This window comes from Chrysemys picta, chromosome 6 (genome assembly GCF_011386835.1).
Source record: "Chrysemys picta bellii isolate R12L10 chromosome 6, ASM1138683v2, whole genome shotgun sequence".
In the NCBI taxonomy this organism is placed as follows: Eukaryota; Metazoa; Chordata; order Testudines; family Emydidae; genus Chrysemys; species Chrysemys picta.
Genome location: NC_088796.1, coordinates 4,447,830 through 4,519,240, shown reverse-complemented (window position 1 = coordinate 4,519,240; position 71,411 = coordinate 4,447,830). Strand labels below are relative to the sequence as shown.

At 50.7% G+C, this 71,411-nt stretch overlaps 1 protein-coding gene and 1 long non-coding RNA gene across 2 annotated transcripts; one reads left to right on the top strand and one right to left on the bottom strand.

The window, feature by feature from the left end:
• Nucleotides 1-28,884: 28,884 nt before the first annotated feature.
• Nucleotides 28,885-34,082, bottom strand: RPP25L (ribonuclease P/MRP subunit p25 like). Its single transcript, XM_005311833.4, has 2 exons — nucleotides 33,925-34,082; nucleotides 28,885-30,523 (listed from the first exon to the last, which is right to left on the bottom strand). The coding sequence occupies exon 2, from the start codon at nucleotides 30,512-30,514 to the stop codon at nucleotides 29,975-29,977; it is 540 nt and encodes a 179-aa protein (XP_005311890.2). The 5' UTR covers nucleotides 30,515-30,523; nucleotides 33,925-34,082; the 3' UTR covers nucleotides 28,885-29,974.
• A 34-nt stretch (nucleotides 34,083-34,116) lies between these two features.
• LOC135984185 (uncharacterized) lies at nucleotides 34,117-47,558 on the top strand. The gene is made up of 2 exons (XR_010602078.1): nucleotides 34,117-38,679; nucleotides 44,351-47,558. It is a non-coding gene; the product is annotated as an uncharacterized LOC135984185 (long non-coding RNA).
• Nucleotides 47,559-71,411: the final 23,853 nt, after the last annotated feature.

The following is a 71,411-nucleotide window of genomic DNA, read 5'->3' as shown; positions in this document are numbered from 1 at the left end:
GTTTGCATCACCCTGCCCTTTGCCTGACTGCCCCTGGGGGGGCCACGCTGGGACCGGCAAGGTAACATACGAGAGCAAAGGTTAGAGAAGTGCGAAATCAAATGAAGTCCTGATGGTTTGATTCGTGGTGCGGCCGAGTCAAATATACACAAAAAAAAGGTGCTGAGGACCCAGCGATGGAGAGGACCCATTCGATCGGCCACTCCAGATGGCGGTCAGCACAGGGTCAGGACCCACAATCTCCTCCTCGGGCTTTTGCCCAGTACAGTCCCAAGCTATGACGTTTACACCACTTCTCTTGGAAGGCTTTTCTACAACCTAATTATTTGCATTGCAGTAGCACTGGCTGAAACCTGGGTCCCAGTTTGCTAGGCTGTGTACGTACACACACACACACACACACGCAAACACACACACACATACAGCAAGAGACAGTATACAACCTAATAGGTCAGGACAGACAAAGGAAAAGTGATTATCCCCATTGTACAGGTGGGGAAAACTGAGGCCCGGGGCGATGACGTGACTAGCCCAAGGAGCCAGTGGGAGCTGAGTTCAGATCTCCTGTGTTCCAGTCCAGAGCTTTCCCCATCCTCCCCACTCAGACACATTTAATCAACCTCTCACCTTTCGGATACTTTCCCTGGGACTCGCCTGCCACTTCATTTCACCCCATTACTCCCAGTCTCCCCGCCCCTGGAGCTGCCCAGAAGCTCCCCTCCCCTCCTAGATCTTTCCGTGCCTTCCTGTTCTTAGCACCGCTCGCTCCACAGTCCTCGGGGAACAATTGCCCCCAATTTTCTAACGAGAGGAGCTATTTTTATCTCAATCTGTCTGCCATTCCCGTGTCATTGATTGGGGCGGGCTGCTGAGGCTGTCAGGCTGCAGCAATAGGCACTGGCGCGTGTGCTAACCAGACAAGAGGAAGGAACGTCACCTGTCATAGCTTAGGCAGCACACAGACCCCAGCTGTCAGGAGTTTGGGCTTTTTTTAGACCCTGCTGCACAGAGACTGCAAGGGGATCTCCCTCGTCTTCACCTCGCTTTCCCCTCCCATGGCACTCCTTTTCTGGACAGCCAAGATTTTCAGCACAGCCGCCTGCAGCCTGAACGTAGAGATGGCCATTTGTGCTAGGTGGTTTTTAAGACGCACCCTGATGGTCAGGTTTTTGCACAGAGAGTATTAAATCAATCCCCTTGAAATCCTTGGGGCTACTGCCTGGATCCAGCACACCCTTCTCAGTAACAGCCACACAGATTCAAGGGCTGGAAGGATGGAGTTATTAAGGAGGGATTAAAAGGGCTAAGTATGCGTAGTTTGGTTGGGAGACAAATAAAGGACCAGTTACATGTGTCTGAAGGAGATGAACACCATGGGAAGGAAGGGAGACTTGTCTAGGGTGATAGAAGTGAGGGCACCTGGGTACACCTGGATTTAGGACAATTTAGCCTGAATATCAAGAAATATTTCTGACAGTGAAAATGTTCTGAGCTCCAGAGAGGGGAGGTGGGAAGCGCATAGCTTGGGACATTTCCCTGCTGTAGCCTCTCCAGTTTTAAAAACAATGAGGAGTCCAGTGGCATCTTTTTTGTGTGGATACAGACTAATGCGGCTACCCCGATACTTGTCTCCAGTTCTAACAATCCATTTTTACATATTAGGCAAACAAAGGTATTACACTAACTTGTGGGGGGGGGGGGGGAGAGAGAAAGAGCATGGAGCTTTCTTCCTCACCAAACTCCACCCTGCTTTCCTCACAGCTTGAATAAACTTTTCTGTGAGGGGGCGACCCTCAGAAGAATCCATTTCAGATGGTCACTGCTCTAGAAAGACAGGGGGCTGAACCTCAGGTCATAAACAATCAAATCAATGGATTGAATAGACTATTTGTGTATCAGGTTAGGTCTTTTATGAATGCCTGTAACACTCTAGAAGTGACAACCAGAACGTATGTCTAGCCTCACCTCCCCAAGAAGACGTGGTGTCTGTCCATGCCCTATGAAGGTTAAAATCTTGGCCTGCCCCACGTTCTTGCTGTTGAGATGAGTTCCTGTCTGCATCCTGTAAAACTTGCCCATACCGGTGTTGCCCTGGCCTCTTCTTTTGTCATTCAGTGTTGCACGCATTCTAAAACAATATGCATTTCCTCACCTTTTGGGGGCGAAGCCAGACTTTGAGGCACCTGCTCCTCCACTTGGTGTAAACTTTGCTTGTGCCAATCAGAAACGAACACAAACAGCTTTTGGGCCCCGTCCCCTATGACACTTCTATAATGTCATAGTTGGTACTTTATGGGCCTGCCTGCCATGTGCAGGCAGGGAGAGGAGAAAGAAAAACGAATCCTGTGTACCCTGTGTACACCCGTAACCGAGCCTGATCACCTCAAAGCCTCTCTCTCAGCTCACGTGTTTCAAACAGAGTGTCTACGTTTGCCGGTCGTTATGCATTGGTTTGTATTTGTAAGTATCAGTTATTACTAAATGCTGCATCTTTGTTTATAAATATTGTTAGTAGATATTTTAGTCATTGTGTGTTTTAAGTTTCATTAACTCTATTAGCTAATCAAACGCTGCTCCCTTACCCCTTGTAATTATCCCCAATAAAACTTTAAATTGATTCATTTGTGGGTGTGGGTGTGTCTGCAGTTTGCATCGTGACCCATACTCTCCTTGCATCCCTTACCAATATAGTCTATTGCCACGTGCAGCCTGGTAAATAACAGGCCTGCATTTTCTTTCACCCCTGTGTGCCCGTGGCAATCCACACATGCCAGTGCACACACATTCTGCAACTGCATTTGCAGTAAAGAGTATATTCCTATCAAATTAATGTCACTAAAACAGAGACCCAGCCAGCACACACACACTGTTGCATTAATGCAGAGGGGCAAGAGTTCCTTATTTGGCAGGGAGGAGATGCGGTGTTGGAGTCTGATGCGATCCATCAGTCACACGCACACTGAGGGTCACCATGGGTTCAAAGGGTTTCTTAGATAACTGCGGTTTAGCTGGACGGTCGCACTCAAATCTGTTTTCTTGACTCCCTGCAGCCTCCATGAGTTTCCTGGTCTAACATCCACCCAGAGAGAAGGGGTATTCTGGCCTCCCCAACTAACTTTAGCCAGGTCACTGGATAGGTGTCTACCTTTGTCTGGATGGACCTGATCCTCCAAGTCATTCACTGCCTTCTGGGAGATGAGGTCTCTCCACACGTCACAGATCAGGGCACTAGTGAGTTTCCAGGTTCCATCTGGTCAGTGTTTCCCGTTCCTAACGCTATAGCTGTGTTTAAGATATCGTGTACCTTGCCACACGCAGACCAATTAATCTTCCTTCACCATTGAGGATGGAAGACGTAGAGTTTCCTCAGGCAGAGCTGTATTAATCTCTGTCCAGGGAAGGGTCACGTTGCTATTCTTCAGCTACAGAGCAAGATTTAAGCACTTATTGCAATAAATCAAAGCTGTAAACTCCTATACGATACAGGGAAAAGACAGCACATGGCAGTGGAGCCAAACTCATTTTGGGGAGGGCGAGTTACTAGGATCTGTGGAGAAGGCTGTGAAGTAGGATGATATAATCCCCTCAGTCTGCAGCCGAGCTCCCACTGGCATCAAGGGATGGTTTAAACCAAGGCTTGAAATGACTAATTGCTCAGCAAGAAATTCTGTTCCTCTTTCGGACCATTGCTATCCCTGCCCTTTGCTTCTCTAATTCATCCCTATTTGTATGTCTCTTCTCTATGCAGCACCTTCCCTGAAGCAGCCACCCCCATGCCATCCTGGGAGTGTCACTCCTAAAGTAATCAGCAGTGAAATAGTTAATGCTGCTGTGTGATGGGACATCGTTGGGCTTCAGAGTTAACATCTAATGGTGTGTGTGCTAAATAAAGCGGGGGGCGGGAGCTCCCTTTTATGGACACCCAGCCAGTAGATATAAAATCCCTCTTAGTAGCTGTTCCCTAATTGCTGTACCTGTAAAGGGTTAAAAAGTCTCACTGCTATGCACAGGTTAAAGGAAGTGAGTGGGCACCTGGCCAAAAGAGCCAATGGGAAGGCTAGAACTTTTTAAAATTGAGAAAAGACTGTCTGTTGATCTCCCGGGAAGAGGCAGACAGGGCAACAGCAATGCTGTAAGAAGCTTGAGCCAGGTATGAAAAAATCATCAGGAGCATACCTAGAAACTACTCATTTAAAACCCCAGATATGTAAGTAGATCAGGGAATGTCTAGGAAGACGCGATTAGGTTTATCCCTTTTATTTCTTAATGGCTTGTGGATCCCTCTGTGCTAATCCCAGGTCCTTTTGTTTTGCTGTAACCTTTAAGCTGGACCTCAAGAAAGTTATTCTTGGTGCTTAATCCTTGTAGTTGCTCTTTTAAAATCTAGCAGTAGCCAGAGTTCCCAGATGTAGTTTCTTTCTTTCTTTCTCTTTTTTTTTTAAATAAAATTTACCTTTTTTTAAGAACAGGATTGGATTTTTGTGTCCCTAAGAGGTTTGTGCAAATGTTGTTTAATTAGCTGGTGGGAACAGCTGAGTTCCTTGTTTTTCTCTGTCTCAGCTCTTCCCTGGAGGGTGTGTGTGTGAAAGGGCTTGAAGGTACCCCACAGAGAGGAATTCCCAAGTGCGCCTTCCTGGGCTCTCAAAGGGGTTTTTTGCACTTGGGTGGTGGCAGCATCTACCCATCCAAGGTCAGAGAGAAGCTGTAACCTTGGGAGTTTAATAGCAGCCTGGAGTGGCCAGTGTTCATTTTTAGCGTCCTTGTGGGCCCCCACCTTCTGCACTCGAAGCGCCAGAGTGGGGAATCAGCCTGGACAGGGTTAATGGGTGCATGGGAGCTAGCACCTCTTGGAGTGACTGCAGACTCAGGAAGCCAACACTGTCTCAGTTTGCACTTGGTGCACATTTGGAAGGGCTTCTGTGCAGCCATAAAAAGTGGTGGGATTTTTGTTTTAAGGAAAGCTTGAATTGCATAGAATCTGAATATGTTGCACAAGGAATATTAACTCCTCAGGCAGGCTAGATCTGGGTGTACCCCCTGTGTATACAACCCATATAGTAATCAGCCCCTCTGTCGAGTCCCTATAGTACATAACCACTTCCTTGTTCTCTTTCTATGTCCCAGCCGCTGCCAGAGAGATGAGTTACTTCAGGTGCCTCTAGCTACATATATAACAAGTTTAGGGAAGGCAATAGGCTCATGTCAGGTACAGTATTTCTTTCCCCTTCTTCTACCTCAGCTTACGTGTCTGCTGTGTGACAGATCAGAGGTTAGTCTTTTCAGGATACATTATTCTACAGCGTGAGATCTCTGATAGAAGGAGAGTGACATTACACCTCTAAAGGCAAATGTTCTCACACACACACACACACACACACACACACACACACACACACACACACACACACACACACACACACACACACACACACACACACACACACACACACACCCTTATAACTCTGGAAACTATTGAGACTTATTGTCAATCACTTTTTTAAAGAAAGACATCTGAGGGGTGGGGGTCCCCAAGTTTTAGTGCTTGTTACTATCACAAGTTCAATTGCAAAATATAATTCTGTGCCTACCGGCACACACATCTTCACGCCTACGGCTCGTCTCTGGGAAGACTTACCATGCTCAGTATCTGTGGAATGGCGTCCAAGCCCCCTCGTCGGGCATGCCGATGCTTACAGTTGGGGTTATCCCTTGTTCCCCAGCATCCCTTTCCAACTCCCCTTGCGTCTCTGGAATGACAGTCTGCAATTTGCACAGCCCGCAGCAGTTCTAGTCCTCTCCTTCTCTGGCGAGGTGCGCGAGGCTGCAGCCTGAATCCAACAAACTGGCCAAATCCTTGCAATGCAATCTTCACAGCAGAACCTGCCACCTCTCTGGCCACTGCCCGGCAGAGTCCTCCACCTGGCTCTCACTCCTCCTATTTATAAACTCCTCCCCATCCCCTTGCGTTCCCATTGGTCCACTCTCGGAGTGCCTCTGGGTGTGTCCTGCCAGGCTGTTTGCCCACAATGGAAATCACCTAGGTAGCTTCAAGCAGCGAATGAGCACACCCAGTGCCTGCCACACCCAATTTCTGGATGATTCTGGCCCACCCAGCAGTCACCCTGCCCCGGGTGCTGCAAGAGCACCACACCTTGACAGTGGCTGGATCCTGGGCTGGGGCACAAGGCTGGGAGGAGGGGTGTGTGTCCTTCTTGTTAGTCTGCTCAGGGCCAGCCCAGAATGGGACCCTAGATTATTAGAATTGCGCTTGTTCAGAGACACAGGGGCACGTTTTGCATAAGTAACAGGTTCTGCTCTGCGCTGACACACAGATAATAGGAGCCGCTCTAGCTACAGGCACCCGGCTCGTCGGCTCTAGTGCTCACACATGTCGCTCTGGAGGTCCCCGGTTCAGTCCCTGCTGCGTTGCCCAAGAGAGCGCTTTGCTGCACAGGGGCAGTGACTGTGCATTCACTCCCCAGTGCACACGGAAGTGGCCAGCTCGCCGTCACTAGAGTGTGCAGCTGTGGGCACAATTCCACGTGCCTCAGCGCAGGCCTGGACGGTCAATGCTAATTTTCTCCCTCCCTAGATGCCCTGCAAATTTCCCATTGCAACGAAACGGCTGTAATCCTGCACCGAGGCGCCTTTTGGACTCTGGATAGGGAACGCGGCGGCAGTCACCGTGTGTCGCTCTTAGCCCTGCCTCGTGCAGAGACGGCGGTGCCCTGAGCCGCTCCTTGATCGGAGGCGACGGCACAGCTTTCACACGCAGCAGGCGGGCACGGTGGAGCAGCGGGTGTTTGCTTTTGACTAGCTTGCTCCTAGCTGCAAGCCGCCTTCCGAGGCCCCTTCTCCTCCCTGGAAACCTCCAGGCCTGGCCTGCCCTGGCTGCAGCACTCTGGAGCTGCTGGCAGAGAGACGGCTCTCTCTCTCTCCCACTCCCTATGGCCGCTCCCATTTCCCTCCCCGGCCAGCCCAAGAGCTTCCACTGAACTCCATGGCAAAGCTCCCCTTCGCCCTCCCTGAGAGGAGGAGCAGGCTGCCAGGCCCGGGTAGGTACATTGGCAGCTCCCCGGGGGCAGGGCAGGAGACCGGCAGCCCCCAGCTGCTCTCAGGCACCAGTGTTACTGCACATACAACGCTAGGCCGAGCCAGGAGCCTTCCCCACACCTGGGGGCTGAGCCCTGCACCCCCTCCTGCACCCAAACTCCCTCCTGGAAACTGCACCCCACACCCCCTCCCACACCCCAACCCCCTGGCCCAGCCCTGAGCCCCCTCACACACCCAAACTCCCTTCCAGAGCCTGCCCCCACCCCCCTTCTGCACCCCAACCCCCTGCCCCAGCCCAGTGAATGTGAGTGATGGTGGGGGAGAGCGAGCAACGCAGGGAGGATGGATGGAGTGAGCGGGGGAGGCGGGGCCTCGGAGGAGGGGCGGTGTGGGGGCGGGGCCAGGGTGCTTGAGTTTGTGAGATTAGACATTGGCAACCCGAATCGGATACGAACTCTACCCTTCCACCAGCGTGGTTTGGTGCTGGGAGCAGCTGGCTTTGTAGGCGTGGGTGAACATTGTCACTCCCTAGTGAGTGGGCGGCCATGGAGGATAAGGGTCACCCTGTGAGGAGCTCCCCTTTGCTCACATGGCAGGGCCATGTGCATTTAGCGATGCTCACTGCCTGTTGAGGCCCATATGGTCACACTGTGACAGACGCACATAATTAACCCAGTCTCCTTCCGGGCCTCTGGAATGGCAGGATGCACGTCTCGTCTATAGGGTGTCCTCATACCACCCTCTGACTGCAGTCTGTGTCACCTGTTTGTTCTCAGCATCAAGCCCTAACCCCGCCCCCCTCTCCGGCCACACCCACGTTCTCTTTCATACGCCATGTGGGTCCCTCTTACCTCGCCCCTTCCTTGCTGGACGCAGGATTCCACGTGGACGTGTGTCTGGATTGTTATCTTGGTCATCACCAGGGATTGGACCCCGGCCCTCTAGAGCTACAGGCGAAAGCTAAAGCACTTCCTCTCACCCCCTCCCCTGCCCCGAGTGTAGCAGACTCCTTTTTTGTGTGGCTCAGACATATGTCTCACACACACACACAGAACAGTGAGTTACACATACCTCTACCCACAATGGCCTTTAATGAACCTAGTCCTGGGAGCGGCTGAAGAACCCCCTCAGCGCCCATTGACTTCAGAATTAAAGGAGACCAGCCCCCCTGCACGGATGAGAGCAAACCCACTGTGGCGTGACCCAGCTTCCCCGTAAAACACACACCGAATCCCGGCGAAAGAATCCAACGAAGGCGAGCGAGGACAACACCCCTGACTTGAAAGACTGCTGCACGTTTGGGACACTGTCTGGTACGAAGCAACGGTGAGCAAATAAACAACCAACCCTGAGAATCTCTTGTCATCAAAGGGATGCTTGGGATATCTTCAATCGCCAGCTGGTTTCTCCTTCCCCGGAGATCTTGACCTTCTGCCAAAAGACTTGGCAGTGACCTAGGAAAAAAGCTCTTTATCTTGGACTTAACAACAACAACAAGGGACACCTGGTGGAGATCAGCAAGGCATTGCATTTCATTACTCTGGATAGCTTGGCCGGAGCAGCAGACATCAATGCTGGAAATCACCCGGGCTGTCCTTACTGTCCTGCGGACAGGCCAAAGATCTTATTCTTTGAACAGCTGTCACTGCTGTAACACCGGGCAGAAAAACAACTCCTGGAACAACGCTGAGTTCCTCTGGCAGGCGAGCAGCAAACCCAGCGTTCCGCAGAAACAAAACAGCCCATGTCTAGGTAGTTATCTGGCCCTTGTCACCAGGGTATCTGTGCACCTCACTCTCACCAACGGAGGTGACCCTCGCGGTGCTGCTGAGAGGAGGAAGTGTTAGCCCCAGATTGCACAGGGTGTCCGGAATGAGGACTTGCACAAGCCGTCAATGGCACACAAGGGTCGATGGCAGAGTTGGGAATTGAAGCGGAATCCCAGCCCCTGCCTGAGCCACTAGCCCATCCTTCCCACGGCATGCCGAAAGGGTGGCCACAAGGTAACTGGATCTGGAGTCCTTCTTCTAGTGTTTTCAATACACAGGTTCCAGGCGTCTTTAAAATATAAGGATTGTGTCAACGTCAACAAATGTTTAGAGGAGGAAGTGTGGAAATTTCTACACTTTCTAATTTGGTTTCATTTCGTTTTGACATATTCATGTTACTAGTATATAGTTGTCTACGTTATATTTAACATTTTATCTGTTATTGTGCTGACACTACACAAAACGAAATGACTGGACACTGAAGTGAAATATTTCAATGTCTCCAAACTGAATTTTTTCAGAATTTTCCTTCCGCAAGAAATTTCGACTGTTTGTTCCAATTCAGAACTAAAACAAATTGTGAAACGTTGGCATTTCCCACAGAAGGGAAATTCTATTTTCCAGCCAGCAGCTAAGGTGACCAGGGCCGGCTTTAGCAGGTGCGGGGCCCCACGCCGGGACGCGAATTGTCTCGTGCCCCGCCCCAACTTCGCCCCCTCCCTGGCCCATTGGATCCCTCGCCAAATCCCGGCCCTGGCCCTGGCCCTGGCCCTGGCCCTGCCCCAGCCCCGCCCCCTCCCTGGCCCATTGGATCCCTCCCCAAATCCCAGCCCTGGCCCCGCCCCCTCAATGCCTCATTGGATCCCTCCCCAAATCCCCGCCCTGGCCCCGCGTCTTCCCCAAGCATGCTGCATTCCTCCTCCTCACCCCTCCCTCCCAGGCTTGCGCTGATCATCTCTATGGTGGCGCAAGCGCTGGAGGGAGGGGGGAGAAGCAGGACGCGGCTTTTTTTTTTTTTTCCGCTCCGCCGGCAGCCCCGGACATTGCAGGGCCCTCTTAGGTGTGGGGCCCCATTCCGGGGAATCGGCTTAAAGCCGGCCCTGAAGGTGACCTTCAGTTTTCCACCCCAGCCTGGAAGGGGCCCAGAATTGAGACAGATCTCAGCCCCTGTCTTTTCTCACTGCGTTACAGAGTTGCCTGTGGGTGGGAAACGTCTCCCTCGGGTGAGGTTTTGCTGCTCATGGACGATATTTTGCTCTCCACTCTCAAACTGTGGCCTCGGCACATCTGGCCAGCTAGCAGGGGACAGGGTTATGCCCCTAGCCAGTCAGCTGTAGTTCCGTGTCCTGCCACATATCCGCTGCTGTGTTTGATTAGCGCCTGTGCGGTACTGGGAACAGGCCCCAGCCCAGGAGACAGGCGGTCAGAGCGCAGACAGTCTTAGCTGTCTTGAGGAACGCTCCATAGCAGCGAGTGTCTTCCTGGGGAACGAGGAGGGCTCCATCTTGAAACAGCTTGGAAAAGACTGGGGCATTATCCAGCCACAGAGAGTGGAAAGGAAGCGGGGTAGGAATCTACCGAGGGAGGAGAGAAAGGCTCTCCATGCAGTGCCCAGAGCACCATTTTCAGGCAGCTGCAACCAAACCATTCTGTAACCCAGTCTGTGGTTTACAAGATGGAAAGACGAGAGGGATCCGAGTGAGGAAGCAGGTGGGGACGTGCAGAAAGGAAGATGGGAGAAAGGAGAACAGCAAAGCAGATGAAGAGAAGAGAGGATGATCCTTGGGCTCCTGGAGCAGACACTCGGGATGGGTCAGGAAGGAATCCATGCTACTGAGCCGAGTGGTGCACGCAATGCCGCAGCCGCACCAGCCACTTACTGGAGAAGATGCTATCGCCTCTCAGTCAGTTCTAGCCCCAGCCAGCAGCTCTGAGGGTTTATTTTTAGCCAGAGGCAGGGAACGTTCTTGCCTTTAATGGAAATTGATCTGTGCTTCATGGCTTTGATGGGTGAGCGTCCGCCCATCGCTCAGACCTGGCCTCACCTTTGCCCAATTATGTGGCTGCATTAGAACCGTACAGCTCGCCATGTTCCAGTGCCGCGGGGACCTGCGCCGCTCGATGCTCACAGAGAGGGGGCAGCTCTGTGGCTGCCAGACAAACCCTCCACAGGAGCTCCGGCTGCGCGGGCCAGGGACTGCATCTGGAGTATCAGGGAGGTGGGTCAAATGGGAATCTCACCGGTGGTTATCCTCCTATATCCCTTCGATCTCTGCTGCTGTGGCTCCCGATTGCAATGAGACTGCTCCTTATGCCAGGGGTGGGGCACCAATGACTCTCCATCTCCCTCCCGAGCTTCATATCCACCCCGGCAGTCATCCAGTCCATGCTTGGTTCCTTTGGACTGGGGGCCTTGGATTGAGCTGGTAAATGTCAGTACACCAGACTGACACCTCTGTCGAGCTGCTAACTTGTTCCCCAGAATCTCAGCTGTCATTTAAAAAACTAAGATGGTCTCCACTAGGTTTGCAAAAAAACCCTCCGCAATGCGACCCGAGTGCAACCGACGCAGCAGAGACAAGTCTGCGGAGAGCCTGGAGCGATCGCTCGCAGAGGTGTGAACTGCCCCACTTGTCTCAGAGAGGGGGTAACTCAGCCGTCCAGTGAGGCTAATCTAAATGCGAGCAGTGTTGCCTCTTTCATTGCTTGCTGCTGTCAGAAAAGGGAGGGAGGGTCACACATCTGCAGGATCCACTGGGAGCGACGACTCATGCTGGTGCCACACGTGGGTGCTATGTAGGAGGTGCCACCACTTGTCCCCTTGTGCTCCCCAGACCATGCCCAGGAGCCCAGCAGCACAGGGAAGGGGAGTTCAAGGAGCCCAGAGACCTGCACAATAGGAATCCTCCAGCTCCCTTGTTCCTTCCACTGCCCTGGCTCTTGCTGGAGATTCCCTTCCTTCACTGATGCCTTCGGAGAAGAGTCAGGACCATCTCCAGATGGCCAGAGTCCTGTAGCTTGATGGAGGGTAGCTGGGGGCTAAGCCTGCCGGTGGCTCCCCAACACACACGCAGCAGCCTGTTGCTGTCATTCCAGCCCGCAGAGGTCTTCCTCCACTCTTGCGCTGTGCTCACGGGCTGCAGGCGGAGGAGAGCGGCTCCTGACAAAGGGCTGCCTGGCTACATCATGCCACCAGCCCAGCAGAGCCATCCCCAAGCAGAGGTGGAAAGAGGCGGCCAGGGGTGGGTAATGCTGACATTACAGGCACCAGGAGGGCCATGGTCTCCTTGAACCACTGGAGCCTGGAGTTGCTCTGTGACCTTGCGTGCCCAATCTGTTTCAAGCACTCAGCTTGTGTTTTATAGCAGGTTAAGAAACAGAGCAGACCTTTGCTTTCTCAGGAAAATTAATTGCTGGAAAAACCCATGACCCCTGGAGCTCCATTTCCCCCCATCTCTCTCCTTAACCGGGGCCAGGAGGGCATGGTCTGCTGCCGGAGGGAGATTGCTTTATTAAGCCAATAAGTCAGCAATGGCTCTTTGCAGGGCACCAGGGCAGAGACAAATCAAGCTTGCGTTCTGGCCCCTGGAGAGGCTGCAATGCCTCCGAGTGGAACAGTGTGGCAGCGTGAGGAGTGGTAGGCACTGCTGGCTGCGTGGCTGAGGGGAGAAGGGGCACTAACTAGGAAAGATTTTTCTTTGAAGGCGGCCTTGAACCACAGCCTGAGACCATTCTTCCAATAAGCAGGAGCTTCCAAAATCTGGTTTTCAATTTGGGTATCAATTCTGCCACTCACTTTCTTTCGGGCATGGTAGCTGCTAACGGACAATGTATGCCGCTCACTCCTTGCATGATTGGTAATGTATGCAGTATTCTTCCCATCACTGAAGCCTTTGCAGAGCATTCCCCACTTTTTGGTATCAGAAAACAGGCGGCAATAAAACCAGATCACGTTTTTCGTAGGAGGCGAATAGATGAGCCATTCTCCCTTGCCAATCCGTTCGTTATATTCAAACATTGGTTTGGTCAGGTAACGCTTCGGATTGGTGTACTCCCCCATTGTCAATGAAAAATCAGCATCTAGATTCTGGCATTTCTGTGGGCCCTTCTCAGTCCAATATGCAACGAGATCTTGAGAAGTCACGTCCCACTCGCCTGGATCGCGGGAGAAGGATATGTTTGTATTACTATCACCGGGAAAGGGTTAGGGAAGCCACAGGAGGCTGCTCCTTTTCATCAGGTGCGGGTGCAGCAGGTTCATTGGGCTGGTAGTCGCCTGGACTTCCTCACCACCCAGGGCCGGCTCCAGGCACCAGCCCACCAAGCTTGTGCTTGGCGCGGCACCTGGAGGGGGGCGGCGCGGCGCTCTGGCCCCCGGGTAGAGCGGGGCCACGGCCGGGCTCGCTGCCCTCTCCCCGGCACTCTGGCCGCCCTCCCCCCAGCCGCCGGGGGGAGAGCGGCGAGCTCTGGCTGGGGCTCGCCGCCCTCTCGCCGCCCTGTCCCCTGCACTGTGGCCGCTGGCGGGAGAGTGGAGCCCCGGCCGGGGCTCGCCGCCCTGCCCGCTGCGCTCTGGCCGCCGGGGGGAGAGCGGAGCCCCGGCCGGGGATCGCCGCTCTCCCCCCAGCGCTCTGGCCGCCCTCCCCCCCGCCGGCGCCCTCCCCCCGGCCGCCGGGGGGAGAGCGGCGAGCCCTGCCTGGGGCTCGCCGCCCTCTCGCCGCCCTGCCCCCTGCGCTCTGGCCGCCGGGGGGGAGAGCCGAGCCCCGGCCGGGGAGAGCCGCCCTCCTCCCAGGGCTCCGGCCGCCCTCCCCCCCGGTGCTCTCCTCCTGGCCGCTGGGGGGAGAGCAGAGCCCCCGCCAGGGCTCACCGCCCTCCTCCCAGGGCTCCGGCTGCCCTCCCCCCGGCCGCCGGGGGGAGAGCGGAGCCCCCGCCGGGGCTCGCCGCCCTCCCCGCGGAGCTCCGGCCGCCCTCCCCCCCCACAGGGGGGGTGGCGGCCGGCGGCTTTTTTGCCTGGGGCGGCTAAAAAGCCAGAGCCGGCCCTGTCACCACCAGTCTTGGTAGGAGGAAAAAACGTTAGGAGAGGAGTAGCTTGCAGCACTGCATCCTGTCTTTGTGTCTTTCTTTGGCCTCCTTCAATTTCTGCCATCCTCCTTTCTTCGACATGGTTTCTATTGTCCAGCGTAGGCCTACTGTGTGCAACGTTCAGTAAGTTCAACTTATTATCTAGTCTAGAATGTGTGATCAGCTGCTCTGACATGGGGGCTTTTAAGCATGAGTTCTGTGTGCACCAGCCCCTTACGGTTTGGATTTGTTTGTTTTAAGCTTTCTGTAAGAAAAAGGTAACAGCTAGAAGGGACACAGATCTTTAGATGGTTGCCCAGCCATAATATTTAGCACTTCTGTACTATGTTAGCTCTTCAAAATCACTGTACAAACAATAAACAAACTTAATCTAAAGCCTTTCAGCCTTTGAATGACTAGAAGTTAACAAAACAGAGCTATTCCCTGTTGTGTTCTTTGCCCCCTGCCCCCCAACTAAGAGATTTCATTGAAAATCAGCATCTTAAAAGAACCATTAAGGATCTTTCAAAAGAACAGTCCAACCACAGCTGCTGTAGTGACACCCTTGTTACATGAGGTCTGGTGTTTGTTTAAGGCTGGTGTAGAATGAAGGGAGAACTTCCTGTTTTGTTTGCATGTAAATGTAAATCAAGCCGTCCTTGCTTATTTTTTTCCCCCTTAAAGTGCTCTGAGTTTAGGGGAGGAAAGTGAATGAGATTCTGCTTATACCAGGTGTGAAAAAGCAGAAGGGGCCAAAATCTAGTCTTGTGCAAAAATCTGTTCTCCCTGAAGTCAATAAGGCTACCAGGTGTACCTGTCAGCAGGAATTGGCCTGTGTTCTCATTCCCTTCTCGAATCACATTCCAGGCTCACCCAACATTTTCCACTTGGGAAAGACGTGAGTTTGAGTTGGGCAGAAAAATGAGGACTAACTTCAGGTTTATTTACCTTAAGTTTTTGGAATGAAACTCAAAAGAAATCAAATGTGAGGTACTTTTATGATGGATTGAACTGCTAGTGAACCAGCAAGTGGACAGAACCTGCCTTTAGCCTATTCCGCCAGTCTTTCTATCATAGCCGGCTAAGACGTGGCTTTAGAATCCTTGAGGGAGAGGGGAGGGAGAAACGTACAACATTGTGTGCTGAGCTTCCTCCAGTGCTTTTGTAACCCCTTAAAAGTACAAAGCTGCGTTGGCCTGTGGAACTAGGCTGAGCGTAAGGAAAGAACGTGGTGGCCTGTGCATCCCAGTACAGAAAAATACATCAAAGAAAAAAGTTGGATGTCTTTGATTTTTGGTACAGTTCAATACAGTATTGAACACCGTGCATCATAACTCCGAAGGCCCTTGATGGAAGGCTCTGTAAAAGTTAAAGGACTGGTATCCAGAATGGGATGTTTTGTTTTTCCTACAAATGTGTGGGAATTCGTTCCTTATACATGGGAGGGGCAATCGTTCCGGCTGGAGCTGGATAGAGGATGTGCAGGTTCTGTGGAAGCTCCCCCCCCCCACCGCTCTGGTACTGCCTCTTCTCCCCCTCCCTAGGCACTCACCAGTTGTCCAGAAACGGGGCCCAGCACACATAGAAGATGACGGTGACGGGCACTAGGACCCGGGAGCCAGCGTCCTGGAGCTGCCTGCCAGCCTCAGCCCAGGAGAGGGACAGAGCTAAGCAGAACTCTGCAGAAATTGGGGGTGGGGGGAGTAGAGGGGCAATGCCTGCTCAAACTGCACCCACAGCTGGCACGGGTTCCCGTGGTAACCGGATTTGTAGTGTCTGGTCACCCCCTGCCTGACCAGTAGGGCTTAAAAATAGGAGGGCCTAAGGCTATTGCCTTATTAGCCTAGGGGTTAATCCGTCCCTGCCCCGGGGCTGGCATCACGGCCCTGACAGAGAGCAGCAGGGGGAGGCAGCCCGGTGGTCGTCTCCTGCTGAACCCTGGTACCCACTGCTGTCTCCGTTACACCCCCCACGTCCAGCGAGGACTCGCAGCCGCTCCCTGCGGGCTGAAGGGCCCTTAGCCACTCTTGACCCCTGCCCAGAGTTTCTGCATTTCAAACTGCGACTCACACTCACAGAGAGCAGCGCACCTCGTCATTAACCATCCAGGCCTCCAGTTTCAGGCTGAACCAGCCTCAGGGCAGCAGCTCCTATTAGGACGGAGACAATGAGTCTCTGCAAATACACCAGGAGCTGGCCGGCTCCCATCTGACCAGCGATTCCCATTAAGGTCTGAGGGGCTTTGCTCGGATCTGGGCCCTGTAAGGGCTGTTCAGAGAAGGTGCCCGTGCTCACAATCCTGAAACAGCACTGAGGCCATACAGGGCGGCGGTGGGCCCTGCTGTGGCTCCAACCGGATTCTGCTCCCCCCACCTTCCTGGTAGCCACCTTCTCTGCTACTTCCAGACCCCTTCTGCAACCTCAGCATTGTCGTTCTGTGCCTGAGAAGTCCGTGGATTATTAAGCCCCAGTGAACCCAAAGGAGAAATGGGTGGTACTAGGGAGAACAAACATCACAGTTGGGTGTGTTTATTTTGATATGGATGCAGCGTTGCTGTAGCCCGTGTCAGTCCCAGATTAGAGAGACAAGGTGGGGGAAGTAATCTCTTTTATTAGCCCAGCTTCTGTTGGTGAGAGGGACAAGCTTTTGAGCTTACACAGAGCTCTTTAACTCAAAAGCTTGTCTCTCTCTCCAACAGAAGTTGGTCCAATAAAAGGTATTACCTCCCCCCCCAGTGGCAACTAGTGGGGCGGGACACAAAGGGGACACCAGCCAAAGGGGGGCACATGGCCTAACACGTGACACCCCCATGTGACTCCTCCCCACCTCAGCCCCATCCCAGGGCCCCCACGCTCTCCCCATCCTGTCCCTTCCCCATGCCACATTACCTGGCGGGATGGGGCAGCTCTGCCCCACTGCGCTGGGCAGCGTCCCCTCCCAGGCAGCGTGGGAGGGTGCAGCACCAGGACTGGAAGAGGAGAGGCTCTGGCCCTACCAGCTGCTAGCCCCTTGCCCCCATCACAGTGTTCGGGGGTGTGTGTCATGTGACTCTCCAGGCCCCTCCCACCCATTGCCCTTGTCTCCCATCGTGTCTCTATTTTTATAGGCACAGAGAGGGCAGGTTTGTGGAGAGCCGTGTTGTAAAGTCTGGGCACCTGGGGGTGCTCAAATTCACACCGAAGGGCGTCCTGGGGGCAAGCAGTCCACCCATTTTACCTGAGACCCTGGTGAGATACCCAGCCTCATACCTGTCTCAGTGCTTGGAGTGCCTTGGGAATGTCCCCTTCCAGCCATCTGAGGTCAGGCTAGATCCCAGTGGTCCCTTCTGGCTATGGAATCCATAAGGAATAGTAGGAATAGGCTGTAGGGCTGCTGCCCAGCCCAGATTTTCTGGCATCATCCTGGGGTTCATGGAGTAGGGTCAGAATCACTTCCAGGGACCATGCTGTTGCAAACGGTGTCACAATGCATCAAGGCAATATCCTAATACAAACAGCATGATAGCGCTGTCCCTTTTGACCCAAGCAGCTAGCCCAGGCTCAAGGCCTTGCCGGGTTGTTTCAGTTAGGAGGAGAAATTGATTATGTGAGTCAGATATGTCTTTGCTGCAGTCCTGTTTATTTACAATGAAGGTTCACAAAGTCTGTTTCCCTGAACAGGTTAGGAACAAACAACAACAGGCAGTTTCCTTGTTTGGAAATCCAACCGTTTCCAGTCAGCACTCTGCCCCCCAAAAGCTCTCTCTCTGGGTTTCTTCCCAGGGTCACACTACCAGAACTTCCTTGCTGTCTCCTGGCTTTTCTGTAGCTGACACACACCGTTACAATCCAGTCATTGCTCAGTCCCCCAGCTTATACTCCAGCCTTGGCCATGACTTGGGCAGTAGCTTCTACTGGTTCAGCAATCACTAAACAAAGGGACAGTTACTTGCTCCCTTGATTAGGCTGAATGAAAGGCAGCTAGCACACATTTAACAAGATCTGTGATTGCCCATATAGAAAAGACGCACTTGATGGCTGCTACCAACACCCTCCAGCATAACAATATCAGGATGCATTCATTTGTCCCATTAGATCACTGGCTCTTAATCTGTGGCCCCCAGGACGTCTGGGAGCAGTTCCAGGTGGCCTGCAGATATGCTTCAAAGCTGTAGCAACTGTGGTATTGCAAATCCCAAAGCATACACCTAGGCAGCCAGAGGCACAGAGACCTGGAGCGATCCGGGTCATAGAGGACACAAAATAATGGGAGAGACGAGATCCTGATAAATGTACAGCCCTAAATGCGGGGAAAGGAAGAAAACAGCCGAGAGGAGAAAAGAAGGGTGAGAGGAAGAACTAACCAGCCAGCTAACACTGTGATAGTTTAGTTTCATCTTGTTTTCTTAACGACCTGTCCAGAAAACCCATCATTGCTAGCTGCGTCAGGAAGTGGAGGGGGTCAAGGTTTGGAACGGAGATGGGCCTAAAAGGATTTTGATTTGAAATGGTCCGTGGCATGAGAGAATTTGCAAACCACTGTGTAAGAGAGACAGTCCTACCCCCTTCTTAGCTAGGGAAGCCACCAGGGCCCCTGGGGTGGTGCGATAGGAGGTGGGGGAACTGAGAGGATGAATCAGGACAAACACAAATGCCGCATTGTCATTTAAAAATGTTTGCTGCATTTGGCTAGGGCTGTCTATTCATCTAGCCCGAAGCAGCTTCCTTCTTTCCAGTATTTTACGAGCTGTGTTTAGGAGCCTGAGTGCAAAAATAAACCACATGGTAGGGTTGTAATAAAAGTAGGCCAAGAGCTGTGGCTGTGGTGCATTGTCTGAATATAAAAATCAGGCGCCTTGGGCCATCTGGTGGCTGCTGTCTCTCTGCAGAGCCTGCTGATGAGATGCTATGCCGTTTAATCGAGTGCGTTGGCTTCTCCGTAGACACAGAACAGGGAGCCTGAGTATCTGGGACAGGACCTGCTAGAGTGGAGTGTGATGTTTGGGTTGATCTTTTGATGCTACCGTAGTCTGAGCTGCTTGGAGCATGCTCCCTATGAAGGGGAAGGACTGTGCCCCTCCAGATTAGCAGGGGAAGCGGACAGACACATGAGCAGAGCTAGGCACAGCCTTAAGAAACTCGCACCTGACAGCCCAATCCGGTGGGGTGCAGAGCACCCCACAAGTCAATAGGAGTTCAGGGTACTCGACCCTTTGCAGGACTGGACGTTGAGACTATAGGGGTGGGTTTTTCAAGATCACTCAGCCCTGGTCTAACTCTGCTCCCACTGATGCTAATTATGGGACTATTACCAGTGACTTCAGGACAGAACTAGGCCAATGAGGAGCACTTTGGAATGTCCCAGTCTTAATTCTTGAGCCTGGGCACGCATCCTACTTGATCCGACCCACTAGGGCCAATGGGAGCTTTGACATGACTTCCAATGGGCATAGGAGTAGGGCCTGGATTGCTAGGCTGTCACCCACTTCAGTCTTTTCTTTTTACTCCTTCGGTGGAGCTTTGCATCCATTAATATCAAGGCAAGAAGCACAAATGTCCCTAACCTTATATTTTGAAAACAGAGGCACAGAGAGGGGAAAAGATGTGAAGAAGAGCTCTGTGTGACTCGAAAACTAGTCTCTCATATCAACAGAAGTTGATCCAATAGAAGATATTCCCTCACCTGCCTTGTTTACCTAAGATCACACAGCAGATCAGTGACAAAGCCAGGAAAAGACCTCCGTTTCCCTGATTCTCAGTCCCATGCTCAAGCCACTGTACCACGCTGCCTGTTACTTACATTGTGCCAGCACCCAGAAGTGCCAACCAGTGGCAGGGCTTACTGAATCAGACACTGTACAAACACACAGGAAGACAGTCCCTTCTCTAAAGAGATTACAATTTAAGACAACACTTGAAAGGCATGGGGGAGAAATGCAACCACAGTATGGTCAATTTTAATACCATAAACTAGTGGTTTTAAAAAAAATTATAAGAAAACAATCAAATAGGTCCATCGATGGCTATTAACCAAGATGGTCAGGCTTGCAACCCGGCGCTCTGGGTATCCCTAGCCTCTGACTGTCAGAGGCTGGGAGCGGATGACAGGGAATAGATCACTCGATGATTGCCTGTTCTGTTCATTCCCTGTGAAGTACCTGGTGTTGGCCACCGTCAGAAGACAGGACACTGGGCTAGATGGACCATTGGTCTAACCCAGTGGTTCCCAAACTTTAACAGCCCACGAACTCCTTTCACTAAATTGTGACATCTCGTGAACCCCCTCCTAAAAATGAATATTTCCAGGGATTTAAGTTTAAATTTCCTCAGTGTGATGGATTCGCTTGCTTTGCTCTGCATAGCTCTTGGAGGTCTGGAACCACTGGAGAAAGATAAAGTCTCAGGTCTGGTTCGGCATCAAGTCTGTTTCTGTATTTGGTTTTCAGATGTGCATACAAGGAAAACGCTTTCTCGCATAAGTATGTTGTTGAAAACGGTAACAAAACTGCAGCAGCTTTTTCTGCCAGAAAGGGGCACTCGTTTCTTAAACTCAGCCAAAAGTTGATCAATGATAGATTTCTGAAACTCCTTTTCAGTTCGTAATCACAGGAGATCTCAATCAATTTCTCTTTTTCCTGGTGTTTAATATCTGTGCTGAGAAAGTGGTATCATCAAAAGGGTTGCAAATTCAATCATTATCGCCTGACATAGCAGGAAAGTATTCCCTGAAAGTTGTGCAAAGTCCTTTTAGGTGTGCAGTTATATTGGTTTTAGTGCACTGATCCAACTGAAGTTTATGTTCTGCCAGGAAGTCATGAAGATTACTGAAACACTGAGCTTGATTGTTTTCCAAACAACTTCCCCAGAACTGCAACTTCTTTATCAGGGATTCAACTCGCTCTTGCACACTGAAAACTGTTATATTGAGGCCTTTAATTCTTGAGAAAATATCTGCTAAATAAGCTAGGCTCTGGAGCCAGACATTATTTTCCATACAGCTGGCAAGGTGGAAAGGGTGGCTGTTGAAAAAAAAAAACTAGGATTTCCGTTCTAACCTCAAACAAGCACACAAGGATTTTACCCCTTGAGAGCCATCTAACTTCAGTATGGGTCAACACCCAGACGTGTATACTACCCATTTCTTCACAAAGTATGTGAAATATTCTGGAATTTGTTGGCCATGATTTTATGAAATTCACCATTTTCACTGCATTGTCCAGCACTTCCTTCAGTCCCTCTGGCATGCATTTTGTTGCAAGGGCTTGTCTATGGATGCTGCAATGAGTCCAAGAGACTTTTGATGCAACCTTTTTTGTTCGAGCTACAAATCCAGTATACTTCCCCGTCACTGATGTGGCCCCATCAGTGCAAATGCCTAGGCAATGAGACCAATCTATTTCCTTTTCTTGAAAATATGCATTAGTGAGATTGAAGATATCTTCTCCAGTTGTACGTTCTTCCAATGGTCGGCAAAACAACAAGTCTTCTTCAACCAGACCTTCATTCACATAACGTACAAACAGTAGCAAAATAGCTAGATTAGCTACATCAGTTGATTCATCCAACTGTATAGCATAATATGGACTATTTTTCACTCTATGTACAATTGTGGTCTCTCCATTATTTGACATGTCATTAATTCTTCGTGACAACGTATTATTAGACAAAGGTACCATGTCAATCCTTTTTGCAGCCTTTTCTCCGAGCATGCAATGAACTACGTCTTTTATACATGGACCAATCAAGCTCTCTGCTATGGTATGGGCTTCTGATGCTTTTGCTACTTGGTAGCTCACCCGGTATGATGCTTTACGTGCATTTTCATGATCAGTACTTGCTTTGGATATAAAACTGGTAATGTCAATTTTCTTCTCAGCTAATTTTCGCTTGAAAAAGTCAACGGGCTTGTCGAGTTGTGCAGGATGCCTAGTTTCTAAATGGTGCCGAAGTAGAGAAGGTTTGAGGCTGCTGTTTGCTAGAACATCACCACAAATCACACACAGTGGTTGTGGATGTTCTTGATCACCAATGCGTGTAAAGCCATATTTTATATAATCAGCGTCATATTTTCTTTTCTTTGTAAGTGACTTTCCAGGACCATCATGATCATTAGACTTAGATTTTCCACAGTGTGGACTTGAGGAAACACTAGCTGATTCCAGCGTCTTTACACTTTCCTTTTTCAACCACTTATCCATTGAACTTGTGTACAAAAGTGCTAATAAAAATAACAGAGAGAGACTGCTAACAACCAACAAACTAGAAACTGAGAAGATTCATTCACTGAAGCAAATCAGCCCTCCAGAGAGGACAATTACTGAGACACCTTAACACTCCCACACTGGCTACAACGTGCTTCTGGCTGGTTTGGCTCGCAAACAGCTTTTCTTCCACCGAGGAAGGTGGGACAGGAATCCGAGCTGCCACCTGCACCCCGCGTGGAGTGCTGGGGTTCGGGGCTGCTGGCTCCCCTGCTGACAGGGGAGGGCTGGGGCTGCTGGCTCAAACTGCCCGCTCTCCGGGAGACTCGGGCTGCCGGCTCCCCCGCTGACAGGGGAGGGCTTGGGCTGCCTGCTCAAACTGCCCGGCCCCGCTCGCCCTGGGGCTCGGGCTGTCTGCCCTGCAACTGGGTCCCAGCAGAGTCCTCTGGCCGCCATTAATGAAATTTTTCTTGCGAACCCCCTGAAACATTCTGTGAACCCCCGGGGGTTCGCAAACCCCACTTCGGGAACCACTGGTCTAACCCAATATGGCCGTTCTTATGTTCTTAAACCCAACTGCTTGTCAAGAATGAGCTGGCTGACGTCTTATAGGTGTCATGGCAGGAGTGGGCCCTTGCAAATGGATTTGGAGGTGAAGGGGGTAGAGGTTTATCCATCATTTCAGCGAGGGAAGGAGGAATGTGGAAGAAGGCCTGAAGACAGCAGTGGGAAATGCAGATGAGGCAAGTCTTGATGGCAGAGAAGCATGGGGAAGGGCTACATCTCTTATACATTCTTACCATTTTAGTATTGGGACCGCAGAGCACAGCTTCTAGAATAACCTTGTCGTTGAATCTGGCAAGAAGCATACCCAACCTGCTCCCAGCACTTAGCCACCAGGGTCCACTAACCCCAGCACTGCCCCAGAACTTGAAGAGCTCTGTAGAGGCATTTCTTCCGAAGCTCGAAGAACCCACTTAAAGTCTCATGGACCAGGCCTGACAGCAAAACAGCTCTTCACATCTAAAGGGATTTCAAAGACTTTGTTTGAAAGGAGGGAAACCCCTGCCGCCTCAGATGAACATCCCACTAGTAAAAGCAAACCTGGCTCTTCCTTCCCCTTGTTTTCCTGGGTGAGGCTTTCGCTCTGCTTGATGGGGCCTTTGTGAATATTTCAGGCGGGATCATGAAGCCTCTGCAGTTGAGGATGATAAACAGCAGACAGCATTAAAGAAGGGAAAGTGTGTGATCTTCAAAGGGGGGAAAGTGAACGTCTGGAATTCAAATGAAAGGAAGACTCCTGCCTTCAGGCACACTGCAGCTCTCAATGCAAGGGTCTTGCTGGCAGCACTTGGAACAGATTTCAGAGTAGCAGCCGTGTTAGTCTGTATCCGCAAAAAGAACAGGAGTACTTGTGGCACCTTAGAGACTAACAAATTTATTAGAGCATAAGCTTTCGTGGACTACAGCCCACTTCTTCGGCTGCATATAGAGTGGAACAGAGGACTTCAGACTGACAAGCCAAAAAAGGGTAAGCAACAGACAGCAACACTGAGACTCTATCCATCCAACCTGGAGCTAGCAAACATGGTCCCAACACATAGTACCTGTCCATACCACCCCAGTGGCATCATTCCGTGATGCATCACTAGGGGGAGTTGCACACTTAGCAGCCTAAACAGTTTGTTTCTCTTGATTATCAGAGGGATAAGAGTAGTTCTTAAACACTCTTCTCCCCCAAATACATATAGTTTAAGAATCCAGTGCACAATATACAGTTGCCCGCCTTCCAATCTAACACCAGAGCAAACTCCTCATATGATGGCAAATAGTTCAGGGTCCAAGTTATTGTCATAGAATAGAATATCAGGGTTGGAAGAGACCTCAGGAGGTCATCTAGTCCAACTCCCTGCTCAAAGCAAGACCAATCCCCAACTATTTTTTTTGCCCCAGATCCCTAAATGGCCCCCTCAAGGACTGAACTCACAACCCTGCGTTTAGCAGGCCAATGCTCGAACCACTGAGCTATCCCTCCCCCACAAGCTGCTCGGAGGCAGTGCTGTGGATACTGCAGGCTGATCGGCACAGGAAAGAGAGGGGACTTCTGGCTGATTTATAAAAGCAGACTTTATGGGCTTGTCTACACTGCCTCTGGGAGCGAGTGTCCCAGCCCTGGGCCACAGACTCACACTAGCGCTTTAAAAACAGCTGCAGACATGTTGCATTGACAATGTAGCTCGGGCTCTCAAGCCCACCCACCACCCTCGCCCGTGGCTTCAGAGCCTGTGTTCCAGCCTGAGCCATAGTGTCTACACAGTTATTTCTGGAGCACTAGCAGGAGCCCAGCCCCGCCTGGGAGGCTCACTCCCAGATGCAGTGTAGACATGCCCAAGGAGGCTTACCGCAGTCTGGAACCATTCCTTCCTGACCCCTGTAGATTATCAATTTGAACCCTGAAGCCAGATACTGAATTAGACTTGTAAGCACTCTGGGGAAAGGGCTATCTTTTTGTTTGTGTAGCGCCTAGCACAGCGGGGTCCTGGTTTGTGCCTGGGGCTGCTAGGCTCTTATGACAATACAAATAATAATTAGAGTAGTTCTTAAACTCTGTGGTCAGCAGAGAGCTGGCTGGTCACATAAGGGTGGCTCTGCTCCTTGTTTCCAGCTGCCACATGGCACTGCGAGCTAAAAATCCATTAAATAATTTCCTTTCTCCGTCGCCTATGAAAGCACAGGGATATTATAGGGGAGCGAGTGAGATGAGGGGTATCCACAAAACAGTCTCCCAAATGGGGCCCCTCTATGAGTTTGACCCCTTGGTTTGGCATGCACAATAGCGTGCCATCAACAGGCAGAACACTGAATCCAGACGTTTATCTGTGTCTAATGTTGACAAGAATGACACGTCCTCTCTCCTGTATCTCCTGGGTATCAGCAGTCTCAGGTCCTGCCAACCAATGGATAGAGGAAAGGGTACAGAACCGGACTCAAACTACCACCTGCATGACACAACAAAGCACAGCTACAATTGCAGGGCGACCAAGCCAACCTATTCCATTCTCCCAACAAAAAGAAGCCACATTCACGGCTCTGATTCAGCCATGAGGAAGCAGGACTTGCAACCGCCACATGAGACAGTGGCAACATTTGTGGGGTTCTCAAAAAGGATCAGTAGCATGGTTTCCTGCTGCGTAAATAGCACGTTTACCTATATGTGTAAGTGCTGGAAAATCAGAGACATCCACAGCTTCCCGGAGAAAGATTCAAAGTAATTCCGTCTCTGTTCTGAGGCCATCACAGAGCTCGTATGGTGTAGGAAGTCACAAAACTCCTCATTGGGAATAACAGTGCAGCCTCGGTCTTAGTTTCTAGAAGTCAAAAACTGTCACAAAGGTGGGTTAATATAGTCATTTGATCTGGTAGTTTTCAAACTGAAACACCTTCTTAAAAATAGAAACACTTTGCAGCTGTGATTTACAGGCATTACGTGCTAGGTGGTACACTAAAGAGGATTACACATGCCATTTTTGGATCTGGCTTTCTTTCAAAAGAGTAGTTTAGTAAAAAACAATTTGAGCCCTCTGGCGATAGGTTCACTAGACCCACTCAGCTTGATCAGTCCCTTCTGCTTGCTTCTTTGGCACTTGTTACTTATCTCTGCTAATTAGTTAATAAAAACCAAGCTTCTCCCTAGCTTTAAGGAAGACGGGAGCTCTGTGCCAGCTGCTAGGACTAGCATGCCTCTTCTGAAAACGAGTTACCTCCATTTAAATGAAATCTTCATCTTCAAAGTATCTCCAGCCATCATATACCTCGTTGCACTTCCACCAGAATAAATTTGCTTATTTATTTATATTTCCTCTGCCAGGTTGTCTCCCTGTTTAAGTACCTGGTTGAATTGGGGCCTAAAGCATGGAGATAGTCCCACTGAAGCCAATGGGACTACTCATGTAATTAGTTAGGTACATGCATAACTTCTTTGCTGAACTGGGAGATACAGTCTGCCTTCAAGAGATACAGACACTTCATTGACAGTGGGGTTTTTTTTTTCTTTTTTTACAGAGTCTGAAAACAAAAAGAGAACTTCACAAGCAGCTTCCGAGTCTCATGAATTTCCCACACAAACACACGCTAGACTGTTACTCATGGCATAATTACATGGATAAATTCTAAATCTGCGTTACAGACTTCATGCAGCTTTAACTCCTGTAATAATTTCTAATCACACAATGATCCTTAAACAAAGCATATAAGATTGGTGTGAAGACAAACGTACTCAGTTAAATCTTAATAAAAATCAGTTGAGCCTCAGGCTATGGGATGTAGTAATGGGATGTAGCCAGTATCTTCAGGTCATGAATTTCAAGAGAGGCAGATTATCCTATCCATCTTTGTACATCTGCCTTATAATGTGATTTAATTATTCCAGTAGTGGAGGACAGGAGAGGCAACAGTAAGCCTCTGAAAGGGAGCAATTTATGAAAACCTCATTTTCACCAGCTAAAAAGTGAAACTATCAGGTTAAAAACCATAAGTGACATAAGAACATAAGAGTGACCACACTGGGTCAGACCAAAGGTCCATCTAGCCCAGTATTCTGTCTTCTGACAGTGGCCAATGCCAGGTGCCCCAGAGGGAATGAGCAGAACAGGGAATCATCAAGTGATCCATCCCATCACCCAGTTCCAGCTTCTGGCAAACAGGCGAGGGACACCATCCCTGCCCATCCTGGTTAATAGCTATCGATGGACCCTCCATGAATTTATCTAGTTCTTTTTTGAACCCTGTTATAATCTTGGCCTTCACAACATCCTCTGGCAAGGAGTTCCACAGAATGGCTGTCGTTGTGTGAAAAAAATATTTCCTTTTGTTTTAAACCAACTGCTCATTAATTTCATTTTGTGACCCCTAGTTATTGTGTGATGAGTAAATAACACGTCCTTATTTACTTTCTCCACACCAGTCATGATTTTATAGAACTCTATCATATCCCCCCCTTAGTCGTCTCTTTTCCAAGCTGAAAAGTCCCAGTCTTATTAATCTCTCCTCATACGGAAGCCGTTCCATACTCGTAATAATTTTTGTTGCCCTTTTCTGAACCTTTTTCAATTCCAATATATCTTTTTTGAGATGGGGCGACCACATCTGCACACAGTATTCAAGATTTTATAGAGGCAATATGATATTTTCTGTTGTATTATCTCTCCCTTTCTTAATTATTTCCAACATTCTGTTTGCTTTTTTGACGGCCACTGCACATTGAGCGGATGTTTTCAGAGAACTCTCCACAGTGACTCCAATATCTCTTTCTTGAGTGGTAACAGCTAATTTAGACCCCATCATTTTATATGTATAGTTGGGATTATGTTTTCCAATGTACTTTACTTTGAATTTATCAACACTGAATTTCATCTGCCATTTTGTTGCCCAGTCACGCAGTTTTGAGAGATCCTTTTGTAGCTCTTCGCAGTCTACCTGGGACTTAGCTATCTTGAGTACTTTTGTAACATCTGCAAATTTTGCCATCTCATTTTTTGCCCCTTTTCCCAGATCATTTATGAATCTGTTTAATAGGACTGGTCCCAGTACAGACTTCTGGGGGACACCGCTATTTACCTCTCTCCATTCTGAAAACTGACCAACTTTCTTTCCCTGCACTATCAACAATCCTTCTAATTTTTTGAAGAAAAAGTTTCACAAATCTGGTTCACGTTTTCCCATTGACACTATGTATAACTTTGTATTTCATTCAGCTTGGACAACAAATCTAGGAGAGTCACTTTCACTCTGTCTCTCATACATTAGCACTGGAACACAACATTGGCAAGCAAATATTTATATCCTCACAAAAAAAGTGTCATAGTATTGTGTGTGTTTCAAGGAAATATTTATATTTATTAATGATGAGAGCACCAAGTAAGACATGCATAAGTGAGAAAGTTTGCTGACAAAAATAAGCTGTGCAAAAGTTTATGCGATCGTGAATGCAACTTGTGTTGTGAAACATGACTTTTGTGATATGATTGAAAAGACACTTACATGCTCAACTTTAGAGGTAAGTATGTGAGTCAACCTTGTGTGCTGGTGAGCATGCAGATTAAAAAAACCTTGTTCTTGATTGTGAAAGTCTCTCACATAATATGACATAAGACACACTCATGCTTCCCTCCAATAATGACTTACGTAAATCCTTGATTTTACAAAAGTTTACATTTGACTTCAATTGACCTAGCAGTGTTATTTTAAGTAAAGAGTGGCTCTGGCAGGCTCTGAAGGCAGTCTGTTAGTGTTCCATTGCTGATGCATTTAACAGAAGAGAGAGAGGAAATTATGGACATCATCCAGAAAGCAATTTATAAGATTCGTTCTTGCAAGTAACAATCTTTCAATTACAACTACAGAATCTTTTTCCTGACCCATATTTAACTGAAACAGATATTCATAAAATGAAACAGCATAATAAGGAAACTAAGTTATTTCCTCTGCTTCTTTCAGCAAAGTTTTGAAGCTTCAGAACTATTTCAAAAGTACTTACACAGATTTAAGACCACTTAACCGCAAAAAGCTGCTCCACAATCCCTTTAGAGAACACAAGCGTTAACCCTTTCTGAGGCTTTAAAGATGATTTGTAACGGGAAACAACCTGTTGGAGCCTTTTACAATTCTTTACGAAGAAAAAAGTTCAACATATTAATCCCTTCCTCCTCAACCACAGCTGTGTGCGCTCAGGTTTCAGCCTAGAGTGATGCCTCTAGTCCAGTCCTCTAAACGTTACTAATGGCCTCTGGCAAAAAGAGGAAAGGATGGAGACAAGATTTCTAATGTAAAACACAAGAGGGAACTTTATTTTTCCCTTTACGATTCACAAAGCAGGGTTTAAAATAGTTTTTGCTTTGGTGTTCACTATTAACAATTGTACTGAACACTTCTACAGAGCTGTATGTCAAGATGACTTACACCAATTACTATCCTCGCAAAACCCCTGTGACATACATACAACATCCCCCATTCTCCAGACAAGGAAAATGAGGAATAGAGGGGATGTGACTCCCCGAAGGGCACACAAGCAGTAACTGTCAGAGCTGAGATTCCAGCTCCTTATTCAGATCACCAGTCTCTCTCGAGGGATTAGCAGAACAGACCCAAAAAAGGGAAACTGAGCCCAAAAGCTCTGTTAGGAGGTCCAGTCCAACAAAATGCCACTGCAATACTAGTTGGGAAAGCCAAAAATGCAACCTCAAGCTCAGAGTTCTACAACATAGCCCACTACCCTTTCATCTCTAATACAGACGCATGGCTCACGCAGTCTGCGGCATAGCACGTTTCATCTTCAAAGCAGCATCCAGGGCAACTGAAACCTACTCCATTTAATGCAGATTAGTTTTGGCCTCATGACTCCTGGCAAATTACCATTAAACAGAGTTTGGGCAAGTCTGGTCTACCTTGTCTCATTTTTAAACCATAAGCAGCGAAGTATCACCAAGGAGGTCTTCAACAGGGAGGGATAGCTCAGTGGTTTGAGCATTGGCCTGCTAAACCCAGGGTTGTGAGTTCAATCCTTGAGGGGGCCACTTAGGGATCTGGGGCAAAAATCAGTGCTTGGTCCTGCTAGTGAAGGTGGGGGGCTGGACTCGATGACCTTTCGAGGTCCCTTCCAGCTCTATGAGATAATATATTGAGATATACCTAACAAAAAACCTTGTCAAAATAGAATGCCAGACTCGTTATGAGAATTTATTTGCCATGGCTATGCCCATATGTGTTTTCACATGCCCCTCATCCCTCTCCCAATTGTGCTAGGTTTCAGCTCTTCTCTCCCAAGGAGCTCAGTCACTCTGTGTTTGGTGGTAGCACTTGAGCCACATTAGGTGGCTCGGTTTTTTGTTCTTGACGCCATTAACAATTGCTTCTGATTTATCTTTTTCCTCCAACGGATCTAGGATGCTTTCCTGTGTGGCCAGCCCCCCTTCCTCCACCCTGCTTTCTCTTAATTTGTCCCTGGGACTCTGCTTTAAGTGTCTCGATCCAAAAGGCATCAAAAGAGCCTGGGGCCTGATACCCAGGCTCTTGGGAATCTAGCGCCTCTTTGCTCAGCAAGACACATATGGCAGGAATATTTCTCTTCACTGTCAAGGCATCTAGACCAGCCTCAGGGACAATGGGCTCCCAGATCTCTTCGGTCTGTTTGAAGAGCACTTTGGTGATTTGGTGGAGTCCCTTGAGCCGTCGCTTCATGATTTCCACACAAGTGATAGTCTTGCTGATGGCTTTGCCAGAGCCAGTGAAAAGAATCTGCCTAACTGAGTCTGACTCCATCTTGCCGATGGCATAACCCATAAGATTTCTGATTTTGCTGCCATCCTTCACTTTCATCTCGATAATATCTGAAGGCAGGTTGGTGAATGGAAGGGGAGAGGGCTTCTCCACAACCTTGGATTTCTTATAATTCTCCATCACTCACCACTGTAAATGAGAAGAACAGCATCAATGAGTATTTCTAATTATGATTCACAAAGGCAACATACCTAAATTCACGGGCTACATTACCTGACTGATAAAAGTTGAGTAGAATCCACACTTTATTCATTTTTGTTACCATACCACCCGAGACCTTGTCGTGGACTGGGACCCCATTGTGCTAGATACTATATTCTGACTTCTAGCATGTTCTAGAGTAGCAGTTCTCAGCCAGGTCTCTGTGGGCCACTGGGGGTCCACTAGCCATTTCAGGAGGTCCACCAAACAGGGATGCTCGGAGACCCAAGCCACAGCGGCTGAAGCCTGGATCACCGGTGCCCCAGCAGATGCTCCCCGAGCCACTCCCCAACCCCAAGGGGCAGAAGCCTTGAGCCCCCCATTCCCCGAGGCTCCCAACCCCACTCCAGTGGCTGAAGCCCAACCCTCCCGCCCCGCCATGGAATTTTTATAGTATGTTGGGGGGGCCTCTGAAGGAAAAACGTTGAGAACCCCTGTTCTAGAGTACCTAGCTGAACTCAATAATCTAAACAGTATCTTAATTCATATTCAACTACTCGTGTTGTGGCAGCACCCAGGGATCTCATTGTGCGAGAAGCTGCAGACTCACAGGAAGACAGTCTCTGCTCTGAAGTTATTTACTCATGCTGCTTAGATTTGCCTGGAAATGATCAGGACAGTTTTAGGCACCTATAGCTACCATGATATAGAAGAATGCATCCTGAGTAGTAGGCCCAAACATACCAAACGCCTCCATTTCACATAACTCTACTTAAAAATGTTATTTGCCCGATTACATGAACTTCTCCAGTCTAAGATGCTGCCAAGTACTGGAATTAGAGATTTTAGAGACGATTCTGGAGTTAGAGATGACGACAGTCACACAAAACATTAGTAGGAACAATCTGAAACGTTGAAAAAGTAAATAATAAATGGCAGGCTAGTTTGGATTCAAACATTACTATGCGTTATCTGCAATCCAAGCACTGCTTCTGTGTGGCTAGCACATGGGAGCCAGACACTGAACTAACCTGCAGTCCCAAGCATAGAGAAATGGTAAAACTAAACAAATAGAGTCACTGGTGAAATGCAGGAACGAACTCAGGGGAAGGAAGGACTGTTATTTTTACATCAGTGGGACATTTACCACATTTGTGCCCCACGAGGGACTCTGGAACCAGCATAACATGAACCCTGAAGCTATTTCACATCGGAGACAAACAATTCCCGTCCCCAGAATAACCCAAAGCCTGATGATACATGCAGCCCAGAAGAAAGGGAATTTTCCTGAAGGAGGCTGGATGAACTGGAAGGATCAGAGCCCCCTGACTCTAGCCAGTTATGGTACAAGGCCTGGGGTTAGATCTTGGCTGATGTAAAGTATGAAAGTATGGAGGTCTCTGGTTTTTTTGGGGGGAAAAGATATGTCCCCCCTAATGAGAAGGGGGGGGGGAGTCTCTGCTTAGGGTTTGAGAGGAGGGTTGGGAAACATACAGGAGGACTGGGATGGATAGGAGTGGGTGGGTAAAGATCTCAACTCAGCAGGGTGGGACTGGGTGGATAGATGTAGGTGGAAGATTGGAAAGGAGAGATGTTGGGGATGGGGGAGGGTGTCTGCTCAGAGATGTGCATGGGAAGGATTGGGATGGATAGATATAAGCGATGGGCACGAGGGATAGGGGAAGGGAGGGTCTCTGCTCAGGGACACGGAGAAGGGAGGAGGGTCTCTGTTCAGGGGTGTGGGGGGATGATACAGGTGAGGTGATCTCTGCTCAAGGGTGTGGGTTAGGATGGATAGATATGGGGGAGAGAGAGGTCTCCGCTCAGTGGTGCAGGGGAATGGATACCGGGGTGGGATAGATGGATACAACAGGTCTCTGCTCAGGAGTGCGTGGGGGGCGGTGGGGGATGGATGGATATGGGGGAGGAGGGTGCCTGCTCAGGGAGTAAGGCAGGATGGATATGGGGCGGGGGGAGGTCTATGCTCAGGGGATGAGGGGGAAGATGGGTATGGGAGGAGAGAGATCTCTGCTTAGGGGTGTAGGAAGGGTTAGGATGGATGAATATGGGGGAGGGGGTCTCTGTTCAGGGGCGTGTATGGGGGTTTGGGAATCAATGGATACAGGGGTCTCTGCTCGGGGAATCCAAAGGGATGGATATGGGGGGAGAGGGTCTCTGCTTGGGGTGATGGATACAGGGGTGAGAGGAATCTCTGCTTGAGTGTACGGGGATGGAAACGGGGGGGGGTCTCCGCTCAGGGTGTGGGGGGATGGAGACAGGGGGGTGTCTCCGCTTGGAGGTCTAGGGGGGGATGGAGACAGGGAAAGTGGGGTCTCTGCTCGCGGGTGCGGGGGATTTCCACTCAGGGTGCGAGGAGGGTGGATATGGGGGGTCTCTGCTCGGGGGTGCAAGGGGATTTCCACTCAGGGTGCGAGGAGAGTGGATATGGGGGATCTCTGCTTGGGGTGATGGATATGGGGAGTCTCTGCTCGTGGGTGCGGGGAGGGTGGATAGGGGGGGTCTCTGCTCGGGGTTGCGGGGGATTTCCACTCAGGGTGCGAGGAGGGTGGATATGGGGGTCTCTGCTCGGGGGTGACGGATATGGGGGGTCCCTGCTCGGGGGTGCGAGGAGAGTGGATATGGGGGGCCCCTGCTCGGGGGTGACTGATATGGGGGGGGTCTCTGCTCGGGGCTGCGGGGAGGGTGGATATGGGGGTCTCTGCTCGGGGGTGATGGATATGGGGGGGGTCTCTGCTCGGGGCTGCGGGGAGGGTCTCTGCTCGGGGGTGACGGATATGGGGGGTCCCTGCTCGGGGGTGCGAGGAGAGTGGATATGGGGGGCCCCTGATCGGGGGTGACTGATATGGGGGGGTCTCTGCTCGGGGCTGCGGGGAGGGTGGATATGGGTGGGTCTCTGCTGGGGGGTGCGGGGGATTTCCACTCAGGGTGCGAGGAGGGTGGATATGGGGGTCTCTGCTTGGGGGTGATGGATATGGGGGGGTCTCTGCTCGGGGCTGCGGGGAGGGTGGATATGGGGGGTCTCTGCTCGGGGCTGCGGGGAGCGTGGATATGGGGGGGGCCTCTGCTGGGGGGTGCGGGGGATTTCCACTCAGGGTGCGAGGAGGGTGGATATGGGCGGTCCCTGCTCGGGGCTGCGGGGAGGGTGGATATGGGGGGTCCCTGCTCGGGGGTGACGGTATGGGGGGGTCTGTGTCTGAGGGTTGGAAAGGGGGGTGAGATAAGGGAGGGGGCGCGGGGTGGGACACACACGGGGGAGGGGGACAGGCCCGGCGGGAGAGGGGGTCTGTGTCCCGGTCACGAGGCTGAGGGGCCGGGACCCGAGGGGGAGGGAGACGCTCTCCTATCCCGCCCCGCCCCGTCGCTCTTACCGTTCCCGGCCGGAGCGAAACGCCGCACGCGCCACCAGCCCCGCGAGCCCTAGGCGGCGGTTTCCGGCAGAGGAGCGCGTCGCACGGGTGACGTCAGGGGGCGGGGTGCGCAGAGTGACGGTTGGGGGGGCGCATGCGCCCCGCCCTCACCCCTGGCTGCGTGCGCCAACGGCCGCGAGTCTGGCCGCCCCGCCCCGTCACGTGATCACCCCGCGCCTCGTGCCCCCTGCGCCGTCGCCTTCGCTCGGCGTCACTCACGCCCCCTCCTCAGCGGCCGTTGGTGCGTCGCGGCGGCCCCGCTGGGTTCCCGGCCATAGCCCATAGTGCGCCCTCCCCCCCCGCCTGTCAGAGACCCAGCCCCGCCCTCGGCCGCCCTCCCCCGGCGTTTCCATGGCGCCCTGGCCGCTCCGCTACCGACTAGGGGTACCCCTGTGACAGCAGTGGTTACTAGGACAACAGGCGGTGCGTGACGTCACAGGGCGAGGATGCTTGTAGGCAGGACCAGACCCCAGGACCGGGGAGACACCCCCGAGCTGGCAGGTGCCTGCCCCACCGACAGGCGTCCCCATGGGCAACCTGCTCCTGCCTGGCAACCGCTGTCGTGGCCCCAGCCCCTCGCGGGTGAAGACGGGTCAGCGGTGGCACCGCTCCCTGGACTGCTGCAGGACAGTTTAGGACAGGAAGTGACTATTGTGTCTATTGTGTCCAGGTAGCAGGAGAGAGGCTGGATGGGACAGTGGACTGGGAGTCAAGAGATTGGGGTCTTATATCCGGCTCGGCCAATCTGGCTGTATGATTTTGGGCAAGTCATTTTAATCCCTCTGTGCCTCAGTTTCTCCCCATTCTCATCCTTTGTCTGCGCTATTTAGACCGGGGTCGGCAACCTTTCAGAAGTGGGGGGTGCCGAGTCTTCATTTATTCACTCTGATTTAAGGTTTCGCGTGCCAGTCATACATTTTAACGTTTTTAGAAGGTCTCTTTCTATAAGTCTATAATATGTAACTAAACTATTGTTGTATGTAAAGTAAATAAGGTTTTTAAAACGTTTAAGAAGCTTCATTTAAAATTAAATTAAAATGCAGAGCCTCCCGGACCGGTGGCCAGGACCCGGGCAGTGTGAGGGCCGCTGAAAATCAGCTCGTGTGCCGCCTTTGGCACACGTGCCATAGGTTGCCTACCCCTGATTTAGACTAAGGTATTCAGGGCAGGACTGTCTCTTGCTACGTGTGTGTACAGTGCCCAGCACAATGAGGCCCTAATCTCAGTTGCGGGCTCTAGGTATCACAGTAATACAAATCAATGATAATAGCGACAACATGTCACCCAGTCTGGAATCTAGCCAGGGTACTGGGATTTGTATATCCTACTCTCAGAGAAAATGTCATGGGCTCTTCAGTGAAGACAAGTGTTTAGGGCCTTTTGGTTTTACATTTCATTCAGAAGAAAGCCCCTCCACCAACACATGGCCCTAGATCTTGATCCTGGCACATTTGTTCAGTTCTGATTGAGAGAGAAGAGCACCAGCTACTCTTATCACCTCAGCAACTTGGATTTTCTTTGGATGTCTCAAATCCAACTACTGACTACACTACAGCCGAAGAAGTGGGCTGTAGCCCAAGAAAGCTTATGCTCTAATAAATTTGTTAGTCTCTAAGGTGCCACAAGTACTCCTGTTATTTTTACACTACAGCCATTACAGCAGCACAGCTACAGCACTGCCGCGTTAGCGCTGTAGTGTAGATGCTTCCTACATGGATGGAAGGGGTTTTGCCATTGCTTAATCCACCATCCTGAGAGGCACTAGTGAGGTTAATGGAAGAATTTTTCTGTTAAGTAGCTGTGTCTACATAGGGGGCTTGGCTGACATTACTATGTAGCACAGGGTGTGAAATTTTTGACAGCCTTGAGCGTCATAGCTAGGTTAATTTTTAAGTGTAGATCTGGGCTCAGTCTGAAACTGCTTAGTTTGTGAGATGCAACAAGTTCTTAGTCTGAGTTGATATTACTGCAGGGCTTCTAGGACCTATGAATATCTCATTAAAATACATTATTTAAAGACTTAGCTGCAGTAACACCACTGAAAAGGCTGACTACCAAAACAAATATAGAGTAATGAAATCATCGTTTCTTAGAGCAATGGAGCCTTAAAATGAAATAGTAGCAATGATGAATTATAGGGAACTCAGTTTGTAGACATTTACCACGACTGAATTAACTGTACAAATGATTGGATGATTAGTGGCAAAAATATAACTTCCATCATCTCAACATTAGGATTTTCAGCACCTCATTATTGAGTCATTATTCTTGGAGACCCCCAGACTTCAATGTGATGTGAGAAATGCGGATTTCATGCCACTTAATTGTAGCAAAGCTCTATTGGCCTGCACCATGCACATTACCTTGATGGTTTTTTTATTAGCTTTATTCAACTACTTCTCTGTGTTTTGGAAATTCTAGACCAATGAGCTGAGGCTGACTCAGTCCATGAGGTTGCTCCATCTGTAAACTGGGCATAATAGCACTTACCCCACAAGGATGTTGCAAGGATTAGTTAATGGGCTAGTTTCAGAGCTAGATGGGTGCGTTTCAGGGACAAATTCAGAGGAGATAGTTTCATAGAGTTTTAGTCCAGAAGGGACCATCCAGTCTGACCTTTTGTACGTCACAGGCCATTAATTTTCACCCACCTATATTAAGCCCAAAGATTTTAGTTAGACTAAAGCATTTCAGACCTCAAGAGGCTAAACAGCGTGCCACAGATAGAACAGGAAAGATCAAAGTGCCACCAACACCTGAGGCTCCTGCAGTGACAGGGAACTGATCAGGTGAGTATTCCCAAGAGGTCCACATACCATGCTACAGAGGAAGGTGAAAACCCCTCCACAGTCCCTGGCAATCTGACCCAGGGAGACATTCCTTCCTGACCCCACATCTGGCAAACAGTTTGAGCCTGAGCCTGTAAGCAAGAAACACCATCTGGTCAACTAGAAAGGATTCTGTGTAACACCTGAGAGCATGAGTCTGTCCCAACTCCAGCTGTGAGTTCAGAGGAAGGAAAAAACAACAACTGGCCAATTGTGCATCCGGGGGGAAAAAATCCTTCCTGCCTCCTGCAGGTGATGTAAGCAACGCAAGTTACATGTCAGGTATAAGATGATCAAAAAACTGGTGTAAGTGCCCAAGTATGGTAACTTGAGGAACAGAGTGGGCTTTAAAATAGTGTAATTTATATACCGAGAGAGACTTACCTGCATTACAGTAGCATCTACAGGCGCCAATCCCATTGCGGGAGGCACAAACAATGGACAAGAGCCAGTCTCTGCCCTGAAGAGCTTACAGTTTATGTATAAGATGAGGGACAACAGATGGATACAGCAGACAAATGAGGGGAGCACAAGGGAACAATGAGATGACTGTGATCAGGATGATAAGCAGTGGTCACAACACACCTGCTGTCCCGCCATTCCCATCGCAATGACATATGTTTAATAGCAACTCTGAAGAGCACAGCTTCCTGAATAACCTGGTCTTTGGATTTGGCAAGCAGGACACCCTCCTCTTCCCAATGCTTGGCCACCAGGGTCCAATAACCGCAGCACTGCTCCAGAACCGCCTTGCAGAGCCCTGTAGAGGCATTGATCTCAAGGCTGGAAGAACCCAATTAAAGCTTCAGGGATCTGGCCTGACAGCAAAACAGCTCTTGACATCTAAAGGGATTTCAAAGATTTTGTTTGAAAGGAGGGAAACCCCTGCCTCAGATGAACATCCCACTAGTAAAAGCAAACCTGGCTCTTCCTTCCCCTTGTTTTCCTGGGTGAGGCTTTCGCTCTGCTTGAGGCAGCCTTTGTGAATATTTTAGGAGGGATCATAAAGCCTCTGCAATTGAGCATGACAAGCAGCATAAAATGTTCCTGGAAAGTGATCTTCAAAGGGAAGAAATTGAACTTCTGAAATTCAAATGAAAGGTAGACGCCTGCCTTCAGGCACACTGCAGCTCTCACTGCAAGGGTCTTGCTGTCAGCACTTGGAACCGAAAATCTTAGGCTGAGAGAAGTCAAAAGGGTAGGCCACCGACAGAATACCGAGTCTGTCCATCCAACCTGGGCATAGCTCAAATGGACCCAATACATAATATCTATAAGGAATGTGTGTATTGTTTCTTCTGTTGTGGGATGCCAGGCAGGAGGTGGCGGAATCGAGACAGAATCTCTGTTGCTTCCCACAGCTCCCATTGGCCGGTGTGGAAGCAGAGAAAGAACTGACAGGAAAGAACTGCAGTGCATGACAGTTCGTTAGCAAGAGTCAGGCTAACTGTAACCCTAATAACGCGAGATTTGTAGAAGCGAGGGTTGTGTGAGGCGAGTGGGAAAGAACTGTGTGAGAAATTATTGCGACCTTGTGTAGATAATGTGTAGAAAATATTGTATGTAGGCTAGAGTCAAAACAAGTGAGAAAAATAAGATATCAAGATGGCCTATGTATAAACAAAATGCAGCTGTTGCTTGTTATTGTCTGTAATGAAAGGTATAAAAGTTTGCTGTAATTGTTTACCTGTAGAGAGACCTGCTTAGCTCTCTCCCTCTGCGCAATTGTGAGAGAAATAAAGCATCTGACTTGCTGTACCCAAACAAAAAGTGAGAACTGTGTTTTTCTCCGACAATTTGGGGGCTCGTCCGGGATGGCAACGCCCACAGAAGCATCGGCAGCTGCTACGGATCGTTCCCCTTCGAACCCCATGGCGCCACAATAGAGGTAAGAGACCTTTTGAAATCTCTATTGGGGTGTCGGAGGAGGACTGTCCGTGGGGCCGTCTGTCCCTGTTGGGCTCACGCCATCCGAACTTATTGACTGTGCAGCAAGGTCAGATGCTGAGCGGCGTAGGGGAATTGTTTGCCGCCCCCTGTATGCATATGCGAGGTGCATAGGTATGCACCAGTGTTGAGGGGTTGTTACCGCCTTGAGTGATACATCGAGGTACTTGGGAATAGTACCTGGAGGTACTTGGGAATAATACCTGGAATAAGGCCTTGGGGGGTGTGTGTGTGTGTGTGTGTGTGTGTGTGTACACCAGTGTGAATTGAGTGTTACCGGAAGACGCCCAGAGTACTCTGCGAAGTCTTTTGGCTCGTGACCAGAACTACTCTAACGCAAGCCCGGTAACTAGAGGATCTTTTAGGAGATCCGACCCATGGTGGGCTGACTCGGCCTGGCATCGTCCGGCGAGGAGGCTACCTGGGTCTAGGAGTGTGTGAACCCATCTTCCCTCCCCTTTTCCTCTCCGTGTGAGCCACTGACAGTCTGATCATCTCACTGGATGCAACAGAGTAAGCGGCGCCGTCTCTCTGAGACTAGCCGACGCTCTTTGCTGAAGGGAGGTGTAGGAGGGTCGTGGCTATCCTCGTTAGTCTCTCCTGTGTGAATACCCTGTAGGGAGAGATCCTTAGTTTATGTGCCGCTAGCGCGGACAGGGCATCCTCCTCCCTGTGTGTGTGATTGGAAAATGGGTGGGGGACAGTCTAAGCATTCCCTCTCACCCCCTAAGGGTACCCCAGCTTATTTCATGTACGTACATTATGGTCCGACAACCTGCAAGTATTTAGATAATTGGAATCTTTACACGCGTGCAAATCCATCTAAACAATGCCCACTAGAAGGTACCTTCGATTTAGATAAACTTAAATATCTCAGAGAAACCCTGGCTTCGCCAAAAGCCTCTAATACGCACTGGGAGCAATTTGTCTGTTGGTGGGAGGAAGCAACAAAGAGACTCCACGAGTCTCGGGTGCGGAGTCTAAAGGACTCCCAGGAAAAATTAAAAGCCCAAGTACACAATTTACAACTTAAATGTAAGGCATCCAGCTGTCTTCCCCCTCGAGCAATTCCTTCTGCTCCTCTTTATCCCCAGTTAGTTAGGGCTGAGAGGAAGGAGGAAACTGCTGAGGACATTGTCAATTTTTTCAGTAACATTCAGCAGCAGCAGCCCGTGCCGCCTCCTCCCCCTCCGCTGCCTGGGTCTGCTAACGAACCTCACCCGGCAGTGCCAGCTTCACCACCGCATGTATCAGCTACACAAATTGTTCTTTCTTCTCCTGAGAGAGAAGCCTCCTCTTCACCACAAAGGGGTGATTCTGATCTTCCCAGTAGCTCTCCCGAGTCTGGTCCTTCTGAGGAGGGTACCCGTTACTTTACTAGAAGCGTAGCCCAGACACTCCAGGATCCTTTAAGAGAACTTCCTGAGACTGCAGGACAGTTGGTTACAGTGCATGCCCCGTGGTCACCAGGAGATCTGAGAAATTTGGTAAAGGAATTTCCTAATGTCAGGGAGGAGCCAGAAAAATTTAGAGACGAGCTCCGGACGGTGGTTCAGTGTTATAATCCATCTTGGGCAGACATTAATCAACTCTTGCGGATGGTTATGCCAGCCGAAGTTCAACAACTGCTTACCAGACAGGCAGCTTGGCCAGGGGCCGACCCTGGAATTGACCGTGATTTAAGAGAGGCTAGGGACCGTCTCTTAAATTCTATTATGGAAGTTTGCCCTAAGAAGACAGATTGGACAAAGATTACCTACTGTAAACAGAACAAAGGAGAGTCCCCTGCTGATTATCTGGATAGACTCACTAAGGTTTTTGAACAACATTCGGGAATCACTCAGCCAGCTCAAAATGCCAGAGAGGCAGTAGGGGCTGCTTTCGTTCAGGGACTCTTACCAAAGATTCAGCAGCAGTTAAGAACTATCTGTATTGGCTGGCAAACGAAACCCCTTTCTGAACTGGTGACAGTCGCCAATCATTGTACAGCTTGCATAGAGCAGAAGAAAGAGAATACTGAAACAAAACTTTTGGCCTTGCAGTTAAAAACTTATCAAAACCAGGGCCGTGGGGGAATGAAAGGAGGACGAGAACGAGGTCGTGGGCGAGGAAGAGGGAAAGGTCCCTCGGATCCTGCCCAGTCCAGGTACACTGCATGCTACTCTTGTGGCCAAGAGGGATACTGGAAAAATGCGTGCCCAGCCCGATTATCTCAGAACCCTCTACCTCCTTTCCCAAATCCTGAAGCGTCTACTCTTACCCCACAAACTACCTCTGACTAGGACAGCCTGAGGGAACGTAACTGCATCATGAATCCTTTAATTCCCATTAATCAAGAAGGTCCCTATGTAAATTGTGAAATTGCAGGACAATCTGTTACTTGTCTTGTGGATACTGGAGCTAGTAGATCTGCTCTAAGATCCTCGGAGTTTCCCTCTGTTCCTTTGTCAGCTTTGTCTGTAAATGCCGTTGGCATTTCAAATCAACCTGTTTCGCATCCTGTCACAAAACCCCTTGCGGTTTCACTAGGGCCCCTTGCTAACAAGCATGCCTTCTTGCTCAGCCCCTCCTCTCCTGTGAATCTGCTGGGAAGGGATCTTTTGTGTAAGTTAGGCTGTACTATCTATTGCACACCAGATGGCGTATTCTTACAGGTTCCTGATGAGAATACCAATCTAGTGTTGGCGACACTCCACATAGAGGAGCCAGCTAAATTACCAACAACTCTTAGCCCGGACCTTGTGCATTTGTTGTCACAAGTTCCCCCCCATCTCTGGTCTCACCATGCAAATGAAGTGGGACAGATTCGGACAGCTGAACCGGTTAAGATTTTTGTTGATTCTTCTAAAGCTTTGCCAAGGGTTCCCCAATACCCTCTGCGTCCTGAGGCAGAGGAAGGGATAGCCCCAGTAATGGAGTCTTTATTACAGCAGGGTATTATTGTTGCCACCACCAGTTCTTGTAATACTCCTATCTTCCCTGTAAAGAAGCCAGGAAAGAACACCTATCGGTTTGTTCAAGATCTCCGCACGATTAATGCTGTTGTTTTACCTTCCCTTCCTGTGGTTCCAAATCCAGCTACAATTCTTTCTTGTATTCCCCCTTCAGCCACCCACTTTACTGTTGTGGACCTTTGTTCAGCTTTCTTTTCTATCCCCATTCACCCTGAGAGTCAGTATCTGTTTGCCTTTACCTATAAAGGATGCCAGTACACCTGGACTCGGTTACCCCAAGGTTATACTGAGTCCCCATCCTTGTTTTCCCAAATCCTGAAGAAGGATCTGGATGATGTGGTTTTCCCAGGTAAATCAGTGCTTATACAGTATGTGGATGATCTCTTGCTGGCATCCCTTTCTTTTGAGTCTTGTAAAGCTGATACTTTGATTCTTTTGACTGCTTTAGCTGCTAAGGGTCATAAGGCATCCCAGGAAAAACTGCAGCTGTGTCAGCCCAGGGTTCATTACCTTGGTCATGATATTTCCCCTGGTACTCATCATTTATCAGATTCTCGGATTTCAGCTATTTTAAATATGCCTAGGCCTGGTACTATTTCTCAAATGCGTACTTTTCTTGGCATGACTGGGTACTGCAGACAGTGGATTTTAGGCTATGCAACAATGATTAAACCCTTACAGGATCTGACTAAGTCAGGTACCCCTGAGCCTCTTCCTTGGTCTCCAGAGGCTGAACGAGCTTTTGTTGCTATCAAACAAAGCCTGTCCAGTGCACCGGCCCTGGGACTTCCTGATTATGCTAAACCGTTTACTCTTTTCTGTCATGAGCGTAATGGGTTTGCTTTGGCTGTATTAACGCAAAAGCACGGAGATAAACACCGTCCCATTGCTTATTACAGTACTGCCCTAGACGCTGTGGCAGCTGGATTTCCCCCTTGCCTGCGTGCTGTGGCTGCAGCGGCCCTTGCTGTTCAAGTATCCAAATCTATTGTCTTAGGATCTCCTTTGATTGTTGCTGTCCCTCATGCTGTGGCTGCACTCTTGTTAAAATCTAAGACACAGCATCTATCCACTTCTCGTCTCACAAAATATGAGCTTGTCTTGTTGTCTTCGTCTCATATTACTTTGGCTCGTTGCCCCGTTCTAAATCCTGCCTCCTTGTTGCCTGGGCCAGAGGACGGAGAACCACATGACTGTGTGTCTGTGACATCGGTCCTCTCCCGTCCAAGAGATGATTTGCTAGATGTGCCTTTGCAAAATCCTGATCTTATTTACTTTGTGGATGGTTCGTGCTTGCGAGATTCTAAGGGTCAATTGGTTGCTGGTTATGCTGTGTGCTCTGCCCATGCTGTCATTGAAAGTGCTTTTCTTCCTTCTGTGTTTTCTTCTCCAGTGGCCGAACTTGTGGCTTTAACTCGAGCCTGCATTCTAGCTCAGGACCAAGCAGTTACAATTTATACAGACTCTCGTTATGCTTTTGGAGTGGGACATGATTATGGTTTGCTCTGGAAGTATAGAGGTTTCCTTACATCCACTGGTTCTCCTATTAAGAATAGTCTGTATGTCTCTGCTCTTCTGGACGCCCTTGTATTGCCCAAAGCGATAGCTGTTGTTAAATGCACAGCTCACCAGACCCCTCATGATGAAGTTACCCGTGGAAATGCTTTGGCAGACTCTGCAGCCAAAGCCGCGGCCCTTTCTGCCCCTCAGGCTGAATATACTTGTGCTTTGATTGAGCAGCCTCCACTAGCCTCCCTTGAGGATCTGGCCAAGATCCAGGAAGCGGCACCAGCAGCTGAGAAACGTTTTTGGAGTGCTAATGGCTGTATTCTACACCCTGACCATCTTTGGCGTGCCCCAGCTGGTCGCCTGGTTGCCCCGAAGATGCTAATGCCCTATCTTGCTCGTGTATACCACGGAATGGCTCACGTGAGCAAAGGGGGGATGGTTGCTGCAGTTAACCGAGATTGGTGTGCGTTCGGTTTCCCAGTCATTGCACATCACTACTGTCAACAATGTGTGATTTGTCAGCAGCATAACATTGGGGAAGCTGTTCAAGTTAGTCAGGCAGCTCCCCCTCCCCCTTGGGGACCTTTTGTAAATATTCAGATTGATTTTATTCAACTGTCTAAATGTTGTGGTTATGAATATGTATTGGTTTTGGTGGATGTATTTTCAAATTGGGTGGAAGCTTTTCCCTGCAGGAAAGCAGATGCCAGGACTGTTGTGAAACTTCTGCTTAAAGATTTTGTACCCCGATTTGGCATCCCTGTGAGTATCAACAGTGACCGTGGAACTCATTTTACTGGACAGATTGTAAAAGAGTTATGTGCAGCTTTGCAGATTCAACACAATCTTCACTGCCCCCACCACCCGCCGTCTGCCGGGGCAGTGGAACGCCAGAATGGAATTCTGAAAAATAAACTGGCCAAGATTTGTGCTGAAACAAACTTAAAGTGGCCAGATGCCCTTCCTCTGGCACTAATGAGTATGAGGGCCACTCCCAATCGAAAGACTGGACTCAGCCCTCATGAGATTCTGACGGGGCGCCTGATGCGACTACCAACTGCGCCCCCACTGACCCTAGCTCAGATGGACATTCATTTAATGGATGACACAATGCTTAAGTATTGTCAGGCACTAATGAAATGTGTTAAGTCTTTTTATACACAGGTGAAAGAAGCACTACCCAAGGATCCTGTGCAGCCCTGCCACTCACTGGAACCAGGAGACTGGGTCTACATAAAGGTCCGTCAGCGAAAGACTGCCCTCGCTCCACGCTGGAAGGGCCCTTTCCAAGTCCTGTTAACCACCAACACTGCTGTGAAGTGCCAAGGACTGCCCACCTGGACCCATGCTTCGCACTGCAAAAAGACCCCTCCACCTGGAGAGGATTCTTCAGCTGATGATCAGCCTATTTCTCCTGCTAGCTCTGCTGTGCCTCCTGGACAGCAGGGAAGGAGGACAAGGTGAAGTGCTAGTAACCTCTCCCTTGTCCACTGACAGATCTACAGTGCCTTTGAATTCTTTTACAGGAATCACACCAGTACAGGGTGAAGTGCTAGTAACCTCTCCCCTGCACTATGGTGAATCACAACTACTTTTGGAGAAGAAAAGAAGAAACACTCGTTCTGCTAAAACCACCAAAGTCCAGGGATTCCTGACTACAAGAGACATTAAGAACTGGCCCTGGTGGAAGAGACGGAGCATTGTTTATTGGCAAGGAGGGAATTGTGGGGATCGTTCCTGGGAATGCGGGGTCCAGTGGTGGTTTGGATTTCTTCCAGGATCAGGGATCTGTGCTTATGGACAGGTACCTTCAGGATGCACTGCCCTCCCTAATTGGCTTTCAGATGACGAATATCAAAAACGCCTTGCCACCACGAAGACTATGCCCACCACTAGTCCTTTGACCCCTGCCACCACCACTGTAACTTACCCAGATACAAACAGTACTGTATATTCCAATGAAACCCATTGGCCAAGGCTTTCACATCTTAGTGATTTACTGAAATTTTGTTCAGAGAAATTATTCTTTAAAGTTCAGGATAATGTATATGAGCGAACAATTGAATGGAAAACAAATGGATCAGTAGAGATAGAAGTACATGATATCACTACCAGCGAACCCCAAGAATTAATAATTGCAATTGATGGGTTCTATAGTGAAGTAGATATGATGGTTGTTCCTGGAATTTGTACTGTGTTAAATGAGAGAGGCCCTTATTGTTATTTGGTCACCCAATTAGTGAATAATCAAACAAATACCCAAAGAGTTTGTTCTGCCACTGGAAATTTTACTTGCATAGAAATTATTCCAGTGACTAATAATGTGACCTGTACCTTATTGCAATACACCCCCTCTTATGCCATTAATATTAATGCCTCCCGGAAGTACATAAAGGTGTTCAACCAACAGATGTGGTATAGTACTACACCAAAGAGAGATGTATTAGGATATCGGTGGACTGTGATTAACACTACATTAGGGACTGTTAAATTTTCATTACCCTTATCCAATTTCCAGATTACCTCTACATACCCAAATTGTTCACAGGGGGCTGCCATTAGATTAGCACAACAGAGGGCTTGGGTTATTTCTTCTAGAAAAAAGAGAGACTTGACCGGATCCCTGTGGGATGGGACCAATAGTGCAGCAGCAGTGTGGAATATTTTTAAGAACCAAGAACATGATGAGAAATTGGGCCAACTAGAGAAGGCCATTGGCCTTGTTTCTGGAGCACAACTAACCCAGGTACAAGCTGGAGTTGGTGAGTTACATGTTATTTCCGCCCTTAGTTCTATGACCCAGAAGTTGCTGACAGAGATGGTATTGAATATCACTGAGGCTGGGAAGGCATTGCAGTGGGATCTAGCATGTTCAGAGATTCAGGATTTCCTGAATGACCAGCTAATGGCCATTCGGAATGATCTAGAGCATCAGGCTTGGCCCACTGCCCTTACAGACACATCAGGAGTACCATCTGATCTGTGGCCATGGAGACATACTTGGAGACTGTCTGGGTGGAAGTGCGGACGTTCTCAATGCTCCTTCCAAGCATATGGACCGGTTCAGGGGGTGTGGGCTCCCACATACCGTATCCTGCCGGGTCCATGGGGAGGATGCATGTGGGATTGGGTAATTCACCGAGACGTCTGGGAAATTAGACCACCTGGTATGCCCAATCGATTTTTAGTCAGTGCTCCTGGGATTACACCTGACATTTGGATGGGGTTAGGGAGTCAATGGACATTTTGGCCATTAGAACCCCCACAGCTTCAGTGTATACGTAAACTGAAGCCAGGAGAAGTTGTCACTGTTTATGACTACGTTTGCTGGGAGGGTAGGGGACAAGGAACTACCCTGACAGGACACTTACTTTTTCAAGCTAATGATAGCTGTGTGTATGTTAATGCCACCACATTGCAAGACATACATTTTAATCTCACTACCACTGCAGGCAATCATATTATTTACTGGCCTGCAGATAGAGTTTTCCAAGTAGCCCTTAGATTCCAGATACCCTTTAATTGGACTAGTTTAGTACCTGATAGATTTCAGAATTTGTTTTCATTGTTACCAGAGATTCAGGAAATCTCTGAAGTACAAGGGCAAATTCACATGCTTCAAAATATATATCAAGTTGAAAAGTATGCCTTTCAGACAGCTTATAGAGTATCCACCTTATGTACTAAGTATGATGTGTTGTGTTTTATGACTAAGAGTGTACAACAACCCCATCATATTATCGCTATGGGAATGTTATTGCTTGTGTTGCTATTAGTTAGCTTAGGATTATGTTATTGTTGTAGTAAAGGACGTAATAATAGTAATACCTTTCATGTTCATGCTAATCATGCATTGTCATTACATCCAATCAAAACCCCTAAGATTGAAGCATCTGATGTAGAATCTGAATTACAAGATTTAATGCAAATAGAGATTTGAAAATGTTTGTTGTACTAGTAGTACAAAAGGGGGGGTTGTGGAAGCAGAGAAAGAACTGACAGGAAGGAACTGCAATGCATGACAGTTCGTTAGCAAGAGTCAGGCTAACTGTAACCCTAAAAACGCGAGATTTGTAGAAGCGAGGGTTGTGTGAGGCGAGTGGGAAAGAACTGTGTGAGAAGTTGTTGCGACCTTGTGTAGATAATGTGTAGAAAATATTGTATGTAGGCTAGAGTCAAAACAAGTGAGAAAAATAAGATATCAAGATGGCCTGTGTATAAACAAAATGCAGCTGTTGCTTGTTATTGTCTGTAATGAAAGGTATAAATGTTTGCTGTAATTGTTTACCTGTAGAGAGACCTGCTTAGCTCTCTCCCTCTGCACAATTGTGAGAGAAATAAAGCATCAAAACAAAAAGTGAGAACTGTGTTTTTCTCGGACACTGGGAACGGCGAACCGCAGTCACTGGGAGCTGTGGGAGGTGTGCCTGCAGATGGTCAATGTCAGCAAAATGTCTGGTGGCCCAGTCAGATTACCCTGATGGGCTGCAGGTTGTCCACCACTGCTATATAGTAACGTTTTCAGTTTCTCTTCATGAGAGTTTGTCCATTCCCCTAATCATTCTCACCACCCATCTCTGTACTCCCGCTATGTCTGCAATCTTCTACTTCTCTCTACATCTGTTTGAGATGGGGTGACCAGAACTAAACTCCATATTCCAGGTGACAACTTGCCATTGCCTTATACAAGGGCATTATAATAGTTTAAGTTTTATTCTCCGGTCCCTCCTTTACGTACGTTAACATTGTTTAATTCATTGACCACTGACTCATATGCCATAGAAATCTTCATTGAGCTGTTTACACTGATGTCCAAATCCTTCCCTTCAGTTGCTACAGTTAATTTAAAACCCAGCAAGGTGTATAAGTCATTCAAACATTCCTTCCTTTGTGCAATTAGTGCTGGCTGCCAAAATGTGGCCCACACACTGGGGAATGAACCAGGGACCTCCAGAGCTAAAAGTGTGAGCTGCTACCGTTTAAGCTCAAGGGCCAAGCCTCAGTAGCTGGGAATTGTAACAACTCCTGTCCTGTCTGGATTGGCACAGAGCGGGAACCTAGAACACACTCATCAGTGGGTTATACATTGTCATGATTCAGGGCTATCTGCTCCTTTAATCACCCATTCTCTGTGAGTGCATCCCCATCAGGCATTTGGCATCTTGCCTTCACCTGTCCTGGGATGAGATTCTGCAATTCTCCCACTCTTACACTGGTTCCCTGGGGTGCAACACCCTCTCTTCTCCCGATTGCTCAGTAAGTCCCCCTGGCTTCGGCTACCTGCCAGTCTTCCCTGTGGGAGCTATGGCCAGTGTTGAATGCAGTGACCCTAAAGGGCCTTTTCAGAACAAAGTATTGTTTAATCTCAACAGTAGGACACAGCACAACAAGGGAAGAAGGTTTTAAAACAGCAAAAGACATAGGCATATAGCCTTCTTACCTATTGTCTAGGTAGGCCTAGCTTATCCCCGACACACCCCACCTCTGGTCTGCTCCCACAATCTGCATCCCAGCAGTTTCTACCTCTCTCTCTGACTTAGAGTGTGCCCCTTTACAAAATCCACCAAGTCCTTTGTTTTCTCCTCCGCCTCTTGAGCCTCGCCATACTGATGTGGTTGGCTTTTCAGGAGGCTGGGTATGTAACAGAGGCATCCTAATCATTGAATTTAGGGCAGCACAGAAGAGGCTCCAGGGCTCTGGAGCAATTGAACACTTTCTGTCTGGTGGTTATGAGCACTGGGTGGTAATTACTGGGCTAATTATGTAATTGGCAGAAATAGGGTGGACACAAGAAGAACAAACAGGAAGCCAGGGAAGCTCAGAAGGTGAGCTGTGCTGAGCTGAGGAGAGAAGCTACGTGGAAAGTTCCTGCTACACGATGTCCATGTTATGTTGCATGTGTAAAAGGGCAGAGGAATAAAAGATACACGCGGTGAAAGGAAAACCGCCAGTATGTGTGTATGACCGGGAGGTAACTGAAATAGTGCGGCACACTGGGTAGCCATGGAGGAGCCTGTGACAGGGTATACACCGCAGAGCAGTTGATTTTCTGCATCGTCTTTTGTGCAAGTCAGCTTCTGCTGCAATTAACCCCCTGACAGTCATAGAAAACACTGCAATAGCAATCAGGCAAACAGAATATATAATAGTCACCAAAATATTCCAGGCAGCTCCCATGTGCTTCCCATTCATTGCTTTACATTTGTCCACATTGACTTTCATCTGCCCATTGTGTTGTCCCTCTAACTTGGTTAGGTCCCTCTGAAGTGCCTCATAGTCTTCTGTAGTCTTGACTAACCTAAATCATTTTATGTCATCTGCAAAATGTTGCCACCTCATGGCTCACCATCTTTTCCAGGACATTAATATACGTAATATCAGTCCTAGTGCAGAAGCTTGTGGCATCTCACTGTTAACCTTTTGCCCTGAAGAAAAGTGACCATTCCTGCTCTTTGTTAGCTAATTTTTGATCCATGACAATACTTTGCTTTTTACCTCATAGCTAATTAATTAGTTTCTTTAGGAGTCTCTTGAGAGAGATTTTGTCAAAGGCCTTTTGAAAGTCTCATTAAATTATTCCCTTTCTTCTATTACTTTGGAACTGGCCTGTCATTTGTTGTGTGTTTCCACAGCACCAAGCACAATCGGGCCCACCCTCACTGATGCTTTCGGGTGCTACCACAATAACAACAACAATAATTTTGTTCTAGAAATAGAAATTTGGTGGCCATCCGGGCCTGGCAGACAAGGACTACGCTTGCCGGGAATGGCAGTGATTCCTTTCCTACGCAGAGCCTTTCCTCAGACTAACTGACTGAGCAGTGAATCTCTTGGAAGTAGAAAGGGATGAGCTGGGTTGTCAGCCAGAGACGCTTTCACCCTGCGCTACATTTTAACATGGAGAAGTCTGCTCTCTTCTAGTCCTGCAGCTCCCTCTTGTGGGCAGCGCAGAGGCCTGTGGATGGGATGCAGGTTCTTTAGGTACAATGGCCCTCAGTTCAACAAGACATTGGTGGCATGACAAACTCTATAGGTGTTGCAAAGTGTGTACACACACACACACACACACACACACACACACACACACACACACACACACACACACACACACACACACACACACACACACACCCATCCTGTATATTTCAGAGATGAGTAACATCTGCCCATGCTAGGGCTTCACATTGCATGGGTTTTGATCCTCTGTGTCTGTATGTCACTGATATCCATCCCTGACCCGGTGGCAGGTTGCTACCTAGCAGGATGTCATCTCTGCCATCTCTTTCCTTTCTCCCAGGGTCAGGGACAGGTTAGGAACAGTTTTTCCTCACCACTTTCTGATGAGAGGTCTTTTATCAAGACCATAGTCAGAGCCTGTGGAATGAACTCCCACAGGAACTAAGGACCATCACAAGACAGCTCCATTTCTCTGACCTGCCTTCTCCAGCATCAGCACAGAGCAGTGTGTACATTAAAACAACAACAGCAAACCTACCAAAACAAAACACTAGCCCATCTGCAATCCCTACACAATTCACAGTTGTCTCCCTGGGGAGATGATATGAAGAAGAACAAACCAGATCAGACAGATGTCAGTCCCATCAGTCAATGCACTCCTGGAAGGCACATAGATGCTACAGTGATAAGGGCGGTATACGAACCCACAGAGAGAGACTGAAGAAATCTTTCTCACATATCCTTGTACTTGAGACGCTGGATTAGAAAGAATCATCTCAGTCTCCTGGCCTCGTGGATGGGTCGATGGGGGGGCAGGAGCAGAAGGAGATGGAGCCATGAAAAGTCCTTCCCTCTCCATCCTGGCTGTGTAGAAAGACGTGACAATGGTTTCAAACCACCTGCCATCTTCTGCCAAAGACTCCAGCCCCTTCTGTGCTGGTGCAATACAGCTGTGTTAGTGACAGCTGGGGCACAGGGCAGCACCCCAGGCAGGAGTGGCTGTGTGGAGGAGGTTTAACTCACAGTGCCTTGGGGCTGGAGGGGGCAGAGCAGGTCAGTCATGTTCAACATTTGTTCAATCCAAATTTCTTACAAGTTGCTGCCCCGGTTTCAATGTGCCTCAGACTGAGCCAAGCCCCTGCTGGTTCCAGTGGTACCTGCGGCCCAATTTCAGCTCCACTCGCAGTTGAGGGGCCCGTCGAAAATACAGATAAAACAGACTGGAAAGGGAGAACATTTAGAGAATCAGGGTTACAGAGAAGTCCCGAAGTAGAGGTGCCCATGGGAACAGAACTACAGCACCATGCAACAGTGCGGCTTGTGTGGGGAGGGCCCAGTATTTGTATCCCCACGGACAATGCTGCACCAGGGCCCGGAGTCAGTGGCAGATACTGGAACTAGCCCCGAGAGCTAAGACAGTGACTAACGGCCAGTCCTGACTCACCTCCAAGTGGGGAAAGTCCCTCTAGATTCAGCCTTGGATCATTCCAAGGCCTAGTTCATCCCTGATGGCCACCTGGTCTGTGCAGCTGACCCTAATCCGCTCTGGAGCTAGGAGTTCAAAGACACTCTGTTCAGAACCAGTCAGTCCGGTCCATCTCACTCCCACTTGCTTTCACTGGGGGGTACCTCAGGAAGAACATGCTAAGGAAAGGCAGTGAGCAATCCCACCTCTCTCCTCAAACAACAAACGCTGGCCTGACTTAGTATTGGCCAAGTGAAAATCTGCAGTAAACCAGTGCAATGCCAGACCAGATGGATTATTAACTATTAGCTACTTGGGACACCTTTGCTAGAGGGAGGAATAGCTCAGCATGCTTTGGGAGCCCTGCCTGGGAATTCGCAGGGTGCAGGAAAATTAACCCTTTGCAGCAGTGGTGAGTGGCTCTGCTACAGTTTAACATGGAGCCTGTTGGCCAGAGGAATCTAATTTCTTAAGCAGGGCGTGATTTCCCAGAGATCCGTCGCTATGAGCAGAGTTGTGCCCAGGCTGAACAGAGGCTGCCGTATTCTAGAGAAACCCTGCACCCCTGGAATTTCTGAATGGGCTTAAAGGAATTGAGAGCTATTTGTGCGTGAACACTTCAACCACTTCCCCAGTCATTCAGGGCCCTATCTGGCGAGGTGCTGAGTGCTTCCCACAATGTGCTGAAGCCATTAAGCACCTTGCAGGATTGGGGCCTCTAGTGAAAACTTTAGCTCCCTGCAGACTGGGCAGCCGACCCGACGGGGAACGGACAGTGCTGTTCATCCCCCTTTGTAGACGGATCCTCTTCCTTTTCCACAGCCCCAGCCCAGGGCAGGAAAGGTGAGGTGACCCCAGTTCCTAGGAAGAGACAGTTAACAGTAATGAGGAATTTGAGGATTAGAAATGTAGCTAGTTGGCTTTGCGATAATCAGGAGAGCCGTCTGGTGAATAGTCTGCCGGGTGCGAAGGTTGCGGAGCTCTTGAGATATATCGATAGAATTACGTGCGGTGCTGGGGAGGAGCCAGTGGTCATGGTACATGTAGGTGCCAGTGACATAGGGAAAGGCAGGAGAGAGGCCCTCGAGGCCAAATATAGGCTGCTAGGTAAGAGATTAAAGTCCAGGACCTCCATGGTAGCATTCTCTGAAATGCTTCCCGTTCCACATGCAGGGCCAGGGTCTCAATGCATGGATGACATGATGGTATTGGGAGGAAGGATTTAGGTTTATTAGGAACTGGGGAACATTTGGGGAAAGGAGGCGCTTATACAGGAAGGATGGGCTCCATCTAAACCAAAATGGAACCAGATTGCTGGCATGTCAAATTAAAAAGGTCATAGAGGATTTTTTAAACTAAGGGCTGGGGGAAAGCCGACAGGGGTGGAGGAGCACACGGTTCAGACAAAGACATCCCATAGGGGAGGGTTTATTAAAGGGGATTCTCTGTACCCTAGTAAAGAAGAGAGGATAGAAGTTGATGAAGCACAGGTAGGAACTGAAGAGAAACAGTCAAACAAAAGAGCCCCATTCAAGTACATCACAGGAAGGCAGACAACTAAATATTGACCGATGTTATAAGTGCTTGCATACAAATGCTAGAAGTCTAAATAGTAAGATGAGTGATCTTGGAGTGCCTGGTATTAAAAGAGGAGACTGGTCTAATAGGCTTCACAGAAACTTGATGGAACGGGATAATCCACGGATGCAGTAATACCAGGGTAAAAAAATATAGGACTGAGCATAAGTCATGCTGGCAGAGGAGTGGCACTATATGAGAAAGAAAGCACAGAGTCAAAGATAGTAAAAATCTTAAATGAATCAAACTGTACCATAGACTCTGGAGAGCAATTCCATGCTCAAATAATAAGAATATAACAGTCGGAATATCCTCCTGACCACCTGCCCCGGATGGTGTCACTGACTGTGAAATGCTCAGGGAGATTAGAGGCTGTAAAAACAGAAAACCCAATAATAATGGGGAATTTGAGCTAACCTCATATTGACTGGGTACAGCCAGGATGGGATGCAGAGAGATTTCCAGACACCATTAACGACTGCTTCTAGGAGCAGCTAGTCCCTACAAAGGGGGAGGCAATTCTTGAGTTAGTCCTACGTGGAGCACAGGATCTGGTGCAATAGGTGAATAGAGCTGAACTGTTCGGTAATAGCAACCATGTTGTAATTAAACTGAACACCTTGCAGGGGGGGAAATGCCAGTAGCATTTAACCTCAAAAAGGGGAACTCCACAATAATGAGGACGCTTGTTAAGTGGAAATTGAAAGGCACAGTCACACGTGAAATGCCTGAAATCTGCATGGATGATAATATTTAAAAACCCCATAATAGAGACCCAAACTTTTCTGCTTTTATTGCCTCTCTGCTGCCCGCCCAGGCCCATCACCAGCTCATCTGGACTTCTCCCTTGCACAGCTTCCCTTCAGGCCCGACACACCTTGTAGGTCCATTACCCCTTGCCGGGCCAGTATAGGATTTATAAATCCTGTCCCACTTCCCCCTCCAGGGGGCGCTGTCTCCCTTGGGTGAGTTCCCCAACTCCCATAACAAATTCTGACCATGTGAACTAATTAGGAAACACCCCTCCAGGCTCTCTCCCTGTGCAGACGCTCTCCCCCTTATTCCCAGGGGCACGGGGAGGTGGCAAAACCCAAACCAGTGCCTCCCAGCCCGGTAGGCAGATTCACACTAGCTCCACTCGAGGGAGTGCGCTAGGAACAGCAGCTCGGACGTGGTGGCTCAGGCTAGCCACCCGAGTCCAAGCGACCACCTGGGGCCGAGCCTGGGCCGCCAAGTGTGCCGCAACATTCACGTGTGCTAGTGCGCGGCCCCCTCGCACGAGTCTGGCCACCCGTGCTGGGAGCTGTGCTCCCAGCTGCAGTGTGGAGCGTACGTGGGTGCTGCCTTCAATGGGTCACATAGATGTTCACTCTCCCCAGTTCCCCTGAGCCCAAACACGGCCTGGAGGCCGCTGGGCCGGTGGGAAAGCTCGCTCACTGCTCCGGAACGGTTGGTTGATGGTGCGACTGAGAATCGAACTTCAAAGAAACAAGCGCACACACCTGCCTGGCTTGGGTCCCTCGGGAGGAGCAAGCAGGGCCGGCCTTAGAGAAAATGGCGCCCTGGGCGAACTTGCATTGTGGTTCCCCTGGCCCCCGCGGTCTCCCCCCCATTACCCCTGCGTCCCGTTTCCCTTGCCCTGAGCTCCCTTCTGCGGCCTCGCAACCCACGCCTGCCCTGCTCCTTGCCTCTGAGTCTTGACCACGGTGCCCCCCCGGACCACAGCCCCCCACCCCTGAGGCCGGCCCTGTGGTTGCTTTCCCACTGCTCTGCCCTGGGAACTCCCTCCAGCCTCCTTCCAATAGCAGGTTCCCCAGGAAATCCCCAGCAAACAGCAGCGGCCGCTTCTGCTACTGATCAGCCAAGGAGCCCTCCCCCCACTTCCCTCTAAACCAAACCTCCCCCGCAGCCCAGGTTCCCGGGAAGTCTCCTTCCATTTACTGGCCGAACTCCCCCCACTTCCCCGCAGCCCCATATGCTGCTGCGTGGGGTGGCTGCTGGCTGAAGGGGCCTCGCGTATCTCACACACACGTATGGCTTGGCCAGCCAACAGAGGGTGTTGTAGGTGAGGGGTGCTCCTTAGCTGTCCCCACCTCAACAGAGAGCCCCCCCCATACACAGCCGCTGCAAGGGAAAGGAGAACAGTGGGTGGCTTCCTCAGCTAGCCCCCCCCAGCTTCCTGGGGGGGAGACAGAGCCAGGGCTGGCCTCCTCAGCGGGGATCGCCCCGAGCAGCTTTGGGGGAGAAGAGAAGGAAATGGGGGGTATTCTTCAGCCAGCCCCCAGCTGGGGGGAAGCATGCCTTGGCGTGCCTTAACATGTTCCCCTGACGTGAAACCGGCAACCCCCCGCCCCAACAGGTGAGAAGGGGACGTGCTCCCCCCTCCCCGTGATTACTTCATACGTCTCCCAGCTGCTGGCCAGCCCCATGCCGGCAGCAAGCTGCCAGTTTGGAGCGTGACGCCGAGCCATCACCCCCCAGAGGTGCCTGCTACAAACAGTGACCCACGAAGGGGGTGCAGAAGCCGCGAAGCCAGACGAGATACCCACCTAGGCTAGTGGTGGCAAAGCCCGCAGGCAGCGGGACTGGGGAGGGGGCTAAAACTCAGACTTTGGAGACGCCCTGTGTGGTGTCTTACACAAGAGGCCAGTTTGCACCTCTTTGCCCCGCAGGCCAGCGCTCCCAGAGCTGGAGGGGGGTGATGCCCCGCACCCGCCACGCTGCGCTGGCCAGCTCCAGGCGCTGCTGCCGAGCAGAAGTGCTGCTTCTGGCCCAGGCAGGAAGCCGGCCCCGCACGGGCAGCGCCGGTTGCCAGTCAAAGCGGGGGAAGTCAGGAGGTGTCACAGCGCTGCGCACAGAGAGAGCTGGGCAGCAGAGAGGAGCCCAAGCCCCTGGACCAAGGCGCCTTGGGGAGCCGCCCGGGTCGCCCAACCCTAAGGCCGGCCCTGGGAGCAAGCACCCAGGTGAACCTTTCTCAGGGAAGCTCTGGGCTCAGCGACTGGGGACAGGGTGGGTGCATCACAACGGACAGGTAGCCCACAGCTGCCATGGCAACCAGAGAAACAACCCCCCTCCTTGGAGACACTTGGATTCATGCACCTGAAGGCCAGAAGGGACCATTAGCTCATCTAGTCTGACCTCCTGTCTAGCGCAGGCCAGAAAATGTCACCACGTTACCCCTGCACTGAGCCCAGTAGCTTGGCTAAAGCATCTTCCAGACAGGCGGACAGGCTGGATTCGCAGACATCTAGAGATGGAGAAGCCACCACGTCCCTTGGGAGGTTGTTCCAATGGCCAATCACCTTCCCTGTTAGATATTTGTGCCTTATTGCTTGTTAGGATTGGTCTGGCTTCAGCTTGCAGGTGTTTGTTCTTGTTCTGCTTTTCTCGGTTAGAATAGCAAGGAGCCACCAAGTTCCTGGCATTTTCTCCCTGGGGCAGGTACTTCTACACCGTAATCAACGTCTCTCTCAATCTTTGCGAAACGGATGGCGCTCCTTATGTGAGTTACTGCAAGGCATTTTGTCTCGCCCTCAAATCATTGTTGTGGCTCTTCTATGTACCCTCTATAATTGTTCATTATCCTGTTTAAAACGTGGACACCAGAACTGGGTGCAGTATTCCAGGATCTGTCTCCCCAGTGCTGTAAACAGAGGTAACAAGTCCCCTGCCTACTGCTTGTCACTACGCCCTCTTTATACGTCCCAGGATCGCATTAGCACTTGTTACCACAGCATCATACTGGGAATCCATGTTCCGTTGTTTGTCCACTGTGGTCCCTAAATCCTTTTCCGAAACACTGCTTTGATTTCCCTAATCCTGACTCTTTGGGACTGAAGGCTCCATTATCCCCAGCGTGGGGCCTCCTGCTGGCTGATGGATCTTGGAACTCTCCCAGATCTCTCAGACTTCTCAGCAATGAGGCTAAACCCTTGGGAGTGTCTGGAGAGTCCCTGGCTTGTGTAAGATTTATTATTTCTCTACTCAAGTCAGCCATCTCCATAGGAAACCTCAGGGCTGACTTTGAAAGCTCACAGCTGTCACAAGTCGTAGGGCCAGGGACAGAATCATTATGGGAGCAAATTCCATCTCAGCTTTCACAGCTGTAGAAGCCCTGACCATACCAGGGGCGGGTGACGTACCCAGCAGTCATAACTAAAGGAGATTCAGACTCTGGGCTCCTGTGATTTGGATGATACTCGGACCCCAGAATCTAAACACACATTCAAAATATTCACTGAAAAAAATCAGATGGAAAGTGTTTTGATCTCAGTGTGAAAATTTCAGTTTTTAAAAAACAAATCCCCCCCCCAATTCTCCTCTGCCCCCCAACCTGATCTCCCCCCCAACAACTTTTTTCAGTTTTCAGTGAAAGTTCTTGGTGCTCATGGCTTCGATGGGTCTTCTCCTTGCACAATATAAGGCACAGGTGACATCTTCCAAAACGTTGCCCTGGCCTTTTAAGTCCGGGCGGTTTGTCCATTTTATGCCTTTCACAAACCCACGTTTGATCTAACATGCAGCACGTCCTCCAGCCCCAGCTTTGCCTCGTTGAGACAAGTTCTGCCGGTTATGAAGGTCCATCTTCCTGACCCTGATGTGGATTAGCCTGTTGAATTGTCTCCCAAGGGAGGAGTGGGCGCTTCATTGCTTGGCAGTTTTAAAGCTAGGTGGGACAAATTCAGTGGAAAGTGTCCTGTCGGAACAATCCTGCCTTGGCCCCAGGGAGATGGACTGGGAAGTGTATTAGGCCTTTTCAGTCTGTATTACCATTATTGCTGTTGATTGTATGTGTTTGATAGGCATGCTTAGAGGACCCAATCAGGGATCGGGGTCCTGTTTTGAAGGGCGCTGTACACACACATAATGAAAAGCCGGTCCCTGCCCCACAGAGTTACAGTCACATACAGGACACAAGACAACAGGTGGCTAAAGGCTAAAGATCTCTAACATCTATGGGTCTATGGCCAAAATTCAGCCCTGCTGGTGCCACTCTGTTGAAGTCCATGGAGAGGCACATAGTTGAGTTTGGTCCCCACGCAGTGCTTGTCTCGGCTTAGCTGTGTTGTTTAGGGGTGTGATTGGTTTTCCACTATACCTGGACTAGTACAAGCCCTGGTGTGGATGCAGTTATACCTGTATAAAGGTGCCTTATTTCACCACTGGCTCTAACATGCGGGCACCTCCCTGCAGCCCGGCTTGACCTCCTTATGCCAATTAATGAAGGACCATCTACTTCTATAAAGGTGCCTTACCTTGGTATAGTTTATTCCCCTTCCCGTATGGCAACGAGCTATCCCAATATATGAACATTTGCATCCATGTAACTGCACCCACATTCGGCACTTTAACTGTGCACTCTAACTAACGTGGTACAAGGTGAGTGTGTGTAGACAAGACCTCCAGGCCAATTCTGCTGAACAACCGCAGTTCTGACACGCCGCCACAAGGGGGCACTGTGACACTGCTTCAGCCACCAGGAGCAGGTCTGTGGCGCTGAATGTTATTTCAAGGACTTGGCTCCCGGTGATGTGTTTTAGTGGTTTCTGCCCCAAGACCGCTAGTGGGCACAGGAAGGCCTGAGACCCTCCCACCCTGTTGCCATCAGTGCTGGCCGGTCCCCACCTCACCCTGGAAAGTCTCCTGAGCTCTTAGAAAGGAGCAGCTGCGTGTTTGGGGCTTTTTTATCCCAGGAACCGCACAGGCGTGGAATGAGAGAGTGCCCGAGAGCAGCCACCTGACTTCCCGCTCTGCCCCCAGCTCAGATGGTAGCAGCAGCCTCCCTCCACCTGAGCCCGGCTCCATGCAGTGGGACAGGCGTTTCCTTGCTCCTCCTCCTCCCATCTATTCTCTCCTCCCCAGTATTCAGGAGCCCCTAAGCATAGAGAGCCGGGACCCTGCTAGGCGGGTGGGTCAGAGCCCGGCTGAGACTCAGATCCTAGCCCTGTCATTTTGCAGTGTGGACGCAGCTTAAGCCGCAGACCCGAGCCAGAAGGTCTGTGCGGTGCAGTAAAAAAAAATTTTTTTTTTAAATGCAGATATACCTATCTCATGGAGCTGGAAGGGATCCTGAAAGGTCATTGAGTTGAGTCGAGTCCAGCCCCCTGCCTTTACTAGCAGGATCAACTACTGATTTTTGCCCCCAATCCCTAAGTGGCCCCTTCAAGGGCTGAACTCACAACCCTGGGTTTAGCAAACCCATGCTCAAACCACTGAGCTATCCCTCCCCCCATACTGTGTAGGGACATGTTAGCACAGCTGGGAGCTCCGGGTCCAGCAACTGTGATCCCAGGTTTACACTGTAGCATGGTGCAGGCTTGGAAACATCAAGGCCACAAGCCTGGGTGCCCAGACCTGCGGGCCACCATGCAGTGTAGACAGGCGCAGGGGAGGCTGTGGGTCTGAAACTCTCGGGAGCTGAGCGCAGCCATGAGCAGAGAGACTCGTGCTAGGAGGCAGGAGATCATGGGGGCATGCACAGCTGGTTATCCTCTGCAGAGGAGTAACGGGCTAGGAATCAGGCCTCTCAGGAGACGCTGGAAGAAAGAAGGGCAGGGACAGAGAGTTGGGATGCTCCCCAGGGGAGGAGGAAAAGCCTCCACCTGGAGCAGGTAGAAAGGCAGGAATCGAAGCAGAAGAGATGGCAGCTTCCTAGAACGTGGGGATGGGCCGGGCCAGTTAGGTTGGCTAGTCCAGCCCCATTGGAATTAGTACAGAACCTGAAACACAAGCCCTTTTCACACGGCTCCGGGGAGAATCAAGCACTTGGGAAGATCAGTCCCAGGGAATGTAAAACACACGTACAGACGAAATAGCAGCGACCTTCTAACAAACACCACGAGCAGATGGGAAATCTCAGTATTATCCCAGCTGGGGCGAGCTGCAGAAATTACAGAGAACCTCTTCCCTTCCCCCCAGCTGGCATGCCTAATGCAAGTATCGACCTCAGATTGGAAGTTTAGGGTCTCAAACGGACGGGAGGGGCGAAACCCCAGAATATGAGCGGCCAAGAGACGGTGGGGGACAGGGCTGCTGGGTTTTAGCCAGAACCTCTGGCTCAGAGAGGGCCAGATCATGACTTTAAACCCAACCCTGAGCCAAGGCTGGTGCACTGGGCCCCAGCGACACCCGTCTCTGTTTCCCCCAGACCGCGTGGGGCGGGAGTAATTTGCTGTTGGCCTATACCAGGAGCAAGTTACGGCACCGACCCGTGTTGGTTCTGTGATTTCCCCAGCCCCAACCCCTTTGACACCTTCTAGGCCCCTGTCCTGGCGAGGGATAATGGGCGCGCAGCACCCACTTGCTCCTGCACGCCCTGTGCCAAGGTCTGGGCAGTGCTCCTGCACCCCCGCTCCCTGGTCTAGGTGTGTGGCCCAGTGGTGCATCTACACTGCAGTCACTGGCTGCAGTGGCAGTGCATGGAGACATGCCTGAGCTAGCTTCGATCTAGCAGCTTGGGGACCAACAGCAGGGAAGCCGAGGCCCAGGCTAGCAGCAGCCTCCTTCAGAGGGAGGGCGTACGGGGCCCAGTCTGCATCCTGCTGCCTTCAGGCTCGGCACAGACTGCTTTACAGTGCGGGTAGTCCGGCTTGGAGCATGCTGGCACATGCCTTCCTCTCCCACCTCCTATGGCTGCGATACACCCGGCAGCTCTTGTATCTCCACCCGAGGGGGTTCCCTGAGACGTCTCCGAGCTGCTGGTCTTCTGGCAGGAGCTCCGCAGGACCTGGGAGCTAATCTCGGTGCCCAGGTCTGTAGCGGCCGCCGAGGGGAGGACCTCTTAACGGAGCCCCTGCTGCACAACCCAGATCTTTGTGTGCCGCTGGTGGAGTCCCCCCAGTGCGCCGGAGGTTGGTCCTGGCTGGGGACACTAGAGTCAGAGACCTCCTGGGCTATGATTGGAGGGACTGGGTGGACCCCGCAGCACTGGGCCAGGGCATGGGGCTGCCCCCCCCGCTCGTGTTTCCCGTCGTGTGCTCCAGGAGGTGAGGGCAGCCTTGTCTCGAGTGGGTTCCGCGGAGGTTGCTCCCTGCCTACCCCTAATCCCTGGCCCTCCAGAACTCATCATCAGGTCCCAGCCCCGCGAGCCTCCCCTGCCGCCCCGACACATGTCCTGAGTCACGTGAACGACATCCAGCCGCTGGTCTCCAAACCACGCCCGGAGAACGCCTGCCCGTGCTCCTGCTTCACACCCACCACCTCCTCGCCCTCGTGTCCCGTCCCGACACCAAGTGACAGGACCTACTGCCACCTGCCGAAGGCCAGGAGCCCCGATGGGCCAGTCTGTGCCCACTCTGGTTCCATGGCCCGCTGGGGACATCAGCTGGCAGCTCCTCCATGGAGCCGTGAGCGCGGGCGTGTACCTGGCGCGGTTCACGATCTCCCCAATGGCGCTCCCGTCTGCGGACAGAGGGAGACCCTGACACCCACCTATGCAGAGAGCATCAGGTTGCAACTCCTCTTCTGGCTCCTACTGAGGGTCTGACCTCACCTCCTGATCCTTGCATATGTCCCCACCAAGTCGCGGGACCTTCTCCTGGTGCTGGCCAAGATGCCCATCCAATCACTTGCCTCGGGCAGTGTCCACCCACTCCTTCAGGGTCCCCCCTCCCAGATTCTTAACCTCTGACCTCACTCCTGCTTCCGTTTTCTCCTTTATCGTCCCACATACTCACTGGGGGATTGGCCTAGTGGCTCCTCCCCCTGGCCTGTAGTTTGGGGCGGGCCTAAACCCGCCTGCCCCAGTACCCGCAAACAGTCCAGGCGGCTGCATGAGTAATTAGCCAGAGCTATGGGCTGGCTTGTACCGTTTGCAGAGATGCCTGTGGCGCTGCTGGTAATCTCGTTAGCTAGATGAAAACCAGCTCGGGTTTGTTCACATGAGCTGCAGCCGCACCTCATGAGTGCAGGTAGATGCACCCCTAGTGAAGATCTAGCCCAGGGGTAGTCAACTGGCAGACTGTGGGCCGAATCCAGACCTCCAGATGCTTTTGAATGCATAAGAACATAAGAACGGCCATACTGGGTCAGACCAAAGGTCCATCCAGCCCAGTATCCTGTCTACTGACAGTGGCCAATGCCAGGTGCCCCAGAGGGAGTGAACCTAACAGGTAATGATCAAGTGATCTCTCTCCTGCCATCCATCACCAACCTCTGACAAACAGAAGCTAGGGACACCTTACCCATCCTGGCTAATAGCCATGAATGGACTTAACCTCCATGAATTTATCTAGTTCTCTTTTAAACCCTGTTATAGTCCTAGCCTTCACAACCTCCTCAGGCAAGGAGTTCCACAAGTTAACTGTGCACTGTGTGATGAAGAACTTCCTTTTATTTGTTTCAAACCTGCTGCCCATTAATCTTTTTATTTACTTATTATCATTTTTTTTTATTATTATTTTCTCTGGAGTCTGGACCTTGACAAAGAAATTTGGACCTTGACAAAAAATCATTGACTACCCCGACCTAGCCCATAGTAAAGGCATTGGGTCCGTCTGCGAACGCCTCCCTATAGCGAGCAGTTACTCCCATGAGTAATCCTGTTAGCTGCAATGGGACGGCCTGTGTGAGCAACTGCTCCCCGGGCGAGCAAGGAGCTCACAACCCGGCTCGGTGTTTGATAAAATTGTTATTTATTTGGGCCTTCGGGGGCCATCCTGCCAAACGAGCAGCATTAAATCTGGCGTGAGATGAAGAGAAGAGAAATTATCACAGCTGCCCGCCCAGCACGGAAGGTCCATTGGGGAATGGGTGAAGCCAGGGCGTGGGGGGTTACAATTTCCAGACAGTTCACAAATTGTCACATTCCCATCTGTGGGATTTGTCGGAGTTCTCAGCAGGCCGGAAGCTTTCTGGTTAAATGCTTCCACGCCAGTATGCCGCGAAGTGAAATACACTCCCCGAGCAGCTTCCCCGGAGAGCACTAGATTCCAGGGATTTCTTGCTGCAATTTATAAAAGTTTTACTAGAAGTAATCCAAGTAAATACTGCAAATCTCCTGGCCCTGCCAAACCAAGCTCTTGCCACATAAATTACTGCCACACAAGGGGTTAGATTAGAAGCTCTAAAACATAACGTGCTTCCCCAGCTAAACACAAGGCAATGACAGCAGCTCAAAGATTTGTTCTGCCTCAGAATTTTATTGCTCCCCAAACCGTACGAGATACTATGTAATGAGGAAACACGTTGCTGACTCATCGGCGGCGGACATGTCAAGCTGTACAATCTGTTTGGAACGAGGCAAAGGAAACTCTGACTACGAAGGTGGGATTAGCGATTAAACATGCGTTTCGGGGATTGCGAAGGGAGATGAAACGTTCTGACAAGAAAGAAACAGCTTCTCCCGCCGCTAGGTGTTATTATTTACAATAATACTAGAGGCTCCAGGAGAAACTGGCTCTCCACCACCCTGCTAGGTTCTGCTCGGTCTACTCCAAAGGGTTTGCATTCTAAATAGACAGCACAAAGATTATTGCCGCTATTTTGCAGGCAGGGAACGGAGCTGGATCTCTGTCGGAGCTCTAAATCCCGGCCCCAAAGACAGTCCGTTCTGAGGCCATGGGGGACATTTCCAGCTGCCCAGCAAAGGACAAACACATCTGCTGACATTTCCCACCGACATTTTTATCGAAGTTTTTTTCTCACTATATATTTTTCAGTGGACTCTCGTTACACTGGAGGAACCTATGGGGTGGGTGGGGAAGAGGCATTATCGCGGGGGGAAGGGGCATCTCCAAACACCCTCTGTGGCCACTGTCACAGCTCCCCCCTCTCGTCAAGGGTCTCAGCACTCCTCCACCTGACACCTGGCTAACATAGGAAGCACCCCGTTGGGGGTTAATTTATTAATATTCCACAGAACTCTGCCCTGCCTCTTCGAGCAAATCTTAATGTCCCACCATGAAATCCTCAACTCAACCCCATCTTCTCTGCACCAGGGTCTTCAGGATTTTGGCTCTCTTTTCCCCCTGCGGACCTTCATCCATGAACCAGTCAGCCCAAGTGATCTCCTTCCCTCCTGGGGTCACCACAGTCCTCATCTGCCCGCCCTGGGCTCGACTTCATCCCAAAGCATGGCAGCTTCCCAGCCAGTCTCTTTCTGGCCCCCAGCCCTGGGTCATCACCACAGAAACAAATTCCTCTCTGCAGCTGTCTTCTTAGCTTCCAATTCAGGCGTCGTCCTGCCCCGCATTAACCTCAACCTGGGTGCAGCCGTCTAGGCATCAGGGGAGCTGGGCCCGTTTCACATAAAGGGGCCACCGCCCTGTGACAGGGACCATCTCCATGCATTCGGGGAGCACCTCGATGGGCCCAGCCTGGCTGCCGGGGCTCAGAGAAACAGGGCCGGCTCCAGGCACCAGCTTCTCAAGCAGGTGCTTGGGGCGGCCGCTCCGGAGAGGGGCGGCAGGTCCAGGTATGCGGCGGCAATTCGGCGGACGGTCCCTCACTCCGCCTGGGCGTGAAGGACCACCCGCCGAATTGCCACCGTAGATCGCGATCGTGGCTTTTTTTTTTTAGATCGCGATCGCGGCTTTTTTGTTTGTTTGTTTGTTTTGGCTGCTTGGGGCGGCCAAAACCCTGGAGCCGGCCCTGCAGGGAAACACATACAATGGAGCAGATCCCAGCATGCAGCTCACAGGTTTTGGGGGGGAGGAGAGGTAGAAGAAATGCTGGGATGTTAGCGACAGCCTTACATGGCTGCAGTAATCTGCCCCCACCTTGGAGCCAAAGCAGAGCTCGGGGGGATGTGACCGGGGTCCTGGTGGGGAGCCAGCTGTGGTCACTCAATTAGGGTGAACTGCAAAGAATGGGGCAGACAATCCCCATATTGCTGGTGGATATTCCAATACTTAGATTCACCAACCAGCATCAAACAGCTTCTTTATTACCTTACTGGTTACTCAGAAGTCCAAACAACACAGTTCCCTTCAAGTGATCCAGCCTCAGGCCTCTGTCCAGGTACCCACGTCAAATCTGATGACAATTTCTGTAAATCTTATTTCATCATATAAAAGAAAAGGTTCTACCAATCCCAAAGGATTGGACACATCACCTCCCAGGTTAACAAATGTTTCAGATCTTACCCAGATACATGCTACCGCCTATTCTTATTAACTAAACTAAAATGTATTAAAAACAAAAGAGAGAGAGTCTGGTTAAAAGATCAATATACAGACAGACATGAGTTCAATTCATTGAGGTGCAGATTCACAGTAGAGATGGTGAGCTTTATAGTTGCAAAGAGTTCCTTCAGAATTCAGTTCATAGATCATAGTCCAATGTCCAAATCTCACATTCGGGGCGTCCCAGCAGAACTGGGACCTCAATCTTGCGACTCAAACTTCCCCGATGAAGCTGAAGCAGATCTGAGGTGACAGAATCAGGACGCAGGGGTCTTTTGTACAATTTCATGTCTTTTGACAAGTTAGGATTCCCTCCGGGAACAAAATGTCATTAGGATGACTTTGAAGGAGGTCCATCTCCCATACTTAGCTATACGAATTAACATACGGCCATTTGCTTGTTCCTCCACCAGTCACAGTACATTTCAAAGAGAGATGAATACCGAGATATCCCGTGTTTACAATTCAATTAAATGATATCAGAATACAGCATAGACACGGACTGTTGATTACATTGTTGACCCTACTCATACATATGTAAATACACAAAAACACAGACATTATCTCCCCCCCATGTCTTATGAGAGTGATTTATTTTGCAGGATGTTTAACCCTTTCTAGCCATGCGTCACAGGGGGAAATGTGACTCTTGTGATTCTCTGCTCCCCCAGCAGCCCATCACCCAGGGGGCAGGAGCAAGCCCTGCACCTGGATCCAAAGTCCACGTAGCCTCTTCTGGGTACAAGCTGGGCTCTTCCGCTCCCTTATGCCCTGTGCAGGCACACGGGCCAGGTCACAGTCTAGCCCCAAGAGAGGTCGGCTACAGTCTCTACAGCCAAGGCCCTACCCTTCCACAGCTGCAGTGCAACAGTACTGAGCATCTTCAGCACCAGCCTGAGTCTCCAGGACGTGATGGACACAAGCCATCTTCTCCTACCTTCGGTGGACATGGAGATCGACTGATCACTGTCCTCTGTGTCCCAGCCCTTAGGTTCCCCTCAGGCTGCCTTCTTCAAGACTAAACCTGCCCAGTTTTCTTAACCTGTCCTCACCGGTCTAAACCTTTGAGCATTTTTGCTGCTCTCGTCTGAACTCTCTCCAGGTTGTCCACATCTTTCTTACAGAGCAGTGCCCAGAACTGGACACAGGATCCAGCGGAGATCTCCCCAGTGCCGAGGAGAGCAGGACAGTTACCGCCCGTGTTTGAAGCTACGACACTCCTGGTAATACACCCCAGAATGACAACTGCTTTTTTCCCAACTTCATTCAATCTGTGAGGCACTCTCAACCCCAGAACCTTTCCCGCAATACTACCCCTAGCCAGTTACGCCCCACTGTGTAATTGTGCACTTGATTTTTCCATCCTAGGTGTAGTACTTTGCACTTATGTAACCCTTCTGCCAGGTGGAATCGGCAGCAACACCGGCCAGGTTCAATACCTAGGACTTCCTCTAAACAGTACAACACAGACCCAGTTCCAGTCCCTGCCCAGGAACCTGGGGAAATTACACACCACCCCGGGCGCCTCTCAGAGGCAACACTTCCCCTCTTGCAAGCACGGAGCCTGCATATAGCAAAGAAAAGTTTTAATAAAAAGGGAAGGGAACCTGGCATTAATGCGGGGAAACCCCACAACCATGATTCGAAAGCATGTGACCAGGAGCCAAACAGCCACCCCAGAGTACACCGGGCAATGGCCTGGGCCTCGGTTTCTCACCTTGTGTTGCAAAAGTCTGTCAAATGTTCCTTTAACACCATTCCTGTCTCCCTCCACTGCACCCCACTCACAGTGGTTGGCCTTGGCCAGCGAAGACCTGGCGTTCCGAGGTGCGTTCCCATGAGTCCACATTCACTCTGCTGTGCTGCCCTTCACTCCGCTGCCGGCCGCCGGCCACTCCACTGCCCTCAGCCACTGCACCGCTGCCCGCTGCGCCCTCAGCTGCTACCACCCCCCTCTCTCCTGCAACCTCTGCAAGGCCCTGAGGCCCTGCCACTCAACACGCCTCTCAGGGGTTGCAGCAGCTCCTCCAGGCTGGGCAGTTGCTCTCAGACACACGGTTTCCCAGCAACCCTGAGGCTTAGCCCTCACACCTGGTTTCCAGTGATTGCAGGTCAAGTGACCACTTAACAAAACAAACAACTCTCAGTTGGGTCTAATGAGCTCTAATCAGTGGATAGGGGCAGGGCCGGCGCCGCCCCAAGCGGCAAAGAGAAAAAAAAGAAGAGGAACGGAGTGACGGGCCCGCTGCCGAATTTCCACCGAAGACTAAAAGGAGCGCTTGAGCTGCCGCCGAAGTGCCGCCGAAGACCCGGATGAGCCGCCCCTTTCTATTGGCCACCCCTGGCACCTGCTTCCTTCGCTGGTGCCTGAAGCCGGTCCTGGATAGGGGATGGGGTCAAATGCGACCCACACCAGAAGATAACAACACCTTACTGGGCTCTGGCATCCTTACTCCCTGCATAGCGAGTGCAGCCCAGTTGAGGGTGACTGGCTAAGTACAGTTCTTCTGCCCTTTACTCCTACAATAAGGATAAGGAGCTTTCATTACCCCTGCCACTGACTTGCAGCTGGTGGGTGACCTACGTGTCACATGGAGCATGTCTGATAGGCGGTGAGGCGGGCGCTGGGTGGCTGTGGGCTTGGAGCCGGTTCCAGCATCAAATCCAGCCTCAGAGCAGTACCTGGGCTTAGCCCGGTGGCAAAGCCCAGCCCTCAGCTGTCTCTCTCGTTGGCCATTTCAGCCGGGAGAAGCCAAGGGCGGACTGGGCCACGGCTCCACTGGTGGTGGGTGGACTGCCGGCTGGGGGAGGCTAGTCCCCGGCCGCCACCCCCTTTCCCCTGCAAGAGCCCCCCTGCGGCTGCCAGCCCCCCTAATCCCAAGGGGGAAGGGCAAGCAGGGCTTTGGGAAGGGCTGTCTGGTCTCTGCTTTCTCGGAATGGACAAGCAGCCAGGCATGGGAGTCAGCCCAGGCGGGGACACATCGGAGAGCAAAGGGTCTGCATTTGCTGACGGGTGAGATGGAGCTAAGCGGATACATTCTGCATTCACGGGGGGTAGATCTGGAGTAACCCCACCCAGTTCCTCTGTTCCTCTGGATTTACACTGATGGCAATGGGAGCAAAATTAGTCTCCTATGGTGTGTCTGCACTGCATGGTAAACCCGGGTCAGGGGGACCCAGGCTTGTGGATTCAGTGTTTCCACGCCCGTGCTTGAGTGTCCACACTGCAGCGTAAACCCGGGTTTACAACTGCTGGCCCCGGGCCTCACAGCCATGCTAACGCGTCCGCACTGCACTACACAAACCTTCTGACTCAAATCTGCAGCTCGCGCTGTGTCCACACAGCAAAACCACAAGGCTTGGACCCAAGTCTCAGCGGGACTTGGGCTGGGAGCCACCCACTCCTTGCAGAGTACTAGGACCCAGGTCCTGAGTGCTTGCTGACCTGAGTCAGGCTGGTTTATGTGCAGACAGAAGGGGTGGGGTGGGGGTTGGGTTCAAACCTGAGTCTGGGCCCAGGGTGAGTGTGCAGTGTAGCCATCCCCATAGGCTGCAGCCTTCACCCCGATCAGCAGCGGCCCCTCGGTAACGAATTAGGTGTGCCCTAGGCATGGGGATCAATCAGACCCTCCCCAGACAGCAGCTGGAGGGCACTGTGACAGCAGAAGCCAGGGGATAAATTCCCTCACAAGGACAAGAGCAGTATGTTTACGAAGATGATTTACCTGCCGATTCAAAAGTTGGATGAGCCTGAGAGGCAGCAGTGAGGGGCCAGCTCGGAGCCACTCCATACGTTGGCTCTGGGGCAGTGGTGGGATGCAGCGGGTGGGGGCCTGGCCCCGGGGAGGGGGATCCCCGACAGGACAGGACACCTGGAGGCAGAGGGGTTACCTGAGATACCGTAGCTCCTCTGGGCGATCTCGCCATGGAATGTGCCTCCCTGTGACCTGCGTTCCAGCCGTGGGGAGCAAAAGGAGACAGGGTAGGAAGCAGAGGAGGCCTCCGAGCTCAGGGAGAGGCCCCACGAAGGCGGGTGTTCCTGTCTGCCTTAGATCTTCAGCACTGCCAGTCAGGGTCATTCTGCCCTGCTGCTCCAGCCCTCAGCAATCCCCGGGGCTCTTAGCAAACCTGCAAGCAAGGGGAGTGAGGGGCAGCGGGAACCTCCCTGGTAGGGGGAATAAAAATCACCTGCCCTTGTAGAAACACAGACCTCTCCACCTTCTGGTAGTGGAACAACTGGGAGAGTTTCAGGGCACAATTCTGTCCTGAGCGCTGTGTGGGGAGGCCAGGACTGGGAGAGCAGTGGGAGGGCTGCAGGTCGGGACGGATTGGCCCCAGCAGTGCTGTGTGGGGGACCCTGAGTTGGGGTAGCAGAGGGGCTGCTCGTCAGGATGGAGGGGCATTGGCAGAGCTGTGAGTGGGACCCAGATCTAGACTAGCAGGGACGCTGCAAGTCAAGCTTGAGGGGCATTGGCAGAGCTGTGAGTGGGGCGGCCTGGAATGGCCCGGTCGAGGTCAGGGTGGGCCCATCCAATTCTGCTGCAGCTGGGGGTGAAGAGAATGAAATGCTGGGTGTAGGCACCAGGTGGAAAGCAGGCTGGTGAGATCAGGCAGGTGAGGCGTGCGTTGCAGTGACAGGGCTATGGGGAAGCAGGACTGCAGTGGCGAGGGGTCAGCAGGGAGGTGCACTAACAGAGCTGTGCGGCAGAACGTAGCCAGCAGCTGGCTGGCACTAGCCGGAGCTGTCGGACCCGAATGCTTATAAACAGGGCTCCCCGTTTATGTGTGCAGGGGCGCAGGGCTCAGAGACAGGCACGTATCTAGCACACACGGAGTAACCTCCAGCCGGCTGTACATTATGGGGCTGTAATTCTGTCAGGGAGCCCTCTGGTGACACCGTAAAGTAGGGGAGTGAAGCTGAGGTCGTTTATCAGCCTTGCCAGAATCGCCATGGTGGGATGAACCTCCAGAATGTGCTGCCGGGGCCCTTGGGGTGCATGTTCCTCATTACCAGACGTGGGGAAGTGAATGGTTTCAGGACGCCCTGGCTCCAGATTCCCATTTGGCCACTCCCGGTGCAGAAACAAATGCCATGGGCCGGAGGTCCCCAGTCGCGTGCCGTGGAGAACCAAGAGCAAATAGGTGAGCAGCAAGCCGCAGGCCAGAACAGAGTCACGTGAAGGGTCTGCGGAAATATTCCGACTACCAGACAAGTTCATGGGAATCGGAGGGCGAATGGGGCCACAGTGCCTAGCACGCTGCCTCAGGGCATGGTGATCCCCGGGAAGGAATCACCTCTGTTCCCTTCCCCCTGCTCCAGCCTGGTTCCAGGGAGGTAATAATTGGCTCCTGGCCTATGCCGGCATCTCCCTGGCCCTGCTTTACCGGCTGGTGCACTGGCTGGGTAGAACCTTTTTTCCCTGCTTCTCCCATCTGCCGGGAGGAAAGCCGGTGTGCTTAGATTGGTTGTTACTTGAGTTTCAGGCACTTTGGTACTACAATGCTGGGGACCATCAAGAAAGCAAGCATGGAGGGATGATGGTTTATTAAATCTCAAGAGATCAGTAATTCCGCAGGAAACGATAACCACCATGCAGCCGACACTGTTAATGCAACATTCCGTTTGCGGTTCTAATCACACAGAGTCAGACGCCAGTGGCTCCTCGGCTGGTGTGGACGGGCATGGTGGTGTGGACGGGCACGGCTTTCAGTGGAGTCATGCAGATTTACACCAATGAAGGATCCGTACCAGGAAACTGACAGTTCCAGGTTCCCACTGAAATGCAGCTGCTTCTGGGGTAGAGGGCAGCAACCAACCAGCATAGCAGCAGGAGGACAAGGTTTTGGCCAGGGACAGCCACCTGCTTTCCCAAAGAGCCTCAAGGGGGCTGTGGCCTTCACACAGCAGGCAGGTGTCATGTGGGAGGCTCCTATGCAGAATGTACATTGCATGCAGCTCAATCGACCTGTCTCCGGTGACGCTGCTGCTGGAATTTGAACCTGTGGTTGCCGGGAATCAAGGTATTTTAAAGGTGAGGCCCCAAACCATTGCAGCAATGAAATAGGGATAGACTAGGAGTCACATGAG

Coding starts and splice junctions, on each gene's coding strand:
- RPP25L (XM_005311833.4), bottom strand. CDS start 30,514: ATGGAGAATTATAAGAAATCCAAGGTTGTGGAGAAGCCCTCTCCCCTT.